Source organism: Schistocerca piceifrons, unplaced genomic scaffold, assembly GCF_021461385.2.
Source record: "Schistocerca piceifrons isolate TAMUIC-IGC-003096 unplaced genomic scaffold, iqSchPice1.1 HiC_scaffold_2510, whole genome shotgun sequence".
In the NCBI taxonomy this organism is placed as follows: domain Eukaryota; kingdom Metazoa; phylum Arthropoda; class Insecta; order Orthoptera; family Acrididae; genus Schistocerca; species Schistocerca piceifrons.
The window spans coordinates 374300-446388 of record NW_025728455.1 but is presented as its reverse complement, the minus strand read 5'-3'; the positions used below and the strand labels follow the sequence as shown (position 1 = coordinate 446388).

Below are 72089 nucleotides of genomic sequence, written 5' to 3'. Positions count from 1 at the left end.
TAGCGTCCTTGACTTAGGTATGACGTCATTGGTGGAAGCCGACAGTTGGAAATGGAAGCGAGAATTTATCCTCTATTGTCGACAGAACGCTTATTTGCCATTTCAATCGTAGCTGTCTACTTCATGGAACGAAATGCCTTTCGAAATTGTTTTTCTATCCAAGGGAACCACGCCCTGCCTATTTAACCCATGTTAGTTTAGGCAAGCATTTGACCCATTTCTGAAAATAATTATTTGTTGCAAGACGTTAATATTTTTACTGTATGTTACATGATGCTAATAGAGTCAACTGTACTAAAACCTACTTTATCCATTTTATAGTCTTCACGATATAATTTTTAAATTTATTAACAAAAAATATTAAGTTATTTCAGCAGAAAATACTTTTTTGTTAACCTTCTAATGGGGAAATATTAATGAATGTAGTACCAGAGGTGGCTTTTCATGTTATGCAAAGTCTCTGAAAATTTCATTCATTTATCTATGACAGTTTCAGATATAAGGGGCATATGTACTGAAAATTTTAGTTTGCGGAAAATTGACTTTAAAGAAAAAACTTTTGAAATTTGTTATTTACATTTAATTAAAACTGTCCTTCTGCATATGCTGGCTCTTCTTTGGCCTCTAGCAGGTCTTCCAGCTTCTTTTTCACCTTGCTGGATGTTTGTCTTGCTTTCTTGGCCATGTTAGATGCAGACCTGTCTGCATCGGGTATCCTCGTTTTATCGCAGTGTTGCAGCCCAGTGATCATATTTTTACCAGGATTAATTCCCAGCTTTTTCAGTACTCAACACTTTCCAATATTACCACAACTGAATGTAATAACAGCATCATGAACTCCTAGATTCATTGTATGCATGCCTACAAATACGGTTTTAGGAAGGTGGTTCCAAGTTATGCTGTTGAAACATTCATTTGGGTTCTGTGTCTGCCCCTGCAGACATTTCGTTAGAAGGTCAGGATGAGCCAAGTCTCTGAAAATAGGTCTAATTGCTGTAATAACAGCAGCAGGAAGAGAATGCTGGTGAGAATAAGATTCTCCAGTTGCCTGAGCCCTATTGCATTTGCACCACGAATTTTCTCCTGATGGACACAATCCATGACATGGCCTATCATCTGTAGAGGACTTACGGAAGAATGTGGCCCAAACATCTCTCTTCATTGCCTCCAGATTTTCTTTATTTCTCCTAATTGCCTGCCCATAGTATACCTGCAAGTTTTCTATAACAACTACTCGCAATCACACTTAACAAAACTAACCGCGTTTTTGAAAGTGTGTTGTTTACAAACAGCAGAAACAAAAGAACACCGACCGTAGCATTCCAAGGATAGCCAACACACTCGGAAGTAAAAAAAAAAATCCTAACGTGCAATGTAGGGGATATAAAAATCTAAAATAAATGCAGAAAAGTGGGTGACAGAAAAGTGGGCGTGGCACATGAACACACGTGGTAGGAAAATGCTCGAAAAAAATTTTTTTCAGCACGATCCTTTTCGTATTATTTAAATAAAACCTAAATCCATCGAAATATGATGAAAACCGAAAATCGATTTTTTTCGACCTGAACCACGGTATGGTCCCTCTAAGTGCCGTTAACTAAGGTGGGGGTGCTTTATCGCCTTTGTGCTAGTGCAGTTCGCATCGTTAATAACAGTTTAGTGCTCCCACAATTCCTTGGCTTCTCGTCTCCTTTGTAATGAAGTGGTAGCGTTCGCTCAAATTCCAGCTGCTGATAGGTGATTCATTTCGCATTCAGGTCGTACTGTGCGCCATGTGCCAAACGCCATAGTCGCCATTGCTTGTAAGAAAACAGGAGCTGAAATCTGTTAAACCTTTCTTTAAAGTCAGTACCGATATTAGACTGTTGTTTATCTGGTGTTACATTTACACTTACAAGATAAATTTCGGCTTTAAAGTGCCATTATCAAGTGTTTTAAGTGTTATATAGTGCCTAAGATGGCATGCTCTCGTATTTAAAATACAGTATTAGACACATTGTCTAAGGGTCGATATTTCTGGTAAAGCCTACTGCTTTGTTTCATCACTGAGTATACCATTTTGCAAATAAACGACAGTCTAATGGCGGTACTGACTTTAAGGAAATATATTATGACTGTGGCCCCGCATTATGGAAAAAAAATCGGTTAAACATGCTTTGGAATGTCTCCGGTTAGAGACCGTAAAATATCAACTATGATGGTATTCAAATTTAAGTTATTTACTCTTCTTTCTCCTGACCTGTGTCCTATATCTTCACACGGTCAGTGTATTAATATGTTAGTGGATTGTCATTGGTTAATTTTTCTCAAAACTGCCAGAACGAAGTGCTCACGACAAGTCAAACCTCTTCGTGCAAAATATGTGTTTCTGCTAACTCTTTCCCTGGTCCCCAGAACTCCTGAAGGTAGACGTTGACTGTGGATATTGTATCACAGACACAGTCCTTTTGACTAAACGCGCCCAAAGGTGTAAACAACCATGCCTATTAGACGTCGGGGGGCCGACAGCCGATCAGTTCCAGACATTCCATCAAGAAGAAGGTACACGGCTCGTGTTGTCTGTAGTTCAACCGTGCCTAGACGGTCAATACCGCGGTTCGATCGCGTCCGCATTGTTACTTTGTGCCAGGAAGCGCTCCCAACAAGGGAAGTGTCCAGGCCTCTCGGAATGAACCAAAGCGATGTTGTTCGGACATGGAGGAGATACAGAGAGACAGGAACTGTCGGTGTCTTGCCTCGCTCAGGCCGGCCAAGGGCTACTACTGCAGTGGGTGACCGCTACCTACGGATTATGGCTCGGAGGAACCCTGACAGCAACGCCACCATGTTGAACAATGCTTTTCGTGCAGTCACAGGACGTCGTGTTACCACTCAAACTGTGCGCAATAGGCTGCATGATGCGCAACTTCACTCGCGATGTTCATGGCGAGATCCACCTTTGCAACCACGACACCGTGCAGTGCGGTAGGGATGGGCCCAACAACATGCCGAATGGACCGCTCAGGTTTGGTATCACGTTCTCTGCACTCATGAGTGTCGCACATGCCTTCAAGCACACGATTGTCGGAGACGTGTTTGGAGACAACTCGGTCAGGCTGAACGAATTAGACGCACTGTTCAGCGAGTGCAGCAAGGTGGAGGTTTCCTGATGTTTTGGGGTGGCATTATATGGGGCCGACGTACGCCACTGGTGGCCACGGAAGGCGCCGTAACGGCTGTACGATACTGAAGGTCTCGCTGTATGGTGGTACACCATGCAATGTGTGGTTTTCATGAGCAATAAAAAGGGGCGGAAATGGTGTTTATGTTGGTCTGTATTCCAGTTTTCTGTACAGGTTCCGGAACTCTCGGAACCGAGGTGATGCAAAACATTTTTTGATGTGTATAAATAGCGTCATATCAATGGCTGGAAAAATTTGGAGGATTATTTCTGTAAACATACAGGTTGACAGAGGGCTAGTGCAATCGGCGGTGCTATTTACAAAACTATACATTACTTCAGTTAATATATTTTATTTTTAGCTCATGCCAAAACTCTGTACGACTGATGCGCATCTTTCAGTAATATTCGCTGCGAGATTGTTTTTCCCGCCACGTATTATTTACTCTCTGAGCTTTTCCCGCGACGAATAATTGCTCTCTGAATGGCGTATTTTTACGAGCAGCTGTCGGTTTGCGACACTTGTCTTGTTGCGCTGCCCCCGAGAGTTACATACGATGCGAATTCGAAGCTTGCAAAATTCTATAAAAGAGTTCTGTAACAGAATCTTTTATTTTCGGTTTCCAGCGTCCACCACAAAATTCTCTCAGCGAAAAGGTAAGAGATACTCAACTTTTGTAGCGCAAGACGTGGCTTACCCGTAATCAATAGCGATTGTGCTCATAGGTAGTTGCGAAAATGTGTGATGTTGGTGTTCTTCTAGGATTTTCAGGTTTTTGCGTCTTTATTAGACATGTCAACATATATGAAAAACATACGTGGTCTAACTGCACGCAGTTTCTCGTGTTCTGCAGCTTCTGGGACAGTCATTTCCTTGGTGATCACCCTTAAGCAAAATCGCTACGATAACTGAAATGGTGTTTCTTCTGGTTGTCAGTGGCTTGGAATAGTAAAAAACTAGCTGCGTGTGTCTTTAGTGTCGCTGCTCCGTAGTAAGTTCCTGGTCAGTTTTACGTTCATGATCTACTGCCTGTCGAGTTAATGTTCAAAACTTACAGCCGGCCGGAGTGGCCGTGCGGTTCTAGACGCTACGGTCTGGAGCCGAGCGACCGCTATGGTCGCAGGTTCGAATCCTGTCTCGGGCATGGATGTGTGTGATGTCCTTAGGTTAGTTAGGTTTAATTAGTTCTAAGTTCTAGGCGACTGATGACCTCAGAAGTTAAGTCGCATAGTGCTCAGAGCCATTTGAACCATTTTTTTTTTTTCAAAACTTACATTCTGTTGATGGCAATATCTGCCTTGTACGTTTAGTACCACTCAGCTGGTGCTATAGTTCCGTGAGGCGTTTTCTCTAGAATGCGTTTAGTCAGTCTTGGCACTATGTGCAATAACGTAAGTTTTTTGTTAGCAGGTTGCGTGAAAGTTTCATGAGTTCATTTTTGACAGTGTATTTGAGCGCGCAAACTCGCGCATGCGCACACCTACACGCTCTCATGTGTGCGCACGGACGTGTGTGTGTGTCTCTCAAGATGGGAATTTTGCGCACCCCCCCCCCCCCCCAACGCCCCCACGCCCTCCACACCGCACAATCAGTCACAGCTCCCTCTTCACGGAGTAACATTAGATGCAACTTCAACGGCATTTAAATGAAAAATTCGTATTGCTCTGTTACAAGTTTCAGGTCACAAATATAACGCGGGTTTCTATCAGTTACGTAGTCTCTTGTCATAATATAATAAATGGCAGATGTCTAACGTTTCGTGATCATTTCTGACAAGGTATTTGTTAATGTGTGGCTGCAATTGAGGTTTTTATGTAGAGTTGTAAATTACATCATGAGAACTATTGGGGAAAAAAATTCTGCTTTATCTCCATCCAGACTGTCTACACTAATCATCCTGATTTAGTGACCGTTTCTTCTCAGCAGTTGTCCGCCGAAGCGTATAACCATTCTGAACGGATATTCAAATACACTCGATCTGTGTTGGTCAGATGGAATCTTTCAATACAGATACAGCAGAGTTCGTATCCCGGCAAGAAGTGCAGAGCGCGCATATACGCTCATTGTTAACTGCACAACGCAAAGCGTCCCTCTACAGTAATTGCTGGTCACAGTCCCAGCGAAATCTTCTTTACGTGACCTGATGAACGTAGAAGAGTTTCTTTTTGATAATTCTAAATTACAGGTTATCAGAAACCTTAGGAGCTCCCGTATTTACAGCAAACGCAGCAGGGGCCTATGGAAACCAGGAAAGAAAATCGAGATCACAGTAAAGAATTAGGCGGCGAAAGAAGCAGCGATCTTTCAGGTAGGAGTACGTCCTCTTGGAAGTACAGTCAAAGAACTTACGCCATTGTGTAAACATCTACAATTGTAAATCTAGTTTACTGTGCGAGGGATAATTGTTTGAAACAGGGTTGTGGCGGCTGTTCCAGAGAGTGAGGACCCGATGCTCGAAGGCCTCCAACCACTTTTGAGGAGGCGGGTGTGCGACGCCTTCGGTGAGTGAACTTCGTTTGATAATCGAACGTCTGTCTCGTGTAGGTCATCACGGAATACCCGCCCTATTTTGTCTTTGTGCTACAAGTAACCATGGGGCGAAAAGTCTCTACACCATGTACACCATGTGATCAAAAGTATCCGGGCACCTGGCTGAAAATGACTTACAAGTACGTGGCACCCTCCATCAGTAACGCTGGAATTCAATATGGTGTCGGCCCAACCTTAGCCCTGATGACAGCTTCCACTCCCGCAGGCACACGTTCAGTCAGGTGCTGGAAGGTTTCTTGGGGAATGGCAGCCCATTCTTCACGGAGTGCTGTACTGAGGAGAGGTATCGATGTCATTTGGAAAGACCTGACACGAAGTCGGCGTTCCAAAACATCCCAAAGGTGTTCTGTAGGATTCAGGTCAGGACTCTACGCAGGCCAGTCCATTACAGGGATGTTATTGTCGTGTAACCACTCCGCCACATGGCGTGCGTTATGAACAGATGTTCGATCCTGTTGAAAGATACAGTCACCATCCCCAAATTTCTCTTCAGCAGTGGGAAGCAAGAAGGTGCTTAAAACATCAATGTAGGCCTGTACTGTCATAGTGCCACGCGTAACCACAAAGGGTGCAAACCCCCTCCGTGAAAAACACGACACACCACAACACCACTGCCTCCGAATTTTACTGTTGGCACTAAATACGCTGGCAGATGTCATTCACCGGGCATTCTCCATACCCACACCCTGCCATTCAGATCGCCACATTATGTACCGACACTCCACACAAAGTTTTTCCACTGTTTGATCCATCAGTGTTTACACTCCTTACACCAAGCGAGGCTTTGTTTAGTATTTACCGGCCTGATGTGTGGCTTACAAGCAGCTGTTCGACCATGAAATCCAAGTTTTCTCACCTCCCGCCTAACTGCCATAGCGCTTGCAGTGGATCCTGATGCAGTTTGGAATTCCTGTGTGATGGTCTGAATCGATGGCTGCCTATTACACATTACGGCACTGTTCAACTGTCGGCAGTGTCTGTCAGTCAACAGACGAGGTCGGCCTGTACGCTTTTATGCTGTACGTGTCCCTTCGCATTTCCACTTCACTATCACATCGGAAACAGTGGACGTAGGGATGTTTAGGAGTGTGGTGATCGCGCGTACAGACTTAGGACACAAGTGACACCCAATCACCTGACCACGTTCGAAGTCAGTGAGTTCTGCGGAGCACCCTTTTCTGGTCTCTCACGATGTCAAATGACTACTGAGGTCGCTGATATGGAGTACCTGGAAGTAGGTGGCAGTACAATGCACCTAATATGAAAAACGTATGTTTTCGGTATGTCCGTATATTTTTGATGACATAGCGTATGTGCGTGCATTCCAAGTCCCAAAATTGCTGAATTCGTGCACAAACATCATATACTTGTTTTCTCCTCGACTAAGGCAACCCAGAAGTCTGAGTGTCAGAATTCACGCAGATTTTGGGCAGTCTGTCAGGATCATTTAATACGAGTAATGTCAGCTTCACTAACTATGATCATCGTTCTACTGAGAAAGGGAAAATTTATGACTGGGATTAGTGAACCTTAAACGACAGCATTTCAGACGAAAGTGAGACGTATTTATCAATTTAATCCACTAATATTATTCAGTAATAATATTGCAACAGAGTTTCTGTGTTGATCACACCTACATCAAATAAGGTCATAGAACATCTTTTTCTTATCTGTGCAGCAACTGCGCTTTAATTAATATCTGCGTAATCAATGAATACGTGATCGAAATTACAGAGTTACGATATCAAAAACTTCAACTCGCTAAATACACTGACGGAAAAATATCGCACTACATCCGAAAAAAGGTTGTTGTTGTTGCGGTCTTCAGTCCTGAGACTGGTTTGATGCAGCTCTCCATGCTACTCTATCCTGTGCAACCTTCTTTATCTTCCAGTACCTACTGCAACCTACATCCTTCTGAATATATTTAGTGTATTCATCTCTTGGTCCCCCTCTACGATTTTTACCCTCCACGCTGCCCTCGAATACTAAATTTGTGATCCGTTGATGCCTCAGAATATGTCCTACCAACTGATCCCTTCTTCTAGTCAAGTTGTGCCACAAACTCCTCTTCTCCACAATTCTATTCAATACCTCCTCATTATTTATGTGATATGCTACCTCATCTTCAGCATTCTTCTGTACCACCACATCTCGAAAGCTTCTATTCTCTTCTAGTCTAAACTATTTATCGTCCACGTTTAACTTCCATACCTGGCTACACTCCATACAAATACTTTCAGAAACGACTTCCTGACACTTAAATCCACACTCGATGTTAACAAATTTCTCATCTTCAGAAACGCTTTTCTTGCCATTGCCAGTCTACATTTTGTTTCCACTCTACTTCGACAATCCTCAGTTTTTTTGCTCTCCAAATACCAAAACTCCTTTACTTCTTTAAGCGTCTCATTTCCTAGCCTAATACACTCAGCATCCCCCGATTTAATTCTGCTACATTGCATTATCCTCGTTTTGCTTTTGTTGATGTTCATCTTATGTCCTCTTTTCAATACACTGTCCATTCTGTTCAACTGCCCTTCCAGGTCCTTTGCTGTGTCTGACAGAATTACAATGTCATTTGCGAACCTCAAAGTTTTTATTTCTTGTCCATGGATTTTAATTCCTACTCCAAATTTTTCTTTTGTTTCTTTACTGCTTGCTCAATATACAGATTAAATAACATTGGGGACAGGCTTCAACCCTGTCTGACTCCCTTCCCGACGACTGCTTCCCTTTCGTGTCCCTCAACTCTTATAACTGCCATCTGGTTTCTGTACAAATTGTAAATAGCCTTTCGCTCCCTATATTTTACCCCTGCCACCTTCAGAATAAGAAAGAGAGTATTCCAGTAAACCCTGTTAAAAGCTTTCTCTAAGTCCACAAATGCTAGAAACGTAGGCTTGCCTTTCCTTAATCTATTCTCTAACATAAGTCGTAGGGTCAGTATTGCCTCACGTGTTCCAACATTTCTACGGAATCCAAACTGATCTTCTCCGAGGTCGGCTTCTAGCAGTTTTTCCATTCGTCTGTAAAGAATTCGTGTTAGTATTCTGCAGCCGTGGCTTATTAAACTGATAGTTCGGTAATTTTCACATCTGTCAACACCTGCTTTCTTTGGGACTGGAATTATTATGTTCTTCTTGAAGGCTGAGGGTATTTCGCCTGTCTCATACATCTGAAAAATGATGTATGTTCCAATTTCTTGCCAGTCGCATAGGAGTGGCGACAGCTGCGCCACTACGAGACAGCAAATCAGGTTTGCTGTAAATACGCGCTGTAACGGTCGTGACCCTTAGTTACCTTTGAGACTGGACGTGACGAGCTGATGTTAGTCGAGAGTGACTTTAAGGCGAGAACGACGCCATTATCAACTGGTGATGCCTGTCCAGGAGGCCCTCCATACTCTTGTCCATTGCTGCCACTGTGTGGTCTCTGTGTGGACCCCGGGTCGTGTCGACATCCCGGGAAACGGACGTGTCGACGCGCCCGCCAAACGGGCTGTCGGTGCACCGGCTTCCGAGGTCGGCCTTTCGGAGAGTGACCTCGGGTCAGTTTTGCGGCAGAAGGTACTTCACACCTGGGTTGAAGAATGGCGCGCCCTTCCTTCACCCGACAAACTTCGGGCCACCGAGGAGGCTACCGGTGCGTGGCGAGAGACCCGCCAGGACTCTGTCGTCCTCTGCCGGCTGTGCATGGGCCACACCAGGATGACACACAGATATTTATTGAACCACGAGGATCCACCTTTATGTCTCTGCGGGTCTGCTTCGGCGGTGGTCCACATCTTGCCAGACTGCCCGCTTTTAACTCCGCTCGGGCTGACGTTTGCGCTGCCGGGTGCGCTTCCTGCACTTTTATCGGACGATGTTGCAATGGCAGATTTATTTTTGAGTTTTATTCGTGCAGGGTTTTTTTATCGCTCGATCTAAGCGTTTGTCCCTTTTTTGTGTGGAGTCTGGCCTTTGGCCTACGCTTTTAGACTAGGTTTTTTAGTGCGTTACTTGGTGGTTGGCTTTTTCTTTCTGTCCAATGCTACACTCGGTGTGATTTTACACTACCGGCTATTAGAATTGCTACACCAAGAAGAAATGCAGATGATAAACGGCTATTCATTGCACAAATATATTATAGTACAACTGACATGTGATTACATTTTCACGCAATTTGGTTGCATAGATCCTGTGAAACCAGTACCCAGAAGAACCACCTCTGGCCGTAATAAGCGGCCCTGGTATGCCTGGGCATTGAGGCAAACAGTGTTTGGATGGCGTGTACAGGTACAGCTGCCCATGCAGCTGCAACACGATACCACAGTTCGTCGAGAGTAGTGACTGGAATATTGTGACGAGCCAGTTGCTCGGCCACCATTGACCAGATGTTTTCAGTTGGTGAGAGATCTGGAGAATGTGCTGGCCAGGGCAGCAGTCGAACATTTTCTGTATCCAGAAAGGCCTGTACAGGACCTGCAACATGCGGTCGTGCATTATCCTGCTGAAATGTAGGGTTTCGCAGGGATCGAATGAAGGGTAGAGCCACGGTTCGTAACATCTGAAATGTAACGTCCACTGTTCAAAGTGCCGTCAATGCGAAGAAGAGGTGACCGAGACGTGTAACAAACCATACCATCACGCCGGGTGATACGACAGTACGGCGATGGCCAATACACGCTTCCAAAGTGCGTTCACCGCGATGTCGCCGAACATGGATGCGACCATCGTGATGCCGAAACAGAACCTGGATTCATCCGAAAAAATGACGTTTTGCCATTCGTGCACCCAGGTTCGTCGTTGAGTACACCATCGCAGGCGCTCCTGTCTGTGGATGCAACGTCAGAGGTAACCGCAGCCACGGTCTCCGAGCTGATAATCCGTGCTGCTGCAAACGTCGTCGAACTGTTCGTGCAGATGGTTGTTGTCTTGCAAACGTCCCCATCTGTTGACTTAGGGATCGAGGCGTGGCTGCACAATCCGTTACAGCCATGCGGATAAGATGCCTGTCATCTCGACTGCTAGTGATACGAGGCCGTTAGGATCCTGCACGGCGTTCCGTATTACCCTCCTGAACCCACCGATTCCATATTGTGCCAACAGTCATTGGATCTCTACCAACGCGAGCAGCAATGTCGCGATACGAGACAGTGCAATCTCGATAGGCTACAATCCGACCTTTATCAAAGTCCTCCTTACATGAGGCACAATAACGTTTCACCAGGCAACGCCGGTCAACTGCTGTTTGTGTATGAGAAATCGGTTGGAAACTTTCCTGATGTCAGCACGTTGTAGGTGTCGCGACCGGCGCCAACCGTGTGTGAATGCTCTGAAAAGCTAATCATCTACATATCACGGCATATTCTTCCTGTCGGTTAAATTTCGCGTCTGTAGCACGTCATCTTCGTGGTGTAGCAATTTTAATGGCCAGTAGTGTAATTCCTTTTTTCTGGTCTCTGTCTGTGTCTTTCTTGTCCTGTGTCGTCTCTTTTCATCTCCATTGTTTGTTCTTATTCTTTGTGGGTGTTTCAAGTTCAGTTTGGTAAGCCGTACGTAAGTAACCAATATGTGGCATGTGCCTATCATTCCGCCTGAAGGAACACTCGTCATTATCTTAATACTACTCCGATGAAGAGAAGGAATAAAATCCTTTGGTAAGTTTCCATTCCAGTGGCTCAGTGTTAAAAATACGATGGGTTACTGGAATTCCACCAAAATTCCAAAAGAATTGGCAATCTATTTTTGTGTTAATTGTAAACCTTTTCTCATTCGAAGAAGCATTACCGTTTGTGAGTAACGGCCACATTTCTCTTGCTGACTGGTTTAATTGTACGTCCTTTGTCACAGTGTAATTTGCCAAACTCATCTCACAGCAGCTATTGCGACAGAATTCCGAAACGAAGTGCCTCATTAAACAAGTAGTTGGCAATCACAGAGCAACAATAGCTTACGAAAAACCTCATAGTGTCGGTTTGCAGTAACATACAAGAAGAAATTTCATGTTTATTTTCATACTAGGAAGCTCTTGTTTCGCTAACTGTCAATAACTCTTAAAAAATTACAGTCACTGGAGTGAAATAAATAGAAAGGGAAGTATAAGTACTGATATATAACCATAGATGAGAAAGTTCCGTGTGCTTAAGAGTTGGCAAAACACTCTCCTCCTTGTGTGCTATCATTCGCCAAACTTTCGTTTCGATGTCTCGAGCAGTTTAGGAGATATGAGAGATGTTGCGAGTATTTCATTCTCGCGGGCGTGGGATCGGAAGTGAGCTCGCTACATGGGATTCATTGTCTCGAGATCGGAGGCAGATAGAGACCTCCTCCCAAGTCTAAACAAAAATTCAGCATGTTAGCTAAATTTCATACGCAGCAACATATGGTGTAATACGTACCAAACGCAAAATCACAGCGACCCCTAATTTTCGTTGCAAACTTTTTGAGTTTTGCGTGGTGTCTTACTAAAACGTGTACATCACAAATGGTTCAAATGGCTCTGAGCACTATGGGAGTTAACATATGTGGTCATCAGTCCCTTGAACTTAGAACTACTTAAACCTAACTAACCTAAGGAGATCATACACATCCATGCCCGAGGCAGGATTCGAACCTGCGACCGTAGCGGTCACGCGGTTCCAAACTGAAGCGCCTAGAACAGCACGGCCACACCGGCCGGCCGTGTACATCACAATAAGAATGGTCATTAGCGAGATGATGGGCACTTCGACACGAAGCTGATACATAACGATTTTGAGGAAGATAACAGGTTGCGCGCGCCTCGGTTCTGTCAGCGCAGAGCGTCGCCAGCCGGCGCGTGCGAGGTGTGGTGTGCGCGTCGCAGTATGCTCTGGACACCCGCGTGACCCGTGCGGCACGTGCGTGTCGCGCTGTATAGTGTCGGGTCACGTGACACGCGCTGTACGCGTCTCACCTCGCCTAACGCTGCCACTCACGGCGCATTTATTGCTGCGCCGTCACGTATGCGACTTAAGTAGTCGACCCCCATCTGCCCTGCATTGCTCTACTTACTGTAACAATACATTATGTGCAACCGCTATCTATATGTCTGAGGAGACTGTGCAATCCTGATTCGTACCCAAGTAATGATGAATTATCGTAGAGTACAGCACAGAACACGAAAAACAAAAAGATACAGGAAACAGGGCGACAGCCTTCAAAAATTCCTCAACTTTGGAATCGGTCGTGAATGTGTGTGTTTAGAAACCACATCTGATTGTAACTACTGTGTTCAAAATGTATAAAGGAACATGGCTGAAAGGGTTACTGTACTCATGACAAATTACTGTGGCTGTTCTTATAGCGTTCTGCTCATGTTTTCCAACAATACGTTTTTGTTTCTTTCTTTATTTCTTTCTTGGTACTGTCACTACTCTCCAACACAATACTTGGAGTCATTTTACATTTCAGAACACTTCTTCAGAAATAGCAACGGTTCAACTACAGAAAGAGAAAGGCAAGATGAAGTGCTTTAAGTATTCGGTAGATGGCATGCTAATACAATCACCATTGAAAGGGCACTATTCCAGGAGTAAAGCCCTTTCATAAATGATGCCATTGTAACTGAGTCACAGTAACACATTTGAGGTATCGGCAATAAAGCCATTTTCTTACAAAAATATCTATCTGTGTGTATAGGATCTGTGACCGTTCTTAACTCATTTTGTCAAAATTTGGACTAAGGCCCTTTCAAAAATGATTCTTCAGTCAACTGTACCCCATTACAGTAAACGAGACATATGAAGACGTGACGCAGTTGTCAACAATATACGGCTCTCCCCATCGGCCCACGCCGTATCCCAGCAACGGTTTGAGTCGAGAGGCGGCTGTTGCTGTCCCGGTTGCCAGCAGTCTCTCAAGAAACAGAGAAATGCGGCAACAGCACGGAGCAGCGGCAGCGGTCTGTGCCGAGTCACCGACCAGAGTGTGGTCGCTGCCAAAGCACGGCCACCGAAATGACTGCACCTTGCTGCGCATGCGTAACGTTAATTCTACACTCGTGCATGTTTCATAAATATGGAGATCTTAGACACAGCACTTATATTAAGAATAATATAATTTTACAAATCAGTCGAGCGGTTTATTCGTACGAATCTATCTAAGGCAGTCTCTGTAGGAGAAAGATTAATTTTATGTATCTTTTAATTACAGGAAGATCGGGCGTCTGCAGATTATAAATATTCCTACAAAGCTACCATGCCAAGTGCTTTCTTCATTCGATCTTTTGGATAATGTTCGACAACGTTAGCACACCGCCATGGTTTCTTGAAACACGCGTCCTCCATGGACCTATCGTAAGGCATAATTTATTTTTACAAGATTTTCCACCAGCCTAGATATGAATTTCCGGCATTAAGTACTACTTTGGTTCAATTCTAGTGTCCTATCCCACCCGTCAACTTTGACTAGCGACGTCGTGACATCAGCGGTCTACGACGCGGAAGATGAAAGCGTCCCGTCATTGAATGTTATCTGTGGTTGTCTCAGTGCCTGAAGTAAACTGTGCCGTTTATTGTAAATATGTCGCGATTTCCGAGAGTATGGTTAGGCAGCACCGCAACCTAAGCGCGCAGCTTAAACTGATGCCAGTGAATCAAGCAGCAATCGTATTTTCATACTTGGTTCTCATAAAATATTTAGCTACTTATTTCCCAATAAGATATGATTTCCGAATGTGAGGTCGGGCAGGAATCGAAAGAACAGCATAACTGGTGCGAATGGAACGGTTAGCTCGCATTTTTATAATCTTGATTCCCACGAATATTTGGCTGTATTTTTCCGCAAACTGCACGATTTATGAGGGTGAGGTTAGGCAGGAGACTAAGAGGACAGGTAGGCCTATATAGGCAAATTGTAGGTCTCTATTGCACGGTTCGTTATTTTAACTGACATTTCATTATCTACTGTTATTACATTTTAGGATTTTTTTTTTTTTTTTTTTTGGTTCTTGTATTTGTACTTGAGTTGTCTAGATCAAGTTTAGTTATGGATTCCAGAATTTCTTATTTGTCGGAGTACTACAGAATGCGCCAGTAGCAACAGAAATACAGACACAGAACAGCACTAACCAATTGCAAAAACGCTGAAAATAATGAAACTTGGACTCGATATGTTGAACTGAAATATGTAGCTCAATTCTCGTGACCGGTTCGAACATTTGTCACTTTTTGTGAATTTTCCTTACCTCTGCAGTGTTTCTTTTTCGAATTCTGTGTTTATTTCTCCTTATTTCCTGCTTATGACCTCTTTTTATAATTGAATTTGATCAACTATAGATAGCTTAGAACCTAAGACAATGGTACGTCGTTTTTCTTCTTCCCAGAATCTCTTTATGCATTGGCTGGCGGCCTGGCTCTGTTCATTTGACGTCAGCCTCCTAGGTTGTGAGTTTTGTTGTCGGACAAGAAATTTTGCACTACTGACCTGTAGCCTGAAATTTTCCCTGTCTTGTCTGGTATCTTCTGTGACGTCCGGTTTTGTCGTATCCTTTCTTGGATGTTCCAGCCACCTCGTGATGTTTTTTAATTTGGAAATACGAGATTAAAATTTTTCTCCAATACCCTGTAGTCATTCGTACAATGACCGTAAAACTTTCATCTCCTCTTTCTTATTGTGTCTGCGACTGTTCCTATATTTCCCTATAGCTCTTAATTTCTCCTCTTCGTCAAACTATTAGTTTAGTTCTTTTGTGGCCCTGAAGTATTTCTGCATTTCCAGTTCTTCTCCTTCACCTCTTGTACTCGGTGTTAGGCATTTAGATCTGCATGGTGCATTCGGTGTAATTACTGTTGCGTGGTGTTAAATTTTTGCCTGGAATGATACTGATTTTTTATTATATCGGTTTCGGGTGAGTTTGTTTGCTAATTCAATTTCCCTCGATCTTTCTTTACTTGTGATGTTGTCTAACCATTTGATTGTATCCATTCTCCCACATAAGCTTATCAACTCTTTTGACGTTTCCATTTTGTGTTTGTATCTATTTTCCTCTATTGTGTACATGTTCAACGTATTCCGTTTTCGCTTCCGACATTTGTAATCAGGTTGTAGCTCCAATTTTCTACAGTGTTTTTATCATATTCTTTTCATCTGTTTTCTCCTTAGAAATCATAGAAACATTGTCGGAAAAAACAAGATATTTCAAGTCAGATCATGCTCTTTATTGTTCTAGATGGATTCCTTCGACGTTTTCCTCTTGTAGTTCTCTGTCCCTCCCTGTCATGTTCCTGTCTGAGGTCAAACTGAAGAGAATCGGTGAGAGCCCATCGCGCTGCCCAACCCTGTGTCAGTTGTGAAGGCTTCAAAAACTTCTCCTACGAATTCAACTTTTGAACTTGCGTCTGTAAGTGCCTGTTTGACTAATTCTCCTCTGTTAAGGACACTGTCTGACCGTTTACAGAACCGTGGGCTATTTTTTGAAATCAGTGAATGTAACGACTGTGTTGTGGTTCTATATTGTTCTGATCCTGATGATTCTTTTCAAGTGAGAAATTTCCTCTGGGCAAAAACTATTTTTCCTCAATCCCGCTTGGTACACCCCAGTTGTGCGTTCTGATTGGTCTTCTGCCTTACCCAATAGAGGTCCTACAATTAAGTTGGATACATATGTGTGTCCGTCGTGTCTCCCTTCTTATGTGGCGGATGGATTGTGGCTTCCTTCCAGTCGTCCGGTACTCCTCCTTTCTCCCAGCAGTATTTCGTAACCTCGTAAAAGGTTTCAGCTGCCCGCTCCCTCCTAGTTTTCACATCTCAGCCAATACCCCGTCTTCTCCTGGCGCCCTGTTGTTTTTCGGCTGGCCACTGTCTTGTTGAGTCTAATGCAGTTATATGGCTCTCAAGGCGGGATTTCCTTTAGAGGCTGTCTGAAAGATTGTCTTTGTGTTGGTTCCTCGCACTTTAGAAGGTTGTTGAAGCATTTTGCTAGTAATACAGGGTTGTGTTTGTTGTTGGTAGTCATTTTGCCTTTTGAATCTTTGAAGTACAACTGCTTGTACCCTGTTATTTCTCCTTTTAAAAGTTTTTAGAATTCCTTGCGTTGTTCTGTCTGAAGTCTGTATCTATCCGTTTCCCATATGTTCCTAATTATGTCATTTTGCCATTTTTGTGTTTGATTTTAAATTGTCCCTGCTCGAAACACCCACATTCCCATAATAACGAGCACCAAAACATATACTGAGATCAGTGAACACAGGATTGTCGTAGCGAAACTGAGGGTTGAAACTCCCTCACGAAAGATTCGTAACCCAAAGACTGGAAACTTGCACAGGTCACACCAAGACTTAAGAAACGCAGTAGGAGTAATCCATCAGTTTACAGGGCCATATTACCAACGTCTATTTGCAGCAGGATTTTGGAACATATATTGTGTTCGAATATTATGAATTATCTCGAAGAGAACGGTCTATTAACACACCGTCAACACAACTAGGTTTTATTCACACGAAGTATTGAGTGGTATTGACAAGGGATTTCCGATTGATTTCCTCATTCTAGAGTTCCAGAAGACATCTGACACTGTACCTCACAAGCGGCTTGTAGTCAAATTGCGTGGTTATGGAATGTCGTCACAGGCTGGCCAGTGACTTGATTCGTGATTTCCTGTCACAGAGTTCACAATTATTCGTATTAATTGGCAATTGATCCTAAATAATGAAAAGTGTGAGGTCATCCACATGAGTGCTAAACGCAATCGGTTAGACGATAAATCAGTCAAATCTAAAGGCCGGAAATTGAACTAAATACCTAGGAATCACCGTTACGAACAACATAAATTGGAAAGAACGCATAGGAAATATTGTGGGGGAGGAGAACCAAAGACTGCGTTTTATTGGCTGAAGATGCAACAGATCTACTAGAGAGACTGCCTACACTATGGTTGTCCGTCCTCTTCTAGAATACTGCTGTGCAGTGTGGGATCATTGCCAGTTAGAATTAACGGACTTCATCGAGAATGTTCAGGGAAAAGCAGCACGTTTTGTATTGTCGAGAAATAGGGGAGGGTGTGTCACTGACATGATACAGAATTTGGGGCGGCGATATTTAAAACAAAGGCATGTTTCGTTGCGGCAGAACCTTACCACGAAATTTCGATTACTAACTTTCTCCTCCGAATGCGAAAGCATTTTTTTTCGCCATCCACAGGAAGAAACGATCATCATCATAAAATAAGGAAATCAGGTCTCGCTCGGAAAGATACATCTGTTCGTTTCTTCCGCATTCTGTTTCATACTGGAATAATAGAGGATTATTGTGAAAAATTGTTCGATGAACACTTTGCCAAGCACGTAAGTGTGATTTGGAAACCGTCCATGTTGATGTAAATTACGAGTTTACTACGAGTGATATTGTAGTGGACTTTAAAGGACATGCATGGTGCTTTCACTTGCACGCGTGAACTGTGATAATTTGTTTCATGCATCTATGGTTTTTTATGTTGTTACTTTCTTTTTTGCTAGCTCAATTTATTTGAAATATAGCTTATAACTACGTAATTAATCGCATGAGCTGCAATCGAATTTTATTGTATGTATGTATATTATCTGTCTTTTTTGTGATACATTCTTTGGTTTAGGATTGAACCTCATTGCCTTTAGATGTCGCCTCTAAGTAGCATCTGTGAGTCAGATATGACGTCGATCAAAGCCATAGAGTAGAAAAATCTCTGGTGTGAGCATTGCGTGGTGTGCATGTTGTCAACATTAAGCTGAAACTGTCGCATGATCTCGGGATGCCGTCAAGTCTCGTCATGTGGAAACATTCCACAATGCATTTCAAATGGCGGCATTCAGACAAGTCATCAACAGACCGTTACGTCACGTCACGTCACGGCAGGTAACGGTTTCCAGGGAATGAAGTGTCGACTGTATCATCATCTGCTATCAGCGTAAGTTAACTCGTTGTATAGTAGTGGATATTGTGCTTTTGTAATTTTTTAATCTCCATTTTCTTATTGTGCTTTGATTTCGTGGCAAATTGTAAATGTTCGATGCCGACTTGGAGGTTTTTTGCACTGGATGTTCTCGCACAAGCAATGTGAGATATCTGAAAGCGAAAAATTATTTAGGTTTGGCAATAACGGAAGAGACGCCCACTCACCCATAACATAGAAATGTCGATGTTTTGAGGTGTTGTTTCACGCCTCAGCAGTTCAGCAAACAAGACTGATCAAGAACACAAGTTATGAGGTTTGCTTTGGCCATTAATAACCTTAGTTCCTCAGTTGAAATACTGTACTCTGACACGGACTAAGCGAATTGACGTTACATGACGTGACAGACGGTGTGAATACACGCTGACGTGACGGTGCTGCGACGTGATGTCCGCTCATTTTGCTCATCAGAACTGTGAGATCAATTTATTGCAGGTATCAAATACAAGTTGTTATGGTGTCTACAAAACGCCTGTCCCTAATACACAGCACATACGATTGGAATCTATCTGAACTAACGATTTGGCGACATTCAATATTTATAGGACGTTTTACGCACAAACCTATGCCACCCCAAGAATACACAACCAATGTGGCAATGTGTGTCGACAACAGAAAATAAATTCTGTGCATGTGAATCCTCTCTCTATGGTCAAAGCGGAGGGTGAAATCGAGCACTAGAATATGTTCATTGTTGTTTTTTGTTTGTGTGTCATTAAATGAGGCGTCCTTATCATCCTTGTGCCAATGTAATTCGCATCCTTAACGCCAGTGCAGTACTCCCATGTTATCTTGGCTCCTCGTCTCCCTAGAACTAAATTAGTAGAGACTGCGCGAATTTGAGCTGCCGGTATGTTGATTCATGTCGCTGTCAACTTTGGCATTCAGGCCATGGGCTTTACACTATAGTGATCTGCCACATATCGGTTACAACGCAAAGTATTTTGATGGCAACTTTCGCAATTTTCTGTACCATGGTATGTATGAAACATGGACATTTTTATCATTTAAACCAGTAAAGTTGTGGGTATTTCTTTCGGCATGATGTCATATTTTTGTGCTACAACAGGGTGTATACGTGGACAAGGAAAAAAATTTTCCCGGATTTCTCCCGGATTTCCCGGTTAAAAATACACTTTCTCCCGGGTGAAAACATGCTTATTCCCTGTTATCTGACAGTATAAATTCTCTCGGAACAGTATAACCTATCAGTCCTTTGAATGATTATGGTTTTATACATGGGCGTAGAATTTCCCGGCGCGTTAGAAAACTAAACATGAGGAAAAAACACGTTTCGGAACGATCTTTGACGTGCAGCAACAAGTATTACGAAAGTATAAATTCGAATTCCACCAAACACCGCATGTTACTTTCCGAGCATTGAAATCGAGATTTCGATGCGCTTTTGTAAGCCAGTCATAGCTCATGTCACGTGATCTCGCCAGCCGATGACAGCGGGTATTCAGAGCTTAGGACACGTGATGTTGTCAACCAATAGCAACAGCACTGTTAAGTAGCGCGAACACACAAACAGAAGAAGTTAATGGTTTAAATTAATATACATAGTGTTGCTACACGAAACAGAAAGCTTTCACATATAATACTGGTCTATAAGATTAATAAGCTGCAAGAGAAGCTAAGCTTCCACATATAATGTTGGTCTTTTGGCGTGTATTAGAATTTACGATATATCACACAAATGTGCCAGTAAAACTTTTGATAACGACATAAATGTCTCATCTTCTGGGCTCGAAATTCATCTAAATGGTTCGTATTCAAAGAGTTGATTTTTAAATAAGAGTCAAACGCTCTGTGATTTAGGAAATTCATCGTACATTCTCGCACATAGTTCAACTTGCGTAAAAGGAAATGTGCTTTGATGGTAACGCTTTTCAAACCACCATTCGGAATATTTTCCCGCGACCTGTTAGAAATAGGTTCGTATCTGCAGTTGCCAGAGAGCGCCAGATGGCAGGTGTCACCGCGCTTGCGCAGCTATGGTGACGTAAGAAGCCCACATGTTCGTAAGTGTAAAACATTAAAAGATCTTACATTATGTCATGTAAGAAACAAGACATCAGAGGATACTCCAAGAGCGTCGGAATTTCGTGACCCATACTAAAATGTGCACATTCGTATGTCCAGATTCCCAGTGAAGTAGGCCACGACCTGATATTAAGCTTATCAATGTGGTTTTCGGGATGTAAATTTTCTTGGAGTACCAGTACTGTGTTATCTCATGATTGGTTGTTTATTATGGCATAGCGCCATACGTGCTAGAAGTTGAAAACGCGCACTTGAAATGCAGCGAACCAGTGTGTGGAATTAAACACTTCGTTTCAAATATATTGTCTGCGTCAGCGGACACAATTAATAACAGAAAATTTCCTTAGCAAACCGACAAAAATAACTTCATTGTTGCGCAAGGCAATTACTGCTTGACTGTCAGGAAGGTGGAAATAAAATAAAATCTGCAACTAACAACACATTTAGCCTTCCATAATTATGTGAATGTATTTTAATTCACTTGATGGCTCCCGGACACAGAAATCTGATTTGTTTTCATTTGACGTGAGACCAGTAAACGAAGAGGAACAGGAAACGGGTCACGTGGAGACTACCCACTTACCTCCTATAACTCAGACTGCTCTGCGCATCAGGCCCGGGTCTACAATATTTCCGAACCGAGCGTTTGAGACAGGACGTCAAAAATTGAAAAAAAAGCGAATTTTCAAAAATATGTTCATTTTGTAGCGCTCCGCTTTCTGGAGAGTCTGAAAACATATGTGTTCGAGGAAATGTAAAACGTTATTTGGTGTAAGTGTGCCAAAGTGCAGTGCCTCGCCTCCTCACATAGAGTTCTTCTATCGCACGTCACTGTACTTCGCTCTGTGGAATTGAAACATGTATATTTTGTATTTTGTAATGGATGCCATCAAACCATATTCAGGACAATGGAAATTAAAATGATCTTTGGTGCCTCTCCTGCTTACAGTCAGCCGGTTTGAAATCCTGTCCCACTTTTTTACTAAAAAGAAAATAAAAATTCTTCATAAAATATGCACTCTTTATTCCCTATCAGCTAACAACTTGCTGCTTTGTGTGACATAAAATTAAATATAGGACACATAGACCCAGTAAAGACATGAGACAAGCAAGACAATATACAGGGTGTCCAGAAAAGGACTCCCTGATTTCAAAATTAAATATCTCGAAAACAAAGATCGATAGAGGAAGGCAGTAAACGGTATGTTTATTGTGAAAGCTGTAAGAAGTTTATACAGCAGTTTGAAATAATAGTTACAAAAGCTGCTAACAGATGGCGCTGTACGCTGTACAGCTCATATCAGCATACATAAGTGAAATAATCGTATGAAAACAATCTTTGCAAGCAATCACATCACAATGTTTTCAAAATGTTCGCCATTGGCAATACAGAGGTGGCGCAAACAAAGAATGAAATTCGCCATCACATTTCGTAGTGTCTCAACCGAAATGGATTCACATGCCACAGAGATCGCCGATTCGAGCTCGTCCAGCGTGGCGGGATGCTTCGGGTAGACCGTGTCTTTCACTGTGCCCCACAAAAAAAAAGTCACAGGGAGTCAAATCCGGCGAATATGGAGGCCAATCCATGCCTGCAGCAGTAAATTTGGGATATTCCAAAGCAATGACTCGATTCCCGAAGTATTCCTCAAGAAAGCGAAACACTTGTTCGGCCCGATGTGGTCGGGCTCCATCTTGCATAAACCATTCAGTACCTGGTCGATCCTCTAACGCTTGCTGTGTGGCGACAAATTGTTCCAAAATTGCAACGTGACGTGCACCAGTGACCGTTTCTCGAATGAAAAAAGGGCCAGTAATGCCTCTCCTGCATACTGCAGCCCACACAGTAACTTTAGGAGAATACTGGGGTTTCGCTTTTGGCTTTTCGGAATCCCAAAATCGCCAGTTCTGCTTATTCACGTATCCATTCAGGTGGAAGTGTGCTTCATCTGTAAACCAGATGCAGCCAACATCAAATCCTTCACTATCAATCATTGTGAGCATCTGATTAGCAAAGGCAACGCTTTGTTGCACAGCTCGTACGGGTATGGCCTGGTGCGTTTGAATTTTGAATGGAAACATGTGTAGGCTCTTTCTCAGTATTTTCTGCGTGCTGGAACGCTTCAAACCAGTCTCAGATGCAATTCTACGGACGGATGACATTGGATTTGGCTGAATAATTCCAGAAACTGTGGCGATATTTTCAGGCGTAACTGCGGTTTGCTTGCGGCCAACATGCCCCACTAGATCATCAGTTACGCTGCCTGTTCGTCGAAATTTCGCGAAGAGCGTACGAATGGTTTTCCCATCGGATCATTTTGGAACATTAAATCGTGCTTGAGAACTTCGCCTTGTTGCCGTAGGACTCTCTTCTAACCTGTGGTACTCTAGCACCACAAAAACGCGTTGTTCAATGGAGTACATGGTTTTAATCTCTTCCTTCGGTACGCTAACCTCCTTTCACGTTTCAATAGTGGAACATCGCTCTGGGCTTTGGATCACTATTTATACTTGGCATTACGTATGGCGATTACAGCGCCATCCGTTAGCAGCTTTTGTAACTATTATTTCAAACTGCTGTATAAACTTCTTACAGCTTTCACAATAAACATACCGTTTACTGCATTCCTCTATCGATCTGTTTTCGAGATATTTAATTTTGAAATCAGGGAGTCCTTTTCTGGACATCCTGTACAATCCTTAGCCCCTAGAATTTTTTTTCTCTCTAATCTTGCTACAGCTTTATATGGCGTTCTTTCCTTTCTGCGAAAGTTCGTCAAACGTTTTGCTACATGAAAAATTGAAATGTTGCTGTCTAATACTGAAAAAGCTGTTAATACAAATAGGACCCAAGACAGGTGTGGTTTCCTGATCTAATTACGTCTATTTTCTCACGGCAACAATTGTAACATACACTAAATAAACGTGACTGTTTTGGCACAAACGGTCTTTTTTGTAACGACAGAATATATTTCACAAAGTACCAGTATCAAATGCCTATTAGGCCTACTACAAGCAAAAAGCTTTACGTTAGGGGATAGTTTCACACTTCATTCATACGCTCCAGTTTCTCAAACATGATCGAAAAGTAGTAGTACGGAATTTTTATACAAACTTGGAATCGTCATATTGTTCCATAATTTGTGTGGTGTCCCCGTTTCTTCTCCTTCCTCGTTCTAACAAACAGGCTTCTTATCACTAATTCTGTAACTATTCCTGCCAATGTCAGAGCTTATTCACAGGTTAACTTCACTAACTCTGCTACAATCATCGGTTTAGTTATTCACGGTTATTCTCTGGTTAGGCTTTGTCACATGTTCGTACAACGCGTTTTCCGCACTTCTTCCAGAGTAGAACTTAAAGCGGCTGCTAGCTGGGCACTGTGCGACTGGCCCTTACTAGTACAGCGATCTGGCCAAACATTTTCCGTCAAAATTTCATTTTCTTGGATACACCGAGAAGGGAATATGTAATCTTTATTACCTGTTATTCGTTTATTTCCACTTCTGTAGTCTGAATCTATGGATTTCGCTAATAATTATAACAACGCTCATCATTCGCAAACCCAATCAACAAGACAATCAGACAGCGGTTGGCATTCAGCCATCCGGCTCTCCTCCGGTCAGCTGGTATAGCCGCTTTTGTCTGTAGGAAAGTTTGTTTCTACACGCGACGAGGATTCCCCTGGCAGGTACATCACGTACACTATGCACGCATTCACAAATCAACTTATGATTCATTCAGAAATCAACTTATAAATTGTTGAAAAACCAACAGGGATGCGTTTCAAAGTCATATGAATAATCGATAGACGTAAGTGCGTTGGATGCTAGTCACTTTGTGAAACAACGTTTTTTCCCCCCTCAAGAATATGAATTTGCCCACACCCCTCCCCTTCCTAGATCTGGACCTGCTGCGCATGCATGAGTCTGGCAACTTGGGCGCTCCAGTAAAATTTTTCCCGGTAGCATCTAGCTGCTTGCTGCGACTGCTTACACAGCCAACAGCCACATTTCAGTAGCCAGCAGCAGGACAAGGTACTACTCAACTGCGCATGCGCTTGATCCCGCTCGTAACTGCTAAAACGAATCTAATGTAAACAGTTGTGACGTCACGCTCATCGGAGGCAATTTGTTGTTACAAAGCATCGCATCGTCTTCCTAAAGCCTTTGACTCATTATGCTGTTGGTAGACGCTTATATGAGCACTGTTTTGTTGCTGTATATGGCGCATTTCCTTTGCAATTTATGTTTTATTTTCGTTTTTTCTCTCGTTCATGTCTTATTGCTGCAGTATTATATGTAGTAGCGGGATACAGTAATATCCTTTGTTAGAGTATCAGTTCTTACCAGTCAAAATTACAAAAATTTAACTGAAAACAAAAACAATGAAAAATTCCCGGAATTCTAAAAAATTCCCGGGTTTTTTCCGGTTTTCTCCCGGATGAAAAAATTCCCGGATCTCCCGGTTCGTATACACCCTGTACAAACATACTTTTTACACCTTGTGCTCACAGATCACACTGCCCTTCCACAGATGTATTTATAAATGTATTCACAGATAACATAGTTCTTCCAAAGATGTTTGATTTTGTGTACCTATGATCTTCCTGTGGACTTGGATTGTCCAACATAGACATGTTATTCATCTTTGGCCATGTCAACCAGTTTCTTCCATAGTATATTTTCAGATCAGATTCATTACACATGTAACTACTGTACTATTGTTCATTCTGTGGCTCAATTGTTTAATGACTGGAAACCATATTTGCTACCTGTCTGTCGTTGACTTAGACCATTAAGCACTTTCTTGATGCTGGAACATCTATTTTAGATCTTGACGATGCCTTCACATACACTGTGTGGTCAAAAGTATCGGGACACCTGGCTGAAAATGACTTACAAGTTCGTGGCGCCCCCCATCAGCAATGCTGGAATGCAATGTTGTGTTCGATTTGTTATCATCCAGAACTCCAAATGGATTACACGCTCTGTGTTTAAAGTACTTTAATCACCACATGGGTTCGCAGTAACTTTGAAAATTAAATTTCAAATGGTCTTCGGAAATCGTAAATTAAAAAACAGGAGAAAAGTTGTGCATAATTCGGGCTAAGCTTGGCAGCACTTACTCAGTCGTATTCCACGCTAAACTCCAGCCTGACAGAGATCTCGTTCAGACGCCGACTTCAGCTCTCCAGGCTGGAGTGAGAGCGGCACTGTTGCAGGGACGTCGCTGATGAGGAAAACTTAAGAGGAAAAGGGGTTGATTTCGGAATCCCAAAGTGGAAGGAGTGAAGATTAAAGAGAAAGGAAACAGGAATAAACACGGAAACACTATCTAATAGAACGTTTCTGGCGAGTGGCAACCCAGTGTTGGACCCTGTTAATCGAAAAGGACCGAAATAAATCTTGGCCCCACCCGATTCTGCCGAAAGCCCGCAGAAATTGACAGGTATATGGTATTAACGTCGTAGAAAAACAGTACATTGCCTCCTGTGGGGGTAAACGTTCGTCACAAGTAGTGCTGCTGTGTTTGGGATACACTTGTACATTTCTATTTGCAGCATCAGAGTGAATAATGTAACAGTTTCTGAAACAACCTGCTGGACACCCAGTACTTACCGCCGACCAGAGCGAAAACTTTCTGAGCCGAATTACCTCTCTAAGTGTGCGTCATCATGGTTTGGTGCAACTTACAGAAAGGCGACCTTCGATCGTATGAATAAAGCGGAGAATGTACTTTATACTCGAAATTGTGGAGAACATTCTCAGGTTCGCACGAATAAAGCGAGACGGAAATTTCTGAGCTTGAGTAAATGAGTCGGAGTCGGTAAAAGCAAACAACATCCTCCGATTTCGTATGAATAAAAGTAGAGGACCGAATCAGAACCGAGAACATTCACCGTTTTTTGAAGTGTGCTCTGTAGCGTAACATCGAGCTGAGTAAGTTCTGTTGACGTTAAGGAGCTTCCGTCTGTAACGCCGCTACATGAGGGCCACAGAAGCTCTTGTTCAGAATGCAGTCTGCCACTTTGGTCACACATGCACGCACGGGTATGCCAAGTCTAATTGTATCACAGCAGACAGGGGAATGAATGTTCCAAATGTGGTCTTGCTTCGAAAGCGTCTACAGAGACGCAAAAGTGTACTTTTTGAAAGTGATGTATATTTCCACTACTGGATGCATGTCTCACGCGATTGAGTATAATTCCCTGAGAGATGGTAGTTTGTTCTGTAAGAGCAGCAAGTGAGGTGTGTGGGAGAGAAATGACTTTAGGTGGATCTTCAATTGTCTTTATTTGAAGGTGAGCTGGCAAGACGGCTGCAGATGGTGTGAGCATGATGTGGTGTGAGTACTGCTACCAGTGTGACATTACAGTTAAACACGAAAAGTACTTGTGCGGTGCACGCAAAGAACTGAATTAAGTGGGAAGTGAAGATACATTCTAAGTGAACAGCTTATATGGCAGTAATTTGAGTATGGCGCAGTTCGCAGTGATGTAATGTAGCAACATAGACACTGCTAGCAAATAGTTTGCAGTAATTAGGTAATGTAGCGGACTGGTGGGAAGAAGTCACGTTATTGCGGCTGGGCGACGTGTTACACAACAACCGCTATTCTCGGATTTGTTTCTCGGAAGAGATTGGGTGTTTACGTTTCGAAATACAGGCGGTTGTGAGAGACGTCGGCTGTATGCTTGTAAGCTGTTTGAATATTGTATGTGGGACGAGAAACGCAAGACAGAGAGGGAGAGAGAAGTGAAGTTTATGAATGATGGAGTATTTGTCAATTGTTACTGAGCTTTTGCAGAAATTGCTTGTGAAATGTTTTACAGAGTGAATTCTCAAAAGGAATCTAAGTGAACAGCTTATATGGCAGTAATTTGAGTATGGCGCAGTTCGCAGTGATGTAATGTAGCAACATAGACACTGCTAGCAAATAGTTTGCAGTAATTAGGTAATGTAGCGGACTGGTGGGAAGAAGTCACGTTACTGCGGCTGGGCGACGTGTTACACAACAACCGCTATTCTCGGATTTGTTTCTCGGAAGAGATTGGGTGTTTACGTTTCGAAATACAGGCGGTTGTGAGAGACGTCGGCTGTATGCTTGTAAGCTGTTTGAATATTGTATGTGGGACGAGAAACGCAAGACAGAGAGGGAGAGAGAAGTGAAGTTTATGAATGATGGAGTATTTGTCAATTGTTACTGAGCTTTTGCAGAAATTGCTTGTGAAATGTTTTACAGAGTGAATTCTCAAAAGGAAGGTTTGTCACGTTTGTTTACAGATATCTCCTGTTGCAGTAGTTGTGGTGTTACTGGTGAAATTGTGTGGACTGCAAAAGGTACAAATGAATAGAGAAAGCGATCTTTTTTCAATTTTTTATTTTAATATCATGTACAATGAAGTACATGATGACATTTCCTCTAGTGGTACGTATTAACGCTGTGTTAGCATCTCTACGAGATGGTGTTGGTTTTGCTGCCTGGCGTAGTCCAGGGGGGTGTCCGCATCTTCATCCGTCTTCCCCCTGTCGGCTCCGGCCTGCAGCAACGCAGCCGCCGCTTCTGCGTGGCCATTCCGTGCCGCCCAGTGCAGCGGCGTCCGCCACCACTGATCCCTGGCGTTGGGGTCGGACGCCGCAGAGAGCAGCAGCCGCACCACAGCCGCGTGGCCTCTCAGTGCAGCCCAGTGCAGGGCGGTCTCTCCGTCCACGTCCCTTGCCCCCACGTCCGCCCCAGCCGCCAGCAATAGCCGCACCTCCTCCACCGCCCCTTTCTTAGCCGCCTCTCTCAGTTTCCTGCTTCGCTCTGCCCCAGAAAGGCTCCTGCACAAAACATCGACACTCTTACTCTCTACTATCGAGACACACACACCAAATGAAAGAAACTGTAACAGCCACAAAACTGTCGCAACAATTCGGAATACACTTCTTCCGAGCGACAAGTCACAAATCTAGAAATCTCGCTTCTGCGATACGGGTTAACCAGCGTAGACAGATCCACAGCACTAGCCCATAATCAAAAACTTCAGCCATCTCCCATTAAAAATAGGTGCACTCCATCTCCTAACAAATTCATTTGGTTTTCCTCATAATTCACTCCACAGATCCGCCTCCTTTCACCTCGGCATGCAGTTGCTACCCAATCCTTCATCTACATTCAAACACACCCCTAAAACTACCTTCTCTGCGTACCAATTCCTTCTTTCACTTACGAAGAAAACACTAGAAACTGAACGCATCTATCTGTAAGTACTGAAATACAATTTCCTCACCAGACAGCCAAGTCATTCAGACCAGTAACACGGAAATTTTCTGAAATACCGACAAAAAATATAAAAGTCACTGCTTCGTACACAATAAGTTGGTCGACATCTTTAAAATACAACAAGGGCACCAGGTCGACTCTCCCTGACACACACACACACACACACACACACACACACACACACACACACACACACACACACACACCTACACAGTCCTCCTTAGGCATTTTCCACTTCTTGTCAATAATTTGTTAAACATTCATATTTCCTTTTGCCTGCTTTATTTGCTGAATTTTTATAGTTTCTTCTTTTAACAGTTGAACTCAGTATCTCCTGCATTAACCAAGGATTTCTATTTGGCCCTGTTTTTACCTATTTGATCTTTTCCTACTTTCTCTGAAAGCTACCGATTCGTCCCCCAAAACTTTATTCTTTGTTTGTCATTGTCCTAGTTTGTTATTGTGTGTGCTGTTAGTCCATTGCTTCCTTTCTCACTTTTTTCGTTGTAACATAACCTGTTGTGTTTGCATCATAAACATTTCCCCACTTCTTACCTTTCCAAGTCTTGCATCTCATCCTGGCGTTCTATTGTTTTCTCCTTTGTTTCACGTTCTCTATGGAGCATACTGCTTTTGGTATCAGCATGTGCTGCATAATTAATACTATTATCCTGGATACCAAGTATACAATTCGACACTATCGATGTTTTCAGTGTGCATGTACCACATGTAGGTGTGTGTCATCTTATATTGAGCGTTTTTAAAATTTTCTTTACTTGTAAGTATGTACTTCCTGCGCCAAATTACGCGTTATTACCCGCATGACTTGTATGCACGAAAATTGAAAAATTTCTGTTTGTTGCCTGCTCCTGATATAATTTCAACACTAAATCTCTGTGTCTTCCATGACTGCCAGTCGAAATGGGCGTGCTTCTGTTGCCTGCCTGAGGTGCAGGAGGGTTTTAAACGTTCAATGGATTCCAGAGTCGATATCTGCAGCTGATTATCTTGGTCAATCAAAGCAGGAAGTACTTTAATCTCTATACAGGAGGGAATCAACATCTACATGGTTACTCTGCAATCCACACTGAAGTTCCTGGCAGAGGGTTCAATGAACCATTTTCATACTACTGCTCAACCATTCCACTGTCATATGCCGCGTGGGAAAAAGAACACCTCAATCTTTCCATTGGAGCTCTGATTTCTCTTATTTTATTATGTTGATTATTTCGCCCTACATAGGTGGATGTCAACAAAATCTTTTCCATCGGAAGAGAAAACTGGCAATTTAAATTTCGTAAACAGATCTCGCCGCAAAGAAAACCGCCTTTGTTTTAGTGACTGCCACACCAACTCGCGTATCACATCAGTGACACACTCACCCATATTGCGCGATAACACTAAACGAACTGCCCTTCTTTGCACTTTTTAGCTGTCCTCCGCCAATCGTACCTGGTAAGGATCCCACACCGCGCAGCAATATTCCACCAGAGGACATACAAGTGTAATGTAGGCTCTCTTTGGTAGGTTTGTCGCATCTTCTAAGTTTCTGCCAACAAAGCGCAGTCTTTGTTTCGCCTTTCCCACAATATTATCTATGTGGTCATTACAATTTAAGTTGCTCGTAATTGTAATCCCTAGGTATTTAGTCGAATTGACAGCCCTTAAATTTGTGCGATTTATCGTGTACCCAAAATTTAGCGCATTTCTCTTAGGACCCATGTCGATGACCCCCCACTTTTCTTTGTTTGGTGCCAATTGCCACTTCCCGCATCATAAAGAAAATCACCCGTGAGGCTTTATTCCGCTCAGCTCGTGTAGCCCCGTCCCCTTTTGTCTACAGGAAAGTTTATTTCCAGATGTGACGAGGAGTCCCCTGGCAGGTACATCACGTACACTATGCACGCATTCAAAAATCAACTTACGATTCATTCAGAAATCAACTTAGAATGTGATCAAAAATGTTCAAAAAGCGACAGGGATGAGCTTCAAACTCTTTTGAATAATCGATAGACCAATGTGCTCTAGATGCTAGGTGCTTTGTGAAACAAGGTTATTTTTCCTCAACACTACAAATTTGCGCCCCCCCCCCCCTCGCCGCCGAAATTGCCGCCTGGTTCAGATACTCCGGTTTGCTGCGTACAGAACCAACAGCGACATTCCTGTTTCCAGAAGCAGGAGAAGGTACTACTCAGACGCGACTCAACTGCGCATGCGCGTGATTCCGCTCGTAACTGCTTAAATGAATCTGATGTAAACAGTTGTGACGTCACGCTGATCGGAGGTAATTTGTTGTTACGAAGCACTGCATTGTCTTCCTACAGCCTTTCACACATTTTGCTGTTAGCAGACGCTTGTATGAGCACCGTGTGTTTTTTGTTTACATATGAAGCATTTCCTTTGGAATTTAAATTTCATTCCCTCGTTCATATTTTGTTGCTGCAGTCAGCAGTAGCGGGATACAGTAATGTCCTTTGTTAGAGTATCGGTTATTACCAGTCAAAATGACAAAAAATTAACTGAAAACTAAATCAATGAAAAACTCCAGGGATTCTAGAAAATTCCCCTGTTTTTCCCGGTTTTCTTGCGGATGAAAAAATTCCTGGGGCTATCCCGGATCTTCCGGCCGTATACACCATGTAATAGTCTCTTGTTAGGAATGGTATCAAAACCCTTCTGGAAATCTAGGAATATGGAATCGATCTTAGATCCCTTGTCGAGAGCACTCATTACTTCATGGGAATAAATAGCGAGCTGTGTTGCACAATAACGATATTTTCTGAATCCGTGTTGGTTATGTATCAATAAGTCACTTTCTTCAAGAAGAGTCATAATGTTTGAGTACAGTATATTCTCCAAAATCCTACTGCAAAATGAGGTCAGTAATATGTCTGTAATTAAATAGGTTACTCCTATTTCCTTTCTTGAGTATTGGTGTGACCTGTGCTACTTTCCACTCTTTAGGAACAGACCTTCTGTCAAGTGAAGAGTTGTATATGATTGCTAAGAAAGGCACTATTGTGTCTGCATACTCTGAAAGGAACCTAATTCGTATTCCATCTGGACCAGAAGACTTGCCTTTCTTAAGTGATTTGAGTTGCTTCAGAACACCTAAAATATGTACTTTTATGTCACTCATGGTAACAGCTGTTCTGGTTTCGAATTCTTGTATAGTTACTTTGCCTTTTTTCGTGAAGGAATTTAGGAAAACTGTATTTAGTAACTCCGCTGTAGTGGCACCATCATTGTGGAAACTCTGCTGTTGGTTATGTATATATATATATATATATATATTTTCAGTAGGACCAACTATCTTTGCCCACGTCGGTTGCTCTTTTCTAAAAATAAAAGTTAACTATACCATGGAATTAGGCAAAACTTCTCCTCGGTGAATCAAATCCACTACTCATCACACCTGGTGACCATCATCCATCAGTTGCAGGAGTTTGTTTAAGAGTGACGAGCCATACAGTGCTGTACGCATCTCCACTCAGCCACACCCACTGCATTTCTCACTTCTCGAGAGCAGATACCTCAACCATTAGACCAGCTGAGTGCGTTTGCTAGCGTAGATGGAATTACCATTGTCGATGATGTTTTTTACCCATGATTTGCTAACACTACCACCAGAGGTTCTCATGTACATCCTCTGCAGTAGGGTAACATCCACCGATTCGATTTCCTTTTGCTACTCTTCCCACAAGTCCCCCGGGATAAACTCTAGTGGAAGTGTCGATGAGACACTGAGTCAGAAGTGGAGGTGTGCTCAGGCAGCCTACTGGTCAAGGAGACTGCCTGCAATAAGCAGCAAATCTGGGTTCCTGTTACAGTGCGGCACAGATTTCCAATAGTCACTACAGATGTAACTGACCAGGGAACCATTTAAGGAATATTCGAATTACATTTTAAGACATACCCAAAACAAGCTGTATCCTCATTCCAGTACTAAATGACTTTTTGTCATTACTTCTATTTCTGTTTAACTTATTTTCGCCATTTCTTCCTGAGTGTCTTCAATAACTTATATCTACAACCATTCACATAAGTTTTGTTTGGAATTGTGTGAAAAATCCCGTTTCCACACCCAATTAATTCAGAATCAATTTGTAAGACACACAAACATCACTCAAAACAAAATCTAGATTCAACACATCAATATATAAAGAATCTTTGGGAATGGGTATGATTTGTATGGGACACTTCCTACGTAACTACAGTTGAGTGACTCTGAACTGAACGTAATTCTCACTGCAAATACAGAGAACGAGAAATCTTCTGCATATGTGCTCAATCTTCAAAATATCATAGCCAAAAAAGTGAGAAAGGAGTAATGTTTAATGGCAACTGTAACCTCTATCCGAAAACTGAAGGAATCTGTATTTTATTTTATTTACTATATCGGCTGGTTAATGCCAAAATAAGCAGTACTGTGAGGGTAAGACTTGGGCACGTGTGGCAACACAACTCACCGGAAGCGAGAGACGGCTGCGTCATCGGGTGGAGGGGTGTGTCGGGCAGATGTGGGAGGCGCAGCTGCAGCAGGAGTCCGGCTGTGGCCGCTGTGGGGTTGACTGTCAGAGTTGGAGGTGGACCCGCCCCCTGTGGCGGTCGGCGAGCTGCACAGAGAAACACTGTGTGGGTGGGTGCGTTCACACAGGGGCTCATTGCAGGCGGTACAGCTGAGGGACTGTCCACCGGGGCAACGGAACACACAGTGCCAACAACACCAGCCTGTCACTTAACGTGACTGTGCCACCAATTAACTGGTCTTTTTCTGCACTACTTCTGCTATATTCCCCACTGGCGTAGCTTAAGATGCAAAACAACAAATTGTTCAAAATGAAGCACAAACCAAATCCCAAACATAAGGGCCAACAATTCTGCTGCCCTGACAGAACAACTATCAGACAGAATTTAGAAGCAGTTAAAGTCAACTGGCCGCTACTTTTGGTTGTGAGGTAATTTGAAAACTGATATGGATGCTGAATTATATCACTGGAAGGAGAGAGAGAGAGAGAGAGAGAGAGAGAGAGAGAGAGAGAGAGAGAAACAAACTGATAAGTTGGGCTATCAACTTACTGTTGAAACTATACGGTCATGGATATGCAGCCGCTGTTTGATGTGAAGCCCGAGGGAATGACGAAGATGGACAAGAATTACAAGAGCTATGCTATAAAAGTTATCAAGAGTATATTCAAAATCTTCATTTGAGTAAAGCAAATAGAACTGTATATATGCATGTAATGTCTCCACAATTCGATTTATTGAAAAGACAGCAGTGGTGATGTGCTTCTTGAACAACAATTTTCGTGTTAAGCAGTTTGCAGTAGAGACAACCATTAAAAGAAAAAATGGATTAGGCCGTGTATGCAATTTTATCTGATGGACAATGGTTCCAACTTGTGAAGTAACCTGTAGTCTATTGAATATGGATTTAAAAACAGTTAAAAAGGAAATAAATAGACTTGTATCGAGTAAATGTATCTAAGAGACAGAGGCAACAAATGATAGCTGGATGAAAACGTCACATCAATACTGACGTTGTGGGATATATGTCGTACACCTGTAGGTGGACAGCGAATATAATCTGCTGTATCCCAGTAGCAGGAAAACTCATAGGATTCCGTGGACGACCTCTGGTAACGCCACAGGGAACTTCAAACACGACAGGGAGGGGGGCGGGGGGCAGAGATTGCCTGTCTGTTTTGTAAAAGGGAATGCACGGAAAATATTCAGGGTGATAGCTGAACAGAGACGAGAAGGAAATGTGATTGTAAGGCACAGCATTGAGTGTGACAATGTTATTGTGCTGGCTGGAGTATTCTCTTCTTGTTTGCCCCCAGTGTGCATGACTAGCCCCAGCGCTCATAGCTCCTGCTTTACTGGATATCTCAGGGAGTCATACCCTGCTCTTTGGGGCCAGTCACTTAGGGGTAGCGTCTTTTTTAGTAATCAGGAAAATCCTCAGTCCCAGGTTTGAACCTCACAGTCGCTTAAATTTTGAATAAGAATCATCAGCATTGGTGTCTGAAGACTTCCAGCATCAGGTGTCACCCTCTTTCAGCCAACAGCCTTTCCAAAGAGGGCGGAGGGGCCGACAGAGGTTCAGGGCACTCTCTTTCTCTTGAAGTCGGAAACTGGTCCTTAATGAGGAAGAATTGGCAATGATCAACAACGTGAGGATACAGAAGCCAATGTAAACCATTGCATAAAGTTACATAACGTCCGTCAATGAGATATGTGATTCAATAAGTCTGTGCTGTACAGACTCTCCATTGGCAAGACTAGTCCCCCATTCAAACCTCCAGGCGAGGAGGCACAAGGGGGAGGTGACGATGGGAAAAAAGTTGAGTAATCAACAAAAGGACAACGTTCTACGAGTCGTGATGTGGAAAGTAAGGAATTTGTATGTGGTTGGGAAGCTAGAAAATAAGAAAAGGGAAATGCTGAGGACGTATCTAGCTGTAGTGGGTGTCAGTGACGCGGAAAGGAAAGAAAATGGAAGGAAAGGATTTCTGGTCACATGAGAATAGGGTAGTATCAATAGCAGTAGGATTCAGTATCAATAGAAAGGCAGGGCAGAAAGCTAGTATAAATATTTTCTCGTGAGAATCGAAAGCAAACCAACAACATGCATAGTTCAGCTATACATGATGACGTCACAAGTTGAAGGTGAAGAGAGAGAAAAAGTATGAGGATACTGAACAGGTAATTTGGTAGGTATGTAATAGTCATGGAGGGATTGAAAGGTAATCGTAGGGGAAGGAGTAGAAGAAAGGGTTACACGAGAATATGTACTTGATAATAGGAATAGGAGAGAAGAAAGGCTAGTTAAGCTCTACAGTAAATTTATTCTAGTAATAGCTGGTATAGTCTATTCAAAAATCTTGAGACAAGGGGGTATACTTGGAAAAGGACCGAAATATGGGAGGTTTAAAGTCACACTATATTATTGTCAGTCTAACATTTTGAAATCAGATATTGGACTGTAAAGCATACCCAGGAGTAGATATAGAGTCATAACAATTTAGCAGTGATGAAGAGTAGGCTGAATTTTATGAGACTCGTCAGGAGCCATCGATGGACAAAGAAGTGGAATACAGTAGTACTAAGGAAAGAAGAGATGAGATTTATGTTCTCTGAGGCTACAGTTACTGCAATAATAAGCAGCTCAATAGGTAGTTCAGTCGAAGAGGAATAGATATCTTCAACAACAACAGTAACAGAAGTTGGAAGGAAAAACGTAGGTACAAAGAAGCTAACTGCGAAGAAACTATGGAAAACATAAGAAATCCTTCAGTTGATCAATCAAAGAAAAAAGTTCAAAAATATTCAGGAAAATTCAGTAATAGAGAAATATGTCACTTAAGGATGAAATGAATAGAAGTGCAGAGAAGCTAAGGTGAATTGGCTGCACAAAAAATGTGAAAAAATCAAAGAAGAAATGATTCTTGGGACAACTGACGCAGCATATAGAAAAGTCAAAGCAATCTTCCACAAAATTAGAGGCAAGCGTGGTAACATTAAGAGCACAATGGGAATTCGAGTGTTAAATACAGAGGCGAGATCGGATAGTTGGAAAGAGTACACTGAAGGCCTCTCTGATTGGAACAACTTGTCCGATGGCGTGACAGAAGAACAAGCAGGAGTCGGTATGGAAAATAATGGTGATTAGAATCAGATTTTAAAAGTGCTTTGGAAAATTTAATGGAAAGATTGAAGAGTGGAATTAAAATTCAGGGTGAAATGATATAAGATTTGCTGATGACTGACTCCCTCAGTGACAATGAAGAAGAATTACAGGGTTTGCTGAATGGAATGGACAGTCGAATGAGTACAGAATATGGAATCAGAGTAAATCAGAGAAAGGCGAAATTGGTAAGAAGCAGAAGAAGTGTAAACAATGAGAGACTTAGCATCGTGACCGACGACCAGTAAGTAGATGACGTTAAGGTGCTATGCAATGTAGGCAGCAAAGAAACCCACGACGAACAAAGCAAGGACGACGTCAAATTCACAGTAGCACTGCCAAAAAGGGAATCGTGCTTACCTGGCTTCTGCTGGTGGCTCACCGAGCATTCTGCTGACTTCAATGACTTCTTGCGGGTACTCGAGCACAGCGTCCGCCCAGGCCCGCGTGGCCATCACCTGCAGGTGGTCCTTTATGAAGGCGACGGCAGCCCTGGTGGCGTCCGGGCACGGGTGCCTCACTGCCGTGACGGCCGTCGCCGCTGCGGTCTCGACGGCCAACTGCGACATCAGCTGCCGCTCGCAGGCAGCCTTCAGGGCCGACAAGCCGTACTTCTCGGCCGCCGCCAGCAGCTGGGGGGCCGTGTCGGGCAGCTGGGGGGCCTGCAGGGTATACGCGTAGGCGACCAGGAGCTTCAGCACCGGGCCCTCCACGTCGTTGATGCTCACCTGGCCGCAGCTGGCCTCCAGCATGTCGTGCGCGAACATCGCTGCGAACACGGGGCTCGCGGCTGCCAACACGGATCTGTGAGCCGCCACCCTCGTCTCGCCCGCCACTAATGTCACCAGGGCGTCTTCACCCCCGTCTACCAGGGCGGCCAGGGCCTCGGTTGTGGTGTTCTGAACCTCCGTAACTGCCGACATGGTGGGTGGTCCTGAAACACAGTACCACTGAGCAGCCCTCACACTGCACCCTCAACACTTGTACGAGGCGCATGCATACCTGTATGAAACAACAGCTGTTAAAGTGTTGTACACCCTAAATCAATTGCAACGTCACCAGTTTCCTTCAAATGACAAGGGTCCGTACTGCTTCGTGATCACCTAAGGTTTTTAACTACCAGCGCGGTGCTACGATAGACTGCTTTCACCTTCTAAAAATGTTATCGCTCTCAGTCAAAAGATGGTTTATTTATGTCATAGCAAAAAAATGGCAAAACAACAAACTTCTTTCAGCACTAAAGTTACAGGACTTATATTTAAATCCAAGCTCGTGGCACCTCTGAGAAAAATTTTCTTCCTCCTTATCTCAGGTTCCTCAGATCCGTGACACCTGATCAGAAGCAATGTACATGTAATGCAGAAATCAGTTTCCTCGGTGAATTTCTCAGGGTAGGCACGATTAAACTTGACCGGCCATGGTGGCCGAGCGGTTCTAGTCGCTTCCATCCGGAACCGCGCGCATGCTACGGTCGCAGGTTAGAATCCCGCCTCGGGCATCGATGTGTGTGATGTCCTTAGCTTAGTTAGGTTTAAGTAGTTCTAGGTTCTATTGGACTGATGACCTCTGATGTTAAGTCCCATGGTCCTCAGAGCCATTTGAACAGTTTTGAACCACTGTAAGAGTCTAAATTCATTGGTATCTTTAACTCTCCTTTGAACAGATCGATATCTGCATCTTCTTTCTTCAGAAAAAGATGCAGCGGCCACCTACATTGTAAAGAATGCTGCATAATACAATCATAAATCACGTCGCCATTTTATCCGAATGTTGCAAGCTATGGTGTACCCAGGTATTTCCAGGTTGAGCAGTTTAGGAATTAAACTCGTTACCTCCATTTCCAGAACGTGTGTTGTGGAACTTTCCCACAAATATATATTTGTATCTCCTTTTGGCGTGGACGTGTTTATATAGCATCTTTGCCCCACAGAACGTTCGTATAGTTATTAGGTGACAGATACGTCATGGTTAAACCAAAGTAAGCTCTATCACAGCTCCGACATCACTCTTGACTCTCCTGGTCGTATGAGGAGCAAACGACGGAGTCAGTGAAATAGTTCCACACCCTACAGTGTAAACTGGTTTCGTAAATTCAGACAAGTGGGTTTCGCGAGAACGGCGTCGTGCCGAATGAGCATCTCCATTCCACCAGCGAAAGACGTCTTCCGGACCGTTACGGTGCCAGGAGAGCGCCTAAGAATTCGTCCCAAGGCTTCTGTCACGGCAGCCCGACGTGGATGGAGACGCCGAGGCAGTGCTGTACAGAGCATAGCGCCGGAGGTCAGCGCAGGGTCGCAGGCCAACACGTACACTGCAGGCTTCTGGAAGCCACCCGACCAACCCAAGTCTTCCTTCCCCATCCCTCCTTAGTTGTACATTTGTTTCCGTTTTATATCGCTTTGTGGTTTTTTGTTTTTTTCCCCTCCCCATTCCAAGTATGCACTCAGTGTTATAGGCTCAAAACTTTGGACACTGGCGTTGTAATCGCATAATGAACGACTTTTTACTGTTGTTTACAGGTATTGTTACCGCATTTTCCTACATCCAAGTGCTGCTGCATGTCAAACGAAGTGGTAAAAACTGTAAAGCCGTTTACATTTCCATACGGTCTTCGAGCATCGACATGTTCCTCATCTAAGAAACAGACGTCATTGTCTTATAAATCTTTAATGTATCCTGAGATCAGTGGTGTAGTATTCTACTTTATTGTGACACTCGCAATGCGACAGTAGTTTACACTGAGCTTCCGCAGAGCCTTTCACTCAAACGGTTTTCTAGATAATCACAAATTTGCCAAGATACTGAGCGGGATCGTGTCTGAATTATTAGTAGACAGATAGCCATGGTCCCGATCACCTTCAGCATATTTTGGAGACACAATCTTCGTACGTGTTTGCGCCAAGTAACCGGCAGAGAAACGTGCGTGAAATGCAAGTAGTGGACTGGGTATGCAGGAAGCGGCGGTGATACACTCTGGGCTCTCATTCGGGAGGACAGTGGTTCGACCACACAGCGTGCAGTGGTCTGCAGACAGAGGACGAATGAGTGGATGTGGCTGCTTGTCATTTGTGTCTTCTGCACCGGTTTTCCGTTTGCTGTCCACCCACACAGGTTTTCCTTCATAGAGTCTCTCTCAATAGGAGTGCCGTGCTGGTGCCCTAGAAGAGGCATGACCTTTAAGGTAGCCCTACCGGTCTTCATTACCGAATGTTCCACAAATTGCAACAGGTATTTAGCTGTCGGTGTGTCGTTTCCCAGGAAAACCGTGAGGAAGTGGTCTCATTTCGTCCATAATTAAAGTTGTTTACAAGCTTTCCAATGAGTACGACGTGCATTAAACTACTTTTCAATATTTATATAATTTCCAATGGTGGTGATGTTTCCTTCTACAGTGTAATTTCCGTGTGTGGGTCACACAAGTTAGAAACGATTTCACGGTGCCATCAATTTGGAATCTTTACAGTCGCCTCATCAGTATGAATTGCAGTCTTCTTTATTCTTTTTCCATCCAAATTCGAAATTAATCAACCTTCTTGAAGGTTTTTATTAATGAGTAAACATTTGGCTGAGCTTTTGATATTAGTAGATAACTTTCTTCCACCCCTCAGAGGCGTTTTCGATGTGATGGGGCCTTCCACTGTAATTCCACATGTCTGATGGCATCTGGTCTTTTTATCAACCAACTGGTCCAGAAAGTCAAATAATCGACGAAACTCTAGTTTTTCAGACAGTATTTTCTGAATAGACAGCCAACCATTATCCAATATTTCTAAGATAATATATCGTACTCTGGATACATTGTTAGATGACAATGTCTTTCTTCGTTTTTCTTCCACGTCGTTGATTAACATGAAAATTGCAACTCGTAATCTCTGGTTCAGGAAACAAATTTCCAGCTGATTGGAATGGACATTCGCAACTTCCAGAGTCATGAGAGAAGGTTCGATCCGAGCACATTAATCTCATTTGTTAAGTAATAGTAAATATTAGGACTATATAGTATGTCTCAAATAGTGAGGTGCATTCTGACTCCTGTCATGTACGCAATTGTCTTTCATGATTCAAACAAACTGTTAGTGGTTAAATTATGCTCAGTGCAAAATTCTGCCGGACAGCTTCCCCTTTCATTCCCTTACTTCAGTTCTTTTCTCCTCCAACTTTTCTTCCGCTTCGTATTCCGACTATCGATTTCGAGTGCCCCATCTCAAGTTTTCATCTTGTTTAACGATCTGACCAATTTCTTTTCTCTCAAAAAGCATTTCCTTAATCTCTTCGTCATTTTCGGAACAAGTTGACGTGCAGGCCAGTACTTCTGTAACTGATTTGGCTGTGTGTCTGTCCTGGCTGTGGTAGCGACTTCACTGTGCAGCTCAGATAACAATAAGATTTTAGTGTTTTCGGCCGAGAACGATATTAAACAAATTTGCAGTGACCTCACGGAGAAATCTAAGGAGGAGCTACTCTCAAACACACGCATTTCTTGCTACCAGATGCTGAGACGAAGACAGGGATTGTGAAGAATCTAGCCACATCAAGATCAAGGACCCAGACTAAAATACATAAGCACAATCATCGTCCAACTGAGCTACTTACAAAATTACGGGGGCATTCGAACTGCAACGCTACACTTTTTTCTTGGCCAATTTGTTGGAAAAAGTGAAATTTATGAGACATCGTGGAATATTCCCACTTCAGCCCCTACAGCTTCATGAAATTCCAACAGCTGACAGCACCGTATGTAGCCTCCAAAATGGCGTCCATAAAGGGGGTGCGACCCAAGCAGAGAGCTGTCACTGAGTGTCTCTCGGATGAAAACCAGAGCATCAGAGATCTTCATACCCGCTTGCAGAATGTCTGAGGAGATTTGGCAGTGAACAGAAGCACCGCGAGTCGTAGTGCGAGGTGTCTGTCAGCGTCAGAAGGGCTTACTGGTGATCAACGCCTGGCCTAGCAGCGCCATCGTTGCAGCAAGGTTGTGCATATCTGGTCGACCTCCTGCGTGTCGGCCAGCTGCAGACGGCTGTGACTCCTGCGATGTGGGAACGTGCTCTCATTCAAGGTGACCGGTGGATCACTCAGAGCTGAACAACCCGCATCTCGCACCTTCTGACTTCCGTCTGTTTGGTCCAACGAAGGATTCACTCCATGGCAAGCAGTACACGGATGACGGCCAGTCACTGATGCAGCAAGACGTGAGTGGCTGATCAACTGTTTACTCACTCGGTCAGTTTTATCAGTTAAATGAAACAACCAGATGAAACTGCCCATGTCAGCTATATGAAAATATGAAAACTTTTTCAAGCACTCTCTGGGTTTGTAATGTAGCTAATTATTACGAATTGTCATCTTACATCGAAAGCGTAGCTTACCACAGAGCTGGGAGGAGAGCAGAATTTTGGTTCTCACGCTGGCACAGCTGATTTCAAGTGAATAACTTCACTACTTTCGGAGATATAAATTTTTACCTAAGGGACGACTGTGATGGATTCATCTATAGTATCAATTTAAACTACAACCAGAAGTACAGGTCCATAAAATCTAATTTTCGGAATTTTCTTTCATTTCATTACCACAGATTTCTGACTAAATAAAAAGTACTTTGGAAAATCATTATTGCATTGTGTTTTGGTTACGTAAGTGTTTTGGTTACGTAAGTGTTTTGGTTACGTAAGTGTTTTGGTTACGTAAGTGTTTTGGTTACGTAAGTGTTTTGGTTACGTAAGTGTTTTGGTTACGTAAGTGTTTTGGTTACGTAAGTGTTTTGGTTACGTAAGTGTTTTGGTTACGTAAGTGTTTTGGTTACGTAAGTGTTTTGGTTACGTAAGTGTTTTGGTTACGTAAGTGTTTTGGTTACGTAAGTGTTTTGGTTACGTAAGTGTTTTGGTTACGTAAGTGTTTTGGTTACGTAAGTGTTTTGGTTACGTAAGTGTTTTGGTTACGTAAGTGTTTTGGTTACGTAAGTGTTTTGGTTACGTAAGTGTTTTGGTTACGTAAGTGTTTTGGTTACGTAAGTGTTTTGGTTACGTAAGTGTTTTGGTTACGTAAGTGTTTTGGTTACGTAAGTGTTTTGGTTACGTAAGTGTTTTGGTTACGTAAGTGTTTTGGTTACGTAAGTGTTTTGGTTACGTAAGTGTTTTGGTTACGTAAGTGTTTTGGTTACGTAAGTGTTTTGGTTACGTAAGTGTTTTGGTTACGTAAGTGTTTTGGTTACGTAAGTGTTTTGGTTACGTAAGTGTTTTGGTTACGTAAGTGTTTTGGTTACGTAAGTGTTTTGGTTACGTAAGTGTTTTGGTTATGTAAGTGTTTTGCAGGATCTGAGGAGATATGTTGAAATTTTATGGAAATTAAGTAAATCTATGTATGAGAACGTTTCTTGTACAATAGTGGAATTTGTAACGTATGCCCGACTTACTTTGGTTTTGTAAAAGGCAGCCAGAAGGGGCGCTGAGTATTAAATCTGTAAGTAATTTATGTTGCGGAATGGAATCTAATTTTGTCTTCATTAAATTTTATTTAGTTTTGGAATTACGTGATTTCTAGTCTAAATTACATGCAGTAATCTGATTGGCTGTCACTAAAAATACCTGAAGTATGCAAGTGTTCGAAATGATCTGATTGGCTGTTTAACATATTAGCCAATAGGAATTAAGCATATCCCATGCGCACGAGTACGGCTTTGTGCCTCCGATCTAGGAGTCTATTAAGTCGTTCGGGAACCATCTTCTGGTAAACGCCTATGTTTATTCCAAAGTAAAGAAATTTGCGCGTTTTATTGCTTCTCTTGCCGTTGACAAAGAGCGACTACAGTACTGAATATTTTGTGAGAGCTTGAGATTTGAGAGTGATTTATTTTAGGAGATATTTGCATGTGAACATTTTATTTTGTACACAAACACTGCGCGGCGTGTTTCGAGCAGATTACGAGACATTATATGCATTATAGGAATGTTTCTATACTGAGTCTGGGTGAGTGATTTCACTGAGTTTTGTTTTCAAGGTTTATTGGAATGCCTCAATTGTTAAATCAGCCCAGAATTTTGCCATTCTGCGTGCTTTTCGAAGAGCTAAGGACTGCACTGAGTGCAGGTGATTTCTGGAGGAGACAACATTCCATAAAACCACATTTAGAAAGTCTGTAGAACCAACGTCAAATCCTGACTCTGCGAATACATCGTAACTCCATTCGTATGGCTCTCGCACAGATCACGAAGACAAGTTTAGACTGATTACTGCACACACAGAGGCACTTTAATGATTCTTCACACACCCCTGAACGTGAACGGACCATGAGAAAGTCCTAGTAAGTGATACGATGGATGTACCCACTGCCATGCACTTCACAGTCGTTTCAAGGGTGTAGATAAGTGAAACTCAGTTTGGGAGGAGGAAGAATCACACTTGATCTCTTAAGGGACTGTAACTGATTGGTTTCTCCAGTAAATACAAGGGCCTTGCTGCTCTCACACGTAAACAACTCGGGTGATACATAACGAGTCCGTAATAATGAACAATACATCATCCATCTGCGTTATCTATAATTATTGCATTACTGTATTTAAACTTCCTCCAGAGCTGGAAGGAAAATTCAGAACTTAACGGTCGTTAAATACTGGAAGAAACCTACAATGAGTGGCTTTGTGAGTCCTATTACGACCATGTGCTCTGTCTGAACGTCATCACGTAATCAGCGCGCACAAATGCAACTGTGAGGCTACATAAATGGTCAGCTGTCTATTGGTTTTTTTTTCCCTGTATGCAGACATCGTGAAGTGATCAATGGGCAGAATTACAACGGAGTCAGTGCCCATACTGACACATACGATGAGTTTCATTATGCACTTAGTCCGGGAACTGCGATTGTGCAACACTATTGCATTGTAAGTAACATATGAGAGACTTCGCCCGACTAAAAAGCAGGACGCCGTTCCTGCTGAAAAAGACACACGCGAGATTCTCCTGTCCTCGGGCAAAGTGACTTGGTTCCCCACTTAACCACCAACCTCCGAAAACCATGCAGTCCTTAAACTGCTTAAAAACTGCTCGTGCCTCAAAGTCAGATGCTTTGTGAGTGAAGAGCCGTCAAATGAGTAATCACTTGAGTGGAAAAAGCTAGTCAAGAGGTATCTATTACATTTATCAAATCACCCACCAAATGTCTGAAGTATGGCAAGCTTGAGTGTTCTACATGTGAGAAACAGATTTCCTCTGGAAAAAATTAACAGCAGCTACTGCATCTCACAAACACATTTTCTTTTGCCAACTTCCAGCATACTGCAGTGCCTTAGGGCAACAACTACTATTCAGCAGTAGCATAAAAAACCACTCCAAGTTGCAAATTTTTACTTTAAGGAAACAAAAGGAAAATTCGGAGTAGGCATTGAAATCCATGGAGAAAAACTAAAAACATTAAGGTTTGTCGATGACATTGTAATTCTGTCAGAGACAGCAAAGGACTTGGAAGAGCAGTTGAACGGAATGCACAGTGTCTTGAAAGGAGGGTATAAGATGAACATCAACAAAAGCGAAACAAGTATAATGGAATGCAGTCGAATTAAGTCGGGTGATGCTGAGGGAATCAGATTAGGAAATGAGACACTTAAAGTAGTAAAGGAGTTTTGCTATTTGGGTAGCAAAATAACTGATGATGTTCGAAGTATAGAGGATATAAAATGTGGACTAGCAATGGCAAGGAAAGCGTTTCTGAAGAAGAGAAATACGTTAACATCGAGTATAGATTTAAGTGTCAGGAATTCGTTTCCGAAAGTATTTGTATGGAGTGTGGCCATGTATGGAAGTGAAATATAGACGATAAATAATTTAGACAAGAAGAGAATAGAAGCTTTCGAAATGTGGTGCTACAGAAGAATGCTGAAGATTAGATGGGTAGATCACATAACTAATGAGGAGGTGTTGAATCGAATTCGGGAGGAGTTTGTGGCACAACTTGACTAGAAGAAGGGATCGGTTGGTAGGACATGTTCTGAGGCATCAAGGGATCACCGGTTTAGTATTGGAGGGCAGCGTGGAGGGTAAAAATCGTAGAGGGAGACCAAGAGATGAATACACTAAGCAGATTCAGAAGGATGTAGGCTGCAGTAGGTACTGGGAGGTGAAGAAGCTTGCACAGGATAGAGTAGCATGGAGAGCTGCATCAAACCAGTCTCAGGACTGAAGACTACAACAACATCAACAACAACATCCCGACTTATTCCACATTATGGATTAAAATGGGCCACCCTGTATATAGGAATAAACGGAGGGAGCGAGTTAAGCAATAACTAGACCAGATGAGGCCACAGTGGCATTCGAACTGATGATCCTTACACGATGTAGGGATGGTATTTCACAGGCACTGCCTGAATGTGGGTTTTATCGCCGTGCATAGCGGAGGGCACTATTCGCATCACCAGTCATATTCCTTCGCCCCCCCCCCCCCCCACGAGCTCTGTTCCACTCGCGGATAGCACGTGGGAAAAACGTGGGACTGGAATGCCGGACATTTGCCACACTTGCCCCTTCGCCAGGTAGCTTGACTAGCGATCCATCAGGTAAGGGACGCCCTTCCTCATACTACTTCTGTCCGCTTTCAAACCGCCGTCTCCACATCTTACTGGATACAACCAGTACTTAAGGGAACTACTACTTCGACATCTTGGCAAAATACAGAGCTTCTTTTCCTAAATCTAAATATTTATAACTTTTGGGGAACGAAAGCAATTCCGGCGATTATGCCAGTATGTAATTAGTTCTGCCAAGTATAAATACAGATACTATGTCTGTACGGTAGCTTCCTTTCACGCTTACTTATTGAGATAGAAACAGTCCATCGCCATGGCAGCAACAAGAAAGGATGCTGTAAAAAGAATGCGAATGTACGCTAATGATATCTTTTTGATCGCTGCATTTGTGCCTACTTTAATAACTACAGCTGGATGCCCAAGAGACAATAAGGAAAGAAGAAATGGATATGTGAATGTTTGATAAGAAGAACGACATACTAGATATTAATTTACACTCTAAAATCCGATATCCCTTTCGGCGAAATATTAGTTAATGAAGTGTAGTGGGACATTGTTCAAAACATGACGAAGTACGTTCATAAGCAGAAATAAGAACGTCTGTGATTGACACGTCATCTAAAGTTCACGTACAATTTTAAAATGTTAGAAATAAGGAAATTTAGTAATTACAGAATGGTATGCTTGTAACGTATGTTGTCCTACATTATTTAGCTCTGGTATTTACAGGGTCAAAGAGAAAGCATCCTAGGTTTTGGAGGGAGAAGCAGTAATTTTAATGATCTCCACAACAACAGAAACAAGAAGCACAACTTAAGGAAAAATGTAATGTGTGTTCCAGCTCACAAGCGACATTGAAGCAGATAGTTCCTGTGACTTAGTATGGACAGAGGTTATATTCGACAACCGGAATAGATTAATAACTGGCTCCTTTCACCGTCCCCCGGTCTCAGATGAAACAGTTGCTGAACATTTCAAAGAAAACTCTAGTATCATCGCAAATAGGTACCCTACTCATACAATTATAGTTGGCAGTGACTTCAATCTACTTTCCGTATGTTGACAAAAATATATTTTCAGACACTACTGTAGAAAGAAATCAACTTCCGTAATTGTTCTAAAGGCTTTTTATAAAATTATTTTGAACAATTAGTTCACGAGGCCGTTCAAATTGTAAATGATTACGAAAACACACTTGACCTCTTAGCCACAAATAATCCTGAGCATCACGACGGATACAGGAATTAGTGAACACACAGTCGTAGCAAGGCTAAATTCCGTAACAAAGAAATTCACCAAAACTAAACATGAAATGTGTAAATTAAAAAAAAAGCAACTACTAATTCGGTTGACGTCTTTCTAAGAGACAGTCTCCAATCCTTCCAAACTATGTAAGTGAAGACCATATGTGGCTTGAGTTCAAAGAAATAGTATCAACAGCACTCAAGAGATTCATAACAAATTAATAACAGACGGAACTGATTCCCCAAGGTACACAAAACACGACAAAGCTGCTGCACGATCACCGAAAAGGAACCCATAATTCAGACGAGCGCAAAATCTCCAAGATGGGCGAATTTTTACTGTGGCTCGAAATTTGGTGCGGATTTCAATGCGAGATGCATTTAATAGTTTCCACAACAAAACACTCTAGAAATGTGGCGAAAAATCCATAGAGATTCTGGTCCTATGTTAAGAAAAAAGTGGTTCAAATGGCTCTGAGCACTATGGGACTTAACATCTGAGGTCATCAGTCCCCTAGAGCTTAGAACTACTTAAACCTAACTAACCTAAGGACATCACATACATCCATGCCCCAGGCAGGAGTCGAACCTGCGACCGTAGCGATCGCGCAGTTCCAGACTGAAGCGCCTAGAACCGCTCGGCCACAACGGCTGGCTTAAGAAAACCAGCGGAAGGGTCAGTAAGTACCTTTACTGCGGGTCGGCGGCGGGTGAGGAGGGGGAGGGGGAGACAAGGGAGCCAACCCTGTGGAACACGTAAAATGGCGGCAAATGGCCGGCGTGGCAATGTCCGCACACCAAACGACTGTCTGAACGCCTCAGTGCGAGCTCTAATTTCCCGTATCTTCGAGTCGTGATCATTGCTCGGTTTGAAAGTTGGGGGTAATAATATATGCTCTACATCCTCGGCGAACATCTAATTTTGGAATTTAGTGAGCAGCCCCTTCCGTTTAGCGCGTCGTCTATCTGCAAGTGTGTTGAACTTCAAACTTTCTAGGGGTTTGTAACGCTCTCGGGATGGCTAAACGTACCAGTCACGAATCTTGCCACTCTTCTTTGGACCTTCTCTGTCTTTTCAGTAAGACCCAACTGGTAAGGCTCCCATACAGACCAACAATACTACTCTGGACGAACTAAAGTATTGTAAGCGATTTCCTTTGTTGAAGGACTGCATCGCTTTAGGAGTCTACCAATAAACCGCAATCTAGAGTTCGCCTTACCTGTTACTTGTGTAATCTGACCCATTTGAGAACATTTCGAGTAGTCACACCCAGGTGCTTGACGGATGTTACAGCAAGATTGGTCATTTATCTTGCACTGTTATATTAATGGGGATTTTCGCTTTGTTATACGCAGTAAGTTACACTTACTGATATTGAGAGATAACTGCCGTTGATTACACCACACGTTTATTTTCTGCAAATCCTCATTGACTTGTTCACAACTTTCGTGTGATACCACTTTCCTGTACACTACAGAATCACCGGCAAACAGTCGAATGCCGCTGTCAATACAATCAACCAGATCGTAATTCAGTTGAGTCATCTCTTGGTCTCCCTCTACGATTTTTACCCTCCACGCTGCCCTCTAATGCTAAATTTCTGATCCCTTACCGTAACAGAAAACGAGTGTTTCTGAACACTTGCATTTCTAAAATCAGTAGCACTTATTACAGCGAGTAACGCCAAGTTGTTCATTGCGCCAACCGTTTTGTAAAAGGTTGACTTTTACACGCCTGTGTTCAGTACGAGCTGTTCCCCTGGATTTCTGACTGACTTTATATCGCGGCAGTAATCATGTTCTGATATCTGAGGCAGAATCGGTGCTTCTGGCTCCGTTCTCGCCCGACTACAGTCCGATGATCGGTCCGCGGCTGCAGTCCAGAAACAACTGGCCGAGCGACCGCCGCTTCGATCGCGCGGACTGTGTGGCCTGGAGAAACTTGTTTGCTCTTATTTAATAGAATTTTCATGTTCTTCACCAACTGAAACACCGTCTTAGCTTTTCACGTCCCCTTAGAAAAATTGTACAGGACTGAGCTTAAACTGACAATATTTTTAGCGCAACGCAATCTGACTTTCAAAAATCCCTACAAAAGAATTGCCCTGACTAACATTAACCTATACCTTTCACAAATCACTTACCTCACCAAAAATCTTCATTACTCGAACTACTGCAATACAGCGAGCGCCACTACTGCCAGCTAAATAAAAGATTCAAACTACGGAAGGCACTAACTACTGATAGGCATAGTTAGCAAATGAAAGATTTTAATAGAGAACAAACAATGCCATCCAGTCTTACAAATTTCGAAACTCCGCCATCTCTCTCCCCACATCCACCACTGCTGGCGGCTCACCAACTGCGCAACGCTACGCGCTGTTCACATCCAGCTGCTGCTGCCCAACACTACAATGGCAGACAACAATGTAAACTAGCCACAGACTGCACACAGTAGAGGTGGGCAACACGATTCTTTTTCCCGATTCGATTCCTACGATTCAATCTCACATTGCGAATCGATTCCTACGATTCGTTCACGATTCTTTCACGATTCATTCTAGTCTGCGATGGCACGATTCTTACGGAATGCAAAAAGTTCTACATCTTACTCACAGATGGCAGGACAGGTCTAAAATTGTCAATGGGGTTAGAATCGAATTGATAAGATAGTTTATTTATGAGTAAACATGCAATGACGTTACAAGTGTGATTTTCGATTTATACGTGTAATGCCTTAATTGTTGAAAGGTTTGATTTGATTGCATCTGTTGTTTTATTTCAGTACACCTAACTACAGACGTCTGTTTTATAATAACAAAATCTAGCAGTGAGGCAGGCGTGGTTTGGCTCATATCATTCTAAGTTTTTCTGTGCTAAGATGTCTTTCCAAGTCCACATCACCCTTGTAAATCATAACGCAGCTGAAAGCCCTCCCACACAGCAAATTTAGCTTAACTTTCATTTCTTCTAAATACAAAGCATAGGTATTTGGCTTTTAATTTGTCTGAGAACTTGCCGCTGTGACTACTATTTACGTGAGAAGACGACATACTTCTAAACAATAGGATTCAGTCGTATACGTCGACATTACTTCACTTAAATTTAATATGAATCTGAACAGGATAACATTCGAAAACTCGAACTGGAAATTATTAATTAAAAAGCTTTTGTTTAAAGACGGTATTACACAGCGATCCGCCTAGAAAGGTATTGGTTAAAGTGCCTACATTCTCTCTATATAGGCTCTGTAATATTGGTCTAGTGCGACAGCCATTTAGTGGCGGGACTGGTGGAACTAACAGAATTAGCAAATTAGCAGTGTAGTAATGTCGCTGTATACGATTGTATCCTACACTTTAGAAGTATATCGTCTTCTCACATAAATAGTAGTGGCAGAAACAAGTTCTCAGACAAATTAAAAGCAAAATACCTATGCTTTGTATTTCGACGAAACAAAAGTTAAGCTAAATTTGCAGTGTGTGAGGGCTGACAGTTGCTTTAAAGTGAAATATAAGGCGCTGTGGAATTGGAAAGAGCACAGAAAAACGTAGGATGATACGAATCCGCGCATGTGCACTATATAGGGATAGTAAATGGGAAATGCCTTTACGCTCGTTCCCGTCAGTCACCGCCAAGTGTCAGCTTGGTTTTCACGTCGAGTAATATTACGGCCCACGAACTTCGTTTGTTCGTTCCGAGCTTCCTTTGTTCACACGCATCCTCCACTTGACTGCCATCAGGCGGTCGTAATCATTCGGCACGACTCGGCATGATTCGGGAAGTTGCCTTCGAAGCATAGCGTACTAAGAATCGATGAATCGTTGGAACTTGGAATCGTCACGACTCGGAAACACACAATCGTTCTTACGATTCTTTTGAACGACGATTCGTCCGTATCACGATTCGATTCTTACGATTCTTTATTTAGAGTCGTTCAAATGAATGACTCATTCACGAATCGCCACAACTCTAGCACACAGCACAGCCAGTGATTTTCATACAGAGCGCTATGTGGCGTTACCAATAAGAAAACCTAAACAGCCTACTTACACATGTAAGCATGGTCTTTTCACAATGTATTTCTGACCAAAAAGCTATTCTGGAAGCTGGAGTGCCGAGTTTTTCTAAATCACACCTTCTGCGTTGTGTAGATATTTCCACACCAACTTTCAACCTCTAACAAATATTTCTTTACATCTAACAGGGGAGCAAAATAGCAGTTTTCATAAATTTAGCTTTACAACTGTTTAATGTACCGAAATATTATATAAAAGATTTTCATGCGCTATTGGGCTGCATTTTCAGCAACACGAAACATATTTTATTACTTTCTGACAGAGAAACTAGATTCCAGTTTTCGCATTTCTACCCTCAACACTGCCTTAATAGCGACATTTTTCTAAACATTCTTCATCCTCGTTTCACCCCCTTTAGGGTTGAAATTTCGGGCAATACCTTCCCAGACGACGCGTACAGTGTAAGGTCCGCACCTCCTGGAGATTCCGAGTTGCTCACCTCATCTGACCTGACCCCGTCTAGCAGGGAGGAGGCGAGGACAGCCCCACACAGCACGCGACACAGCGCGCCCTACAGCGACTCGTGTTCACGGTCTGTGCAGCAGTGTCCGCAGTCTGTGGTTAGCGTCCCGGGTTCGATTCCCGACCGAGTCGCTAATTTCCTTCTCTCGGGGTCTGGGAGTTTGCGCCGCCCCCGTAACTTCAGGTCATCTCCACCGTCGAGCTGATCGGCCAAGTCGCGTGAAACGGGACGGCTTTCTCCTACCGGCCGAGCAACCCCGGGTGCAAATCTCCCGGCCAACACCGAAACGTCGCCACCTCAGTCCGTTTCCATGGCTCCGCAGCTCAGTCGGTAAAAACTAAACCCTTGTAGGACCACTCGAATGTGTGCGCGCGGGTGTCCACGCCAGTCCACAGACAACTTTCACTATATCTATGCCAGAACGAAAAATTTATACAATTACTGTTGTCAAATGTACACTTCTGTATGATTTATACAAGCTGAAGGAAACCTCCTTCTGCCTGAAAACTTCCTGTGGTGTACACATTTTTTACACCCCAGTATTTTCCGATTCAGCGTGAAACATCGCTTTCAAACGATATGAAGCACAGGAAATGCACTGTCATGACTGTACCTGTTTACCCTCACGTGCATAACCGTAATACGTTATAGTGCTCTTTTCCAACACACTTCTCGCGTATCAATCAAATGTAAACATAAAGCACCACAAAATTAATATCGTGATGGGGCATAAGTGAAACTAAGTAGCCACCTACAGATCCAAACCTGAGACGACTTTGCGGAATGTGGTGGTGGGTACTTTGTTCACCGAAGCCGTTCTTCGCTGCGCCCTGACGTCAGTCTCGCTGCTTCCCCCCCCCCCCCCCCCCCCCAGGAGTGAAAAGATAATATCAAGAGAAATCTTGACGAGAACAGTATTTTAGTTGGCACTAATGCCCGCTGTGATACTATCCGAAACCGACAGGGTCCCCTCTCCGTTGGTAATTATTGCAGTATTACATCGGCTGCATTCTAGGCCAGGACCAGAAATACGAGGGTATTTTACTCAGTCAGCACGTACTCCAAACTATGTTACCTATTTCATCGTCAACACTGCCATAGTTCGACTTCTTAACGTACAATAACATCTGTTTCCTAAAAAAGCATTTCTGAGGGAACCCGTAATTCTCTCTCGTTTCTGTTCTGCCACTTAATAGCAAGCTGAATCTATCCTACCTACATGACCTGTATAAAGGTCAAAGTTGCCTTGTGGTATCACCGAAACAACGAGAAAACTCGTTCATTCTGAGATTAAACTGAGCACATAGAATAGTCGCCCAGAACAAGGTTGCAACCCTCATTTTTACAGAAGTTGGGTTTTGCATGGAAAAAGGTTGCTAACAGTAATTGGCGCAAGGTAGGGATACTGGAACTGTCTACCAATTCTTTTGTTGGCGTCAAATTGCCAAGTTTGCGTTGCACAGAACGAGCGTGTATCAATACGCAAGATGGCGGACACAAGTACCGGTACACTTATTACAGTCAGTGCTCAAAAACCGGTCACCTCTATACAACATGACTGTAGAGGTCTGGTCTCTTGAGTATGGAACTGTAGCGTGTCTGCCGATTCATGTGCTTTGCATCCATCGTGCTTCACAAAACTGAAGTGTCAGCAAGTTTTACAATAGTATATGCAACCAGGCAGTGGTAACGATTCACTTTAAGTTATCTCCTTTATACAGAACGTGTGCAAGCGTAACATCTGACACAGTAATGAGAAACTTACGAAATCGCCATTTATTCTGATTTTTTTTCCGATACACAAGTTGTTAGGGCTTGACAAACATATCCCTACATATAACGGTAGGTTCGTGTAGATGGGAAACAGTTTTACATTTATTGGGTACTGTATTCGAATTTCGCGAATCCGGACTGACCGCTGCTGTTTGCGAAACACGAAAATTTGGGCCGGATCTGAACTAACCCGAATGCCGCACAAACTTCCACAGCTCACGTCAATCCGGGTTCGTAGAATGCGAATCCATTTGGTAATGTTTACCACAGCTGTAAACGTGAGAAGAGAGTGTCTGCACCTCTCAAGGGCGCTGAAGTGTGATCCGGAGATGGAATTAACACGTACATTGCAAACATGGAGTTGAATTTATTTCAGAACTACGTATCACTGTATTTCGATTTAGAATCTCGTTGGGTACACTGGAATATGCAATTGGAATTATCGTGCATTGACGGAGACTAATGGGTTACGATTTCCCACAATACTGTTGTCACGGCGTACACATGAGACTGGATCTATGGCTTGGCCCACTTTAAAAGTATGCTCCCTTCTTCATCAGCGGTAGGATTAGCTTCCGTTTTGTTTTGCAAAGACGCAGTTGTATTTCTTGCACGAAAGGACGTTTCTAATGAAACCTGTAGTTTTCTTTCATTTCTATTCCGAGCTCAGCAACGAACTGCAGTAGCGAGAGACGTCGGCACGAGAGTTTCCTGCAGCACATTCCTGTCTTCTGGTATCACGAGATCTCAAAACGACGTCGTCCTTATGTGTAAAACACAGCCGGCATCGGTAATTTCGAAATTTGTCTGTGTCCGTACGTCTTCAAACTGATGTCCGCATATAACTACCAAAACCAGGTATCACTTTTTTGTGAAAAAGCTAACGCACTCCAGAGAACAAGACGGGCTGGATGTCGTGCAGACAAATATGGCCGCCGATATGCGGCAGTCTGTGTCGGCAGCTTCGGCAGCCTTTAGTGCGCACCGCGAATAAGGCACGACGCTGCTTTCAGCTGTAGGGACAATCTGTGTGCGCCTCACGCCGCCCTGCACGGCGCGTAGGGCAGCCACCAACGACGCTCTTAAAGCCCAACTCCAGAAAATAAGCTGCTTATGTGTGAGCAGTAATGAAGAGGAGATGACGTTATTATAACATTTTCAACATTTCGCGGTCCTGTCAGCAGCTGTATAAATATTAATTTGAAATTAACAACAGCCCCAGTTGCAATGTTTACCTAGATTTACCTAGGTTTCAGCTGGGACAACCCAACCTTCTTCAGAATACAAGGAACTACGATTTTTCCATACTGGGCAACGTCAGAAACTAAAAACTATAATAGAGAAATACGTCGCCACGTTGTAATAACTTATCCGGGAAACAGCCACGGCCCCACTCCGCGACCGCAGTACGGCAGCAACGGACGTTGTACTGGTACTGTCCACAGCCTCGAGAGCGCATGCGCGACAGTGTGTGTTGACACTCGTACCAACGAGTACTCCTGAACTTAAAGTTTTATGAATAACCGCGTGCGGCTAACGAAATTGACGTACACGTTGTCCAGTAAGGAGCACAGATATAGCGACTGTCTGAACATTTGTAATAGTTTGTTGGACGTCAAAAGTGAAGGGACCAGGCCGGTGTGGCCGTGCGGTTCTAAGCGCGTCAGTTTGGAACCGCGTGACCGCTACGGTCGCAGGTTCGAATCCTGCCTCGGGCATGGATGTGTGTGATGTCCTTAGGTTAGTTAGGTTTAAGTAGTTCTAAGTTCTAGGGGACTGATGACCTCAGTAGTTAAGTCCCATAGTGCTCAGAGCCATTTGAACCATTTTGAAGGGACCAATGCGTTTACTATTTTAAGCCAACCTAGCATATTTGAGCTAAACATCGAACTTGACCGCATGGGGATAACTACGGGTTTGAAATAACGGATAATCCCAGCTATTCGGCAAAACGGGAGTGCTAAAACATGTTGATTACTCCCTACGATTATGGCGGATGGAATAACGGTTGAACACCTTCAAAAAAGTTTCTGCTTCGCAGCTGCAGCTGGTAGTTAACAAGGTTATTTTTTGTCATGAAGTACGGGAACTTCGCAATGCAAGAGCTGAGTATTATTCGGAGGGTTGAGTGCGTGAGGCGTTTGCACCAAGTGTTCAGCGAATGTCGAACCACGCTTGCCATCCGCAACTTTAGGAGGGATAGGCTCCTTGTATCTCGTTAGTAAGGCTCTTCCTGTTTGGCCGATGTAAAATTTCGGACAATTGCTACATGCAATCTTGTAAACTCCAGATAATGACAATTTAGGCTTTTTTAAAGTGTGAATCAGGTTCTTCTGCAGCCTATTATTAGTAGGCAAAATTGTCTGGAACCCCTGGTTCTTTAGAAGACGCCCTATTTAATATGAAACTTTACCTATGAAGGGACTAACTTCTGGCATGATACCTAACGTGATACTTTTAGTCCCATTATGATTTACTTTCCTGTCATTTCAAGGTCTTAACCGTTATTTCGCGCTGTTGTTTCAAGGTTTGCCAGTTCGTGTTCGAAGGCTTCTGCGGATAGGGGAATGGATATCGCTCTATGTATACTAGAACGAAAAAGTGCCATTTTATGCGCCAGCGGGTGTGCAGAATCGGCAGATATGACATTTTTTCAACCTATGCTTCCTGGAGATGATGTCGTATTCCATGTCATCGACTATAGATAACTTAAGATCTACTACGTCCTACTCGGTGACTCGTTTTGAAGAGTAAAAATAATTTTCTCGTGGAGATCGTTAAACAGTACCAGTATCTGATCTATGTCTTCTTGGGATGAGTCAATCACCAAGAGAATATCATCCACGTATCTCGGCATACAACTTTATTTTCTCCGCCATCTCTATATTACTAACAAAAAATTGAGATTCTATCGTATCCATGAACATATCGGAAAGAATCCCCGCTAGAGGGCTACCCAATGCTAACCCGTACGGTTGTGAGTATATTTTGTTTTTAAAAGAAAAGTAATTGTATTTCGAAACAATGCGCAGGAGATTCATGAGCACATCAATTTCAATATCTGACAATCTCTTATGGAAGTCTAAGTCCGATGTACAGGTACGTTGGTGCGGAGGCTGGAAACATCGAAGGGGGCCAGCTGGGATGTGGCGTGGCAGATTACGTTATTCAGTTTATTTGCCATTCGACAGAGTTTCTGAAAGTAATTTTTCCGGAAAGCGAAGTTGTCCTTAATTTTGTAATGTAAACAGACAGCCAGCTTGTGGTACGCACTATTTGCACTGTCCACGATAGGACGTATCGGATGGAAGTTTTTGTGAACTTTGAATTGTCTCGTTAGTCTGGGAGGCTTCGGGTTCATATTCAGGAGTCATTTCTTTAGAAACACTCCTATTAATTTATTACTGTTCTGCAAACCTGTTCTTATCTCTTTACGTAACGCTTGAGTAGGATCTGATTCGATGGAAGTAATGCCATTTTGATCGAAAAAATGGCTGTTTTATCTATGTATTCCGCTTTGGAAGCTATAATTAACGAGTTCCCGTTATCGGCTTTCGTAATTAGGGCGCCATTATTCTCCAGTTTACGATTAATACTTTTCACCGGTCTATAACGTAACGCTTTGATTGAGCGACAAATCATTCATTTTCAAAGATTTTACGGGATTATTAGCCAAACCGCGTTTGAACATTCTTTGGCGGTTTGGTACACTTCAAGCCTAATTTAAGGCCTACTATGAAATTGTCTACCACGTGTGGTTCTTTAATCGCAGGTGCGATATTGAATTTCAGCCCTTTGGACAGTAGCTGGGTCTTAGCTGTTGAAAACATTATAGAAGTTTTATTACTAACACGTTCACAGAATGTGGGTGTGAAACCTGTATTATTGGAACACCCTTGTTGGTTACCTCTGATAACACCCTTGGACAAATTTGACAGTTTTTTCGCATGCCTTGCAGCGATTTCGCCTTTCTGTTTGGCAATGACATCAGTGGCCTGTGCCCAAAAATCATCTATTTGATAATTGGAAGACTTCGAATAGTGCATCAATATTTCAAGATACAACAAATAAGCTTTCTCGTTTAATTAATCTTTCTTTGTATGCAATTCCACAACCACAATTCTGTTATTGAGGATCTGAGCTATGAATTTCTTTTTGAAAGTAGGAGATTTGTAATATAATTTTCCTACATAATTGCGAGTACTAGCATGGCCATTTCATTTATTAACAAGTGTAAACAGAATAACGTGACACCGAAGTTTGTCAGCGGATATTCCATGCCGCAAAACACAATCGTTCTTTCCGTTGAACAGACAGCACGGCTCTTATCAGAGCCCCATCTGAGAAGAAATTCGCATGTTCTAGGTCAAAATGCGAGTAGATTTATGTTTTGTACAACATCTTCACATCCCCCCTTGGCGCCCCCGCCCCTCCCCCCCCTCCACAGAGATAAAACGCGACGTTGTTAAGCCGGTAATGAACGGAAGAATTTCGAAACACTGACTACTTCTAGCAGGAAAGAGAGGTGGTGAGCCCCACACAGCGTATCCCAGACCCAGTCGTGTTCACGGTCAGTGCAGCAGTGTCCGCAGTCCGTGGTTAACGTCCCAGGTTCGATTCCCGGCCGAGTCGCTATTACCTTCTCTCGGTGTTTGCGCCGCCCCCGTAACTTCAGGTCATCTCCACCGCCGAGCAGATCGGCCAAGTTGAAGGAAACGTTCTTCTGCCTGAAAACTTCCTGTGGCGTACACATTTTTTACGCGCCAATGTTTTCCGGCTCAGCGTGAAACATCGCTTTCAAACGATATGAAGCACACAAAATGCACCGTCATGAATGTAACTGTATACCGTCATGTGCATAACCGTAATACGTTACAGTGCTCTTTTCCAACACACTTGTGTATCAATCAAGTCTAAACCTAAAGCACCACAAAATTAATATCGTGATGGGGCATGCAGTAAAACTAAGAAACCACCTACAGATCCAAACGTGAGACGACTTTGCGGAATGTGGTGGTGGGTACTTTGTTCACCGAAGCCGTTCTTCACTGCGCCGTGACGTCAGTGTTGCTGCTGCCGACGTCGCCCCCCCCCCCTCCCCCCCCCTCGCCAATGTGCTCACAGCAGCCGGTTTCCACCAGCCTCGCCGCGTGACGTCACCCGCTGACCCTGGACTGGCGACCCGCAGTTGTCTGCACTGCGCGGACGCCCGCTTCCTGCCCACAAACCGCTGTTCCGCCGTGCCAGCGCGTCTCCTCGAAGCTTCCAGGCTTGCAGCGAAATGACGACGACGACGAGAAAAATCGAGAAACTGCTGCCAATAAAGACGCCTTACCGAGGATCACCCTACCCACGCGCCATTCGTGGGCAAAAGAGGAACCTAAATTTTTCCTGTCTGTTCCCTTGTGCTGCGCCGAGTACGCTGGCCGGAACTTATTTTATGGCGGCTGTTTTTTGCAGTAACCCTTATATATTTGCGCTGGTCACTTTCAACAGTTCCCAGTAAGTGGCTGTTGTCTGCGCTCTGATTCGTTGATGCAGAAGAGACTGACCGGTCGCCGTATTCCGTTTTATACTACCGGAGCACTGGTGCCACATTTAGTGGCTTTGTATTGAACAAAGAGCAAGGAAAAAATCCCTCTAAATCTCGTAGCTACAGGTACGAATTCTTACAACATAACCGCGCAGAATATCGCTGTATGACGTCATCCCGCAAGCTGCACTTACTTTAGGTTCAAATACCAAGTTTAATTTCTGACGCTTCAAACTAAGCACAGTAAGAAACTAACTACAGTAAGGTCCGCACTGTGGATCACCACACAAAAACTGTCAAGAGTTGACGCCATCGTTTTCTTTAGTCCTGTCTGAAATATTTCGGTAGAGAAAAGTCACGTTAATAAAGCTTTGCGTGAGTTTATAAAAACAGCACCATTCATCATGTATGAATATGTTTTTGAAGCACCTACATAAAAGAGGATACAAGGATGGTAGTAATTCTCTTTTAGCCAATTTAGAGACTAACCGTCCATAGATATAATTTTCATGTTTTATGTCCATCTAGGTGGTAACGATTATTCGCATATTTTTATGTAAATAAGTAAAAAAGAGGAAATAATTTGTACACGCAATAAGTGTAAAGAAATATGCAATACTAATTTCTGTAAGAGAAAAAGAAAGAGAAACAGCTGTTTGAAACTGACAGATAAGGGGACTGAAATCCCTGATTTGTCAGTCGTCTTGTTTCCTTGGAGTTGGCAAAATTTACACGACAAAAAAAAGAAGGCATGAAGGTCGGGGGCATATTTTGATAAACAGTAAGCAGAACGATATTTGCTATCACCAGATTTGCCCAAGCATTACGCATTTTAATCGTAAATAAACGAGAGACGGACTTATTCGTGAGTGGTAACGAGAATTCATTGTATCAGCTGTGCAACTCAGAGACAAGCAAAGGTCCTGCAGTGCTTTAGAGAGGACGTTACTTCATCTACCGTGGCATTTCGTAACTTGTAATCGCAGTTTTACGTACAGAAAGGAACGACGCTTCAGTGATACTGTAAGTGAACTAAGGGTAGGTAGTGCGTGAATTACAAGTTAATGAACAGGAACACTGACAGCTCACCATACACTAGGTATTTACGCGTTAGAAAGCACTTGTGTATAAATTTCTCAGCATTATTTTGAAAGAAGAATAAAGCCATTGATGCAGTGGTTTTCCGTACTTGGCTCTCCACATAACGAACTTCTACATCCAATTTTAGAATTCAAACACTTACACTCGACGTATCAACGATACCCGCGTCTTTGTATACGTCAGTTACACGCGGAACTGCATCGTTTACATGTACGTACAGAATTAACTTGTGTACCACAGAGGAGTAGTATGGGTTCAGTAGAAGTAGGCATATACTCATTTACGTACATTATCTTTCATTGCTTACGGAAAGATTCCCGACACTAAGGTACACAGTGTATGTACTGGGATTAAAGTCAGCACGTGAAGTGTAACCAAGCGTGTTCAGAAAGTACCAGATTCTGTGAGTTAAGTATTAGGCGCTGCAGTGATTAATTGTAAGGGCACAGAAGTACTTTGATGGTTAACATTTCGCGGGTGTTCCTGGAGGCACATTACGTGTACAGATATTACGTACGTTATTGAAATAATCCGTAAATGCAATGTTGTCAACCGGACTGACTAAGAATTTAAAGACTTCTTGGCCTTGTGTAAAATGAGCAAGGGGATCGATATCATGAGTTGGGCTGCTCAGCACCGTACTGGTGTAGAAACTAAGGACGACGGGAAATGCCGACAAGGCAAGGGAAGACTTTTCGTGTGTTGTAACATGCGAGGTATTTGACCAAATGCGGCAGCTGCAAAAAACCGTGTAGGGGGGGGGGGGGGGGGCTGAACGAGATTTCTGTACGCAGTCCACCCAAGTCAACAGCACGCAAAAGCCACGAACTCGGAACACCGCAGCAAAGTGTGTGGAAGACAGTGCGTCGGCGGTTACACTCCAAACCGTACCGTCTGGATCCCTTACAACAATTAAAAGCGGACTGTTACGGCCGGCGCCTTCAGATTTGCGCCACATTGGAAGCATCAATTGAGGATGGACATTTCGCCCCCACGCTGATATTCAGCGACAAAGCAATTAACACTTTTCTGAAAAAGTTTATCTCCGCAATGTGAGAGTGTGCCGAACTGAAAATCCTCACCAAATTTCGGTGCATGAACGCGATTCGCCGAGGGTTAATGTACCCTGTGCAGTGTGACAGGCGAAGCTGAATGGGCCGTTTTAATACTGTAAGACAACTGTGGCGGGTACATCTTACCTCGATATGTTGAACTTGTGGTTGTTTCGACTACTCATTCCTTCAGGGAGCATCGATGTTTGTTGCTACCTAAACTACGAAATTTCGCATCGCTGGATTGGCCGTAGGCGGTTAACGCAAGAACTGATCAGCTTGCAAAAGCACTTAGCAATGGATGCTTGAAAATCTGAAACTGGTCACGGGTTTGTGTAGTTAAACTGTGTGTGTCGTAAATTGCGGTTGTCTCCTATATTTAAGTCATAATGTTTATAATTCTACTACAGCCCTGTTTCTCTTAATGTTTATTTTCGAAAATCTAGCGATTAAAATAGGGTTTCATTGCGCTGTGGCTGACCTCTGTGAGTGGCTCAACTTCAGATTACAAGCACACAGTGGTACAGCGAATGCTGGACATTTGCCACGCCGCGCATTTGCCACACTTGCCCCTTCGCCAGGTAGCTTGACTAGCGATCCCTCAGGTTAGCGACGCAATTCCTCGTACTACTTCTGTCCGCTTTCGAACCGCCGTCTTCACATCTTACTTGATGCAACCAGTACGTAAGGGACCTCCATCGACATCTCGGGGAAATACAGAGCTGCTTCTCCGAAATGTAAACATTTATAACATTTGGGAAACGAAAGCAATACCGACGACTAAGTCAGTATGTGATTAGTTGTGCCGAGTATAAATACAGATCCCTCTGTCTGTACGGTAGCTTCCTTTCACGCTCACTTATTGACATAGAAACAGTCTATCGCCATGAGAACAACAAGAACGGAAAGATGTAAAAGAGTGCGAATGTACGCTAATCATTTCTTTTTTGTCACTGCAATGTGCCTACTTTAATTACTACAACTGCATGCCCAAAAGACAATAAGGGAAGAAGAAATGGGTATGTGAACGTTTGAAAAGAAGAACGACATACTCCATATTAATTTACTCTCTAAAATCCGGTATCTCTTGCGGCGAAACATTAGTTAATAAAGTGTAGCGGGACAATGTTCAAAACATAACTGAAAATACGCTACTAATTAGAGGTAAGAACTTCTATGACTGACATGTCATCTAAAGTCGACGTACATTTTTAAAATGTTAGAGATAAGGAACTGTGGTAATACAGAATGCTATGCTTGTAACGTACGTTGTTGTTCTACATTCTTTAGCTCTGGTATTTACAGTCAGAGACAAAACATCCTAGGTTTTGGAGGGAAAAACCGTAATTGTAATGATCTGCACTACAACAGAAACAAGAAGCACAACGTAAGGGAAAATAATGTAATGCCTGTTCCAACTCACAAGTTACATTGAAGCAGATAGTTCCTGTCACTTAGGGTGGGCAGCGGTTATATTCGACAACCTGAATAAAGTAATAACTGGCTCCTTTTGCCGACCCCCGGTCTCATATGAAACAGTTGCTGGACAGTTCAAAGACAACTTGAGCCTCATCACAAATAGGTACGCTACTCATACAATTATAGTTGGTAGCGACTTCAATCTACCTTCCATATGTTGTCAAAAGTTCATTTTCAGACCCTATACAAAACAACTTCTCTAATTGTTCTAAATGGTCTCTTTAAATTATTTTGGATAATTAGTTCACGAGACCACTCACATTGCAAATGGTTACGAAAACACACTTGACCTCTTAGCCACAAATAATTCTGAGCATCACGACGGATACAGGGATTAGTGAACACACAGTCGTAGCGAGGATCAATTCCGTAAAAAAGAAATTCACCAAAACTAAACGCGAATTATATCTATTTATAAAAGCTGCTAAAAATTCGGTAGACTTCTTTCTAAGAGACACTCCCCAATCCTTCCAAACTATGTAAGTGAAGACCATATGAGGCTTAAAGGTCAAAGAAATGTTATCAACAGCACTCTAGAGATTCGTACCAAATAAATTAATAAGAGACGGAACTGATACCCCATAAATGTGGCGGAAACTCCAAAGAGATTCTGGTCCTGTGTTAAGTAAACCAGCGGAAAGGCTCAGTAAGTAGCTTTACTACGCGGCGGGTGAGGGGGAGGAGGGGGAGGGGGAGACCAGGGACCCAACCCTTCGGAGCAGCTAAAATCGTGGCGAATGTCCGCACACCGGCACAGCACGGTTACTGCTGCACGCAGGTTACCCTCAGCCACGTGTCAGGGCGACACCTCGCCACCGTCTCCACGTTGAGTCACGTTTACTGCCAGCCCAAGTATCCTGTGAGACACCACAGTGAGAAATTTTATGCAGCTATCACATTTTGCTGCTGGACAGAACACCTAATGAATTGAAAGCACCCGGAAACACTGTACACATTCCTAAGTCACGAGTGACCTTACTCCCTTATTATTGGATATCTACGTGTGACGTAAACAGCTGATTCCACACAACCGCGATTAAATGGAGGCCTTTTTAGGAAACTGTTTTGGTTGCCGCTACTGTTCATCCGTGAACGCCACAGTTTTCTACAATTCAGCAAATCTTATCTCGCTACACACGATACGTTTTGAACAGGTCTTTAATACGGCGTGCATCAATTGCGTTGTACATTTTGTGATAGGCGAGTATAAATACGAAAGCCATCACACACAGTTCCACGTCACGAAAGTGAAGGGCATTTACAGCACCGATTCCGGGTTACTTACTATACATAAAATCGCGCAACTTTTATCAAATCATCCTGTCCCTCACGTGTGACGACAGTCACTTTTCCGTGACGTCACGCGTTCTGTGCTGCCATTGGATAAGGGGAGCACACTGAACAGTCGTCGTATTGATCTACCTGTTTGCGAAGAAAATTGTCAATTTTATGATTTTGGTATTCAAATTTGCGTTTTACGACGATGTGTAGTCTAACTGACACATGGCATTTCTGAACTCTTCAAGACGGGTCGTCTTCAGTACTTTGTCATGCCGAAGTGTCTGTAAATGCGACGTCAGTGGCCACCGACGATTCCGAAACTGTGACTTACCATCAATAACGGGTAAGGCTTCTGTAACAGTATCTGGCTAAACGAAATAATGTTTACTGTAGGTTTCTGTCAAACATAATTAGCAAATGCCCCCACAAATGTTATAATTTTGACGTGATTCAGCCCTCTGACGGAAACTAACAACAAATCTACCTCGATTCTCGCAATTGTTGCACTGGAAATGGCACAAATTAAATCTAGATTCTGCCGCCGTTACAGGCTGCACATAGAAATCTACACTGCACTTTAATCGTGTCAATTCAACGTCAAATAAAGAAGCTGGTAAGTGACGGCGTCAGAATCACCGACATTCATTCCTCCCTCACATAATATACGACTGAAGCGCAGGCCGCACAGAACACGGCGCGTCTCACAGATGGCTGACGCGTTGCTTTGTCGACACACCGGGCTCTCTCATCAGACAAATAGTAACACGAGAACAGCCCAACAAAGCGATGCAGCGTTGTAGAGTGCTAAAAAAAAATTTCATCAGCAAATCACAAACGAAGAGACGTGACAGGGCGATAAAAAATACGAAATGTTTATTTCGTGAAGCACAAACATTACGATAAATTCTCAAGAATTCGCCAACTACTACGCAAATGGTCGCCCGTGTGTAATGAGCGTGTTGGGGAAAGCTACAGATTGCTCGTCGACCATAACCTTAACTCCAGAACATTGTGAAAATACTGAAATGAACGCGACTGCTGCGTCTCATCGCCACAAGCGTGTCGGCGTCACGCCACGAGTTGTGATTCGCGAACGGATTTCAGGATCCGCTACGCCCGCGCACGAGACAGCTTCCTACGTCTGATTACTTTGCAGACGAGTTTACGTGTGTAACATCTGACGTTAAGCATGTAAGCGAGATAAAGTTTAGAAACGGTTTGAAATTGTTCTTAACGTGTGTTCGAAAGCAAGTGCTCATTCTGAAATACTGGGTAAACACAGTCTGCTTAATTTGCGCTCCTTTTTAAAGAAAAGCCCTTTTATCGCGCGTCTAAATTTTTGACACGTCATGTCTGCTGATGTGTGGGCCGTACGACGACGTAATTGTTGTCTAAATTTTTGACACGTCATGTCTGCTGATGTGTGGGCCGTACGACGACGTAATTGTTGCAGATACCCTACGGGGTGTGGGGATACTGTCTGCAAACTGCGTCGCGAATAGCTAGGTACTGATAAACTACAACGATACGTCTGATGCCTAAGTTGACTCCATGAACAGCGGCAACGTGGCCGGAGTAGGGCGGTAGCGGAAAAATCTCTCCAGTTTTGGTAGTCTTGCGTGCCGTTTCTTGGAAGTCGGTAACTGCCCTCATTCTGAAATACTGGCTGACTAACGTCCGCGTATTTCGGCGCCCTTAGTCACGTTACCTCGCGACGCGCAATGTTTCCAACTGCGGTACTCCTCTTACTGCGTGACAACTGCAATTTAAGATTATACCTCTGAATGAGTACATCTTGACAACATTTCAGATGTCTGAATTTGGTCACATTACGCGAAACATTAAAAAATAAATTTCTCCCACGCCTGCAAGCCGCTACACGCCTTGTCGCACTAAAACTCGCTTACTACAAAGTTCTGCATTTCATGGTTTTCGTAAACTTGCGTCCTACGAACATAATCAAAAACGCGAGGTTTTCATTTTAAATGCCTGTTGTACGTGAATTCCCTGAAAATCTGCACTGGCACATCGAAACACTAGCCGACTGATTGTGACATTATTTTCCATTCGTTCCACGTTATTCTCGCTCAAGTTTTCATAGACTGGAGCAAGGCCGTAAGTAACGACCAATAAATCACTGAACACTCAAGACGGTAATTTAACACACTGTTAGCCACCCCCTTTGTTCGTAGCGGTCGTAATTTTTCAAAGTAAGACAAAGTATTAGACAAGAGCAGTAAGTGAGTTACGCGACAAAAACCACACAAAAGCGTGCAGAACATCCGCCGCTCCCATAAATTCCTGCCTTACCTTTCTGAGGTATTCCCGTGGAGACAAGATACACGAGCTCTGTCTGGGCAGGCAGGACAACGTGGCACGCTGCTTCCCTCCAGGCTGCTGCGTCACAACTGGACCGCACAGACAGCCGGCTGCCCCCCCCCCCCCCCTCAGCGCTGACGTCACGGGGCGGCGTTGCCAGCTCGCACGGCAGGCGAGGGAACGGCTGCAGCAGGGCGTCTACGTCTGTGTCGGCACTGCCGGACCGCCTGCGTCCCATCCACGCCACAGTCAGTTATCTCGAACCGCGCTATACAGCTGGCAACACACACACCCTTCGCCTGGCGCCCCAAAAAACCGGATTTCGTCAACCGATTTCCCAGTACCGCTTTTGGTCAACGCAAAGATGGAACAAAGACGCTGCATTTTGGTCACGGGATGAGGAGAGGTGTGAACACAACATCTTCCGTCATCGTGCTGAGTGCCAGTGACTTACGCGCGAGCTTCGCGATTTGTGTCGATCATTTGCTACTCCAGAAACGACGGACGAGTGTGACAAGTTTTCGTTAAAGAACGTTACAGGGATATCAATGCTGAGGTCATCGGTGCCTGGGCTCACGTACTACTTTAACTTAAAACAAGTTACACTGAGGACGACACACATTTACCCTCAACGTGTGGACCAACTGAAATCAATCTGTGATTTCGTTGATACTGGCTACGGCAAAGTTCTAGGTAGTATTAAAACTAGATGGTTGTCATTGTTGCCAGGAGTTACAAAAGTTATTGATACGTATGAACCTTTGAAATCTTGTTTTCTATCTCAGAATAGGTGTCCCACGTTGCTGAAACAAATTTTCGAGAACCCACAGTCACTTCTTTGGCTTCATTTCACACAATGCCCATTGAAAATGTTTTTAAATTCAATCCAAAAGTTGGAAATAACCACGGTTTCCGCTTGCTTCAAGAAATAATCAATACCATTTCAAGTAACTTGGGAAAGGAAGGTACTTAGTCAAAATACGAGCCTTTTACGAATTCTAAGGCACTTTTCTGACTTGTTTGGAAAAGTAGAGTTCTCCACTTCAACCACTGAAATAATTTCATTGGATAACACAAAAAAATACTGTTTCTTGGGCTTAACTTTTAAATTTTCTGATAATTCTTAAGACAGTAGACTGATGTGCAACATTTCAGACGAGATAGGATGCGTGAACAGCATTGTATCCCAGAAACTTGAGGAATTGGAAAAAGCTAATTTGGAAACAGATGAGAGACTGTGCGATGTATTCAATACACTTAAAAGTACAGGTACTTGATGTAAAAATATAGACACACTTGTGAGTTTTGCTCCTGCTGTACCAGACATAAATAATGTTGTGGAAAGAGTATTTTCAACTGTGAGCTCCCTTTGGAGTGTGGAATGTGTGGTGCTAGATCCACTTCCTTCCCCACAGGTGTTTTGTGTCTCATATTAGAGGCCAAAACCGAACATAAAATTCTTTGTCAAGTACAGAGTAGAGGTGCTCTTATTCGGTAATTGTACTGTCAAATTATTGGGTTTATAGTGAATTCTTGCAACGGGCCTTTGTCCTCAGAAGTTGACTGTCGAAGGTAGTTGCTCTCTGTCCCAGTGTACTTAAAAACAGAATAAGCAAGCATTCTTCAAAACTATATAATCTATGGATATGGTCAGTGTCTGTATCAAGTAAATCCTACCCCATATTTGGCAGATTGGGTTCCGCATTTGGGGGCTGCATTCAGTTCTTATCCTCCCGTAATAGCGATCAATAAAATTGTAATATGTTGTCTTGTGTATCCAGTACGAGGATATTTCATTCCTTAGCTCATACAACAGCCTGACAGGTGGTGGTTTTCTCGGCTATTTTTCCAGTACATGAACGAATTTCAGCCACAATCTAAGTTTGTGTGTCTGGTGCGTACTCAATGAAACGAAAATAACCTCTGTTTGCCTGGTGGCTGTTGGTATTTGAATTCAGGAACAGGTTTCATTCGGAACACCGACTTTGCCATTAAATCTGAATTTTGCGGAGAACAGGTAGCCTTCATAATGGCGAGACCCTTTTGCACAGGATTTCGGTCACCCCAGGGATCTTATGTTGATGCTGTGACATTGTTAGGGTGTACTAACATGTAAATTTTATTTTCTACAGATCTCACACAATTTCTTCATTGTAGTTGATCAGCGTTGTTGCTTGCTTTATGAAACAGTGTCGTCTTTGATGTGTTTTGAATTTTGTGTGAAGTGTGTTTATGGTACTTTGGGAGCTTTTCGTCGTAATCCTTTTCATTGGGGAGTTTTTTTAAATGTAATTAATGCTCGTGTGACGATTTTGAGCTGGGAATTGCGTGTGAAGCTCATTTTCATTCTATTAGGTTTCTTGTGATGAATCCCTTGTTTAGCCACTGTGATGAACTTAGTAAAAATTTAGCATGTTATTTAAGTGAATTTGTTTCAGATAGTGTTTTTTCTGTATAAGATTTTCATTTGCGTTATTCGAAAATAATTACGTGTAGTCGCTCCAAAAGCAGTACGAGGAGAAAAGAAAAAAGGTGGTAAGTAGACGAAATGCCTAGAAAAGAGACTTCGAAGGTACAGAGAAGTGTAGGGACATATTCTCCCCACTTTTAGCGACGAAAATGTGCAAAATGAAACAGTAGGTTCCTCCGATGCGAGGCAAATGAGTGAGCCAGACTTCAGTGGTGCAGCGGAGATGTTTAGATTTAGGACGTGCACAGCCTGTTCCACTCACAGCTAGCAGTGTTTGGGGTCGAGTGCACAACTTACTGAGTGTGAGTGCGGGCGAGGCTGAAGCAACGATAAGTGAACAGAGGGCAGCAGAGCATGTAGCTCTGAGCAGAACATGACTGGACAATTTGGCCACGCTGATAAAAAGAATAAGCACATAGCGAAGAGTTAAAGGCAGACTGCAGACTTGCTGGCGTCAAAGGAGGAGCTAAACTGAGATTTAGTTGCCGAATATGGCACCTTAACGACTACAGTAGAATCACTGAGCTCAGAAATTGATGATGATATGGAAGAAACGTTCAGAACTTAGCAATCAAAATCAAGGACGATATCGCTGTAGAAGTTACTGCGAAATTTGAAGTGGTGTGTGTGTGTGTGTGTGTGTGTGTGTGTGTGTGAATCGTAAGAGACGAAACTACTAAGGTCATCGGTCTCTAGACTTACACACTACTTAAACTAATGTAAACTAACTTATGCTAACAACATCACACACGCATGCCCGTGGGAGGACTCGAACCTCCGGCGGGAGGGGCCGCGTAATCCGTGACACGGCGCCTCAAACCTCGCGGCACTTGGAGAGGCAGGAAACAGGTTAAGTGGGATAGAAGGAGGACAGGAAGGAGTGAGCGGGAAAGGCTGGTTGCCAGGAGGCTAGAACAGGAGCATGGGGGATGCGACTGATTGTGATCATAGGGAATTCTTTAATCTACTAAAACAAATGCCCATGTTCACTGGCAACATACAGGGTGGCGCAAGAAATGTGTTACCATTTTGTTTTTGAAATATGAACTTCACTGTCAATACGATCTGACAGGAACATATACTACAATGAAGAGCCGCCCATGGAGATTTGTTCTAACTCAGCGCATACTCAAAATGGCCACCATTTCGTTTCCGACCTTCCTTCAAACGAATACTGAAGTTAGTGATTACCCTACGGCACATGTCGTCCGTAATTTCACTGCAAGCTTGTTGAATAAGTCTTCTGAGCTCCATTAAATCTTGTGGACGTTTCGGGGAAATTTTTTCCTTTAGGAACCCCCAAAGAAGAAAGTCACATGGATTGAGGTCTGGACTATTGGAGTTTTTACACGAGCATTTCGACATGCGGACCATTTCACTCAGGTTTCCAGCTCGCTTCAATCACGGACAAAATTGGCTCCCCAATGGCGGACATATTGACCATGTGCTCAGAACAAATCTCCATGGACGGTTCCTCATTGTAGTATATGTTCTTTTCAGACTGTATTGACACAGTTTATATTCAAAAACAAAATGGTAAAACAATTCGTGCGCCACCCTGTATGTAAGCGAAGTACGGACATTATCGAGACACTTGGGAGCGAATAAACAGCAGGAAATTTGGAACTGGAAAGTACAGGTAAGGAAACGCTCGATGGTGCAGATACAGTACATGCACAGAAGCCTTAGGAAATCATAACAAATACCTACAGGCAGTCCACTTAAACTGGAATCTAACATTTTATAGGAATCCACAGTATTTGCGAGCTGAAATGAGAAACATTAGGTAATTTTGAAAGAGAAAATGGGAGCTCAACTTGGAATCGACCGAAGTACAAGTAGGAACCACTGTGGATGAATAGGCTGACTCGAGAAAGTGCAGAAGAAATTGAGAGCAGAATTCCTGCGTCTGTGATGAAACGAAAATTAAGATGCACTGCGATGAAAAAAGAAAAGAAAATGAGAACGAGAATTGCCCGAAACTACGGAAGACGCTGTGATAATACGATGCTAAACAGCATCTTCTACATTTGCATCTCCATCTACATCTATATGCTCTGCAAAAGACCGTGGCAGAGAGTACGTCCCACAGTACCAGTTATGAGGGTTTCTTCCTGTTCCATTCACGTATGGATCGCGGGAAGAATGAATGCCTTTGTAAGCTTAGTACTTATTGTAATCTTATCCTCGCTATCCCTATATGAGCGGTACGTAGAGGGTTGTAAGTATATTCCTAGCATCACCATCTAAAGGCTGTTCTTGAAACTTTGTTAATAGACTTTCTCGGGATAGTTTGAGTCTGTCTTTAAAGAGTCTGGAAGTTCAGTTCCTCGCGTACTTCTGTTACACTCCCACGGGTCAAACAAATCCATGACAATTCGTGCTGCCCTTCTCTGTATACGTTCAGTATCCCTTGTTAGTCTTATTTGGTGCGGGTCCCACATACTTGAGCAACATTCTAGAACCGGTGGTACGAGTTGTTTGTAAGCAAAGTCCTTTGTAGGCTGACTTATCTCCCCGAGTATTATTCCAGTAAACGGAAGTCTGTCACCAGCTTTATCCACAACTAAGCGTATGTCGTCATTCCATTTCATACCATACGATTTTTTTCGTTTTGTGGAGGCACAGTCTTACATTTATGAACATTTAAATCAAGTTGCCGTTTTTCCACCGCTTTGAATTCTTATCAAGATCTGACTGAATATTTATGCAGCTTCTTGCAGACAATACATTACAGGTAACTGGATCATCTGAAAAACTCTGAGGTTACTATTATTATTAATACACTACTGGCCATTAAAATTGCTACACCACGAAGATGACGTGCTACAGATGCGAAATTTAACCAACAGGAAGATGATGTGATATGCAAACAATTAGCTTTTCAGAGCATTCACACAAGGTTGGCGCCGGTGGCGACACCTGCAACGTGCTGACATGAGGGAAGTTTCCAACCGATTTCTCATACACAAAAAGCAGTTGACCGGCGTTACCTGGTGAAACGTCGTTGTGATGCCTCGTGTAAGGAGGAGAAATGCGTACTATCACGTTTCCGACTTTGATAAAGGTCGGATTGTAGCCTATCACGATTGCGGCTTATCCTATCGCGACATTGCTGCTCGCGTTGGT

General features: G+C 43.1%; 1 protein-coding gene across 1 annotated transcript; it reads right to left on the bottom strand.

Annotated features, from left to right (window-relative positions):
• Positions 1-28114: 28114 nt before the first annotated feature.
• Positions 28115-66567, bottom strand: LOC124743675 (TD and POZ domain-containing protein 1-like). The gene is made up of 4 exons (XM_047248852.1): positions 66482-66567; positions 37009-37582; positions 33428-33574; positions 28115-28516 (listed from the first exon to the last, which is right to left on the bottom strand). The coding sequence occupies exons 2-4, from the start codon at positions 37569-37571 to the stop codon at positions 28129-28131; spliced, it is 1098 nt and encodes a 365-aa protein (XP_047104808.1). The 5' UTR covers positions 37572-37582; positions 66482-66567; the 3' UTR covers positions 28115-28128.
• Between the last annotated feature and the right edge of the window lie 5522 nt (positions 66568-72089).

Excerpts from the sequence above, each read along its gene's own strand:
- LOC124743675 (XM_047248852.1), bottom strand. The coding sequence starts at position 37,571 with ATGTCGGCAGTTACGGAGGTTCAGAACACCACAACCGAGGCCCTGGCC. Across the intron at positions 33,575-37,008 it reads GAGCCACCAGCAGAAGCCAG|CTCGCCGACCGCCACAGGGG; the intron begins GTAAGCACGATT and ends TTCTCTGTGCAG. Across the intron at positions 28,517-33,427 it reads GCAGCCGTCTCTCGCTTCCG|GAGCCTTTCTGGGGCAGAGC; the intron begins GTGAGTTGTGTT and ends TGTTTTGTGCAG.